The sequence below is a fragment of the Chaetodon trifascialis genome, chromosome 13, assembly GCF_039877785.1.
Source record: "Chaetodon trifascialis isolate fChaTrf1 chromosome 13, fChaTrf1.hap1, whole genome shotgun sequence".
In the NCBI taxonomy this organism is placed as follows: Eukaryota; Metazoa; Chordata; class Actinopteri; order Chaetodontiformes; family Chaetodontidae; genus Chaetodon; species Chaetodon trifascialis.
This window is the reverse complement of record NC_092068.1, coordinates 14964507-15036187: the sequence shown is the minus strand read 5'-3', so window position 1 is coordinate 15036187 and position 71681 is coordinate 14964507. Positions and strand designations below refer to the sequence as shown.

The 71681-nt window shown below is 43.0% G+C and overlaps 1 protein-coding gene across 1 annotated transcript; it reads right to left on the bottom strand.

Moving 5' to 3' along the window:
* Positions 1-14114: 14114 nt before the first annotated feature.
* On the bottom strand, positions 14115-62051 carry LOC139340883 (zinc finger matrin-type protein 4). Its single transcript, XM_070976986.1, has 7 exons — positions 61495-62051; positions 48852-48968; positions 45732-45824; positions 38763-38940; positions 35392-35649; positions 28371-28467; positions 14115-16666 (listed from the first exon to the last, which is right to left on the bottom strand). The coding sequence occupies exons 2-7, from the start codon at positions 48960-48962 to the stop codon at positions 16645-16647; spliced, it is 759 nt and encodes a 252-aa protein (XP_070833087.1). The 5' UTR covers positions 48963-48968; positions 61495-62051; the 3' UTR covers positions 14115-16644.
* Positions 62052-71681: the final 9630 nt, after the last annotated feature.

Sequence of the window (71681 nt, the reverse complement as noted above, 5' to 3'; positions counted from 1 at the left end):
TGCTTGTCCCTAAGACGAAGCCAAGAGACCAACTGCAGGAAACTCATTACAACCTCTTATATCAATAATTTCTTTTGGTCATGACCTTAACCTCATGACCACAGGTGAGGATTAGGGCTGTTTGAACAGTGAAAGATAAATCAAGAAGATTGTGGTGAGTTTTATTTTGTTCCTGTTTTCGAGTTTGAATGAAGTGTGTTTTATGGTGATAAAATGACTGTTTCTGTAAATGGAGTCTGGTGGCTTTGGCGAGGGTGATATAGCAGCTGTTTCTGATTAAACAAAAAGGATCTTACTCTTTAACAAAGAGGTCTATCTCTGTAGGGATCCTTTCCATAATGTTTTCAGACACTTTGAATAACAGTCTGAGCCTGTCAGTGGCAAAAACACTTTGTGGACGTATGTTGATGGTGTGCAAACCCCTGGAGGGATTACATTGTAGCCCGTTTCACGGCTCCGGCTGCAGCGCTCTCACTCAAAAATGGACTGCTTTCAAAAATTGTTGTTTCCCTTGTTTCCCATTAGTCAGTTGGACATAAAAACGTGGGAATTATAGGATTCCCAAATGCAAAAACTATTTGACCAGAATTTCTCCCATTTGTCTGGGACATGGAAGTTCTTTTTGATATGTGGGTATGTGGATCTTTTAAGATGTGATTATGTTGAATTCATGTACCTATACAGATAGCATGATTCTCTTTGTATTAGTTTACTGTCTTATGGACATAATACAGCAAAATAGATATCGGAATAGTTTGAACACTTTTTTTTTTATTTTTTTTTTTACACGGAATAGTTCAATGTCCATCCATCCATTCATTTTCTATACCCGACTATCCCTTTCAGGGTTGCGGGGAGGGCTGGAGCCTATCCCAGCTGTCAACGGGCGAGAGGCGGGCTACACCCTGGACCGGTCGCCAGCCAATTGCAGGACTGATAATTACCTCAAAATTAAATTGTGATTTCAGTTCAAGGTTTGTGCTTTTCCAACTATGACAAGTCAAAATGTCTGCTCTGAAAAAAGCCCAGTGGGCTGTGAAATATAGAACTTTGAATCGAAATCAAATTGTGAGCTAATGTACCTTCACAGCAACAGTCCGTTCATTGATCTTGTGCTGATCACCAACTCACTCGCACAGCAACCCCAACTCCAAACCCAGAGAAGGTGCCAGTGGCAAAAGTGATGTGGAATAGCTCTCGATACACGGTAAATGGAAATATTTTTCAACTGGAAAAACCCAGTAGTGAAGTCCATATTCATTTCAATTCTCCCAATGAATGTCTTGGTAGTGACTTTGAAAATTCTTGTTAAAAGATGAAAATGTGGGTTGTGTTTACCTTGACTGACAGCAGTCAGTTACGTGAGTCCATTTTGTCTCACTTCAGCTCCACTCATGCGCTGCACAAATGTGCATTTTCTCACTCTAATATCTAAATGGCCTACGTGCATAGTCTGCCGACCACTCATAGCACTTTACAACACACGCAACATTCACGCATTCTCACACTCGCACTCACAGCAGTTTGGTTCATTCTCTTGCCCACGGACACTTCATGCATGATTGGAGCAACAGGGGATCGAACCACTGACCCTCTGACTATTTCCCTCTGACCCACTCTGCCTCCTGAGCCACAGCTGCCCTGACAAAGACTTTCACAGGCACAAACCTTAACTTCAGGCTTCAAAGTGTCCCTTTAGGAATCTAATGAAGTTGACTTGCAAGACGCTACATTCATGTTTCTCAATATTGTTAGGTTTAATTTCAGGGGTTCACCACTTTGTGAACACATGATTGCATAAAGGATATTACTGCATGGGCTCAGGAAGACTTTGTCACACTGTTGTCAGTAAACACAATTCCTTTGGAAGTGACTGCATTCTGTTTTTATTTACTTTATTTACACAGCGTTCCAACTTAGCTGATATTGGGGTTCTGAGACAAACATTTTGTACAAGATTTATTTAAGTATTTTGTTTGTTTCTTCATTAATTTAGGAGGCTGTGATTAAATGTTGTGCATCAAAGCACTCTTTGGCAGTTTCATAAACTTCAGTGGACTCTAATTTACACTGGGGGAGTAGATAGTAGACTGATGACTACATTTTATTTTGGGATGATGTGTTCTTTTATTCTTTTTGCATAAGTCCTGTGTGCAGCTGTATGCATCTGAGCAGTTGATGACTGTAATGACTTATTCAAATACAAGTGAAAGTTTTCTCCTATGTCTATCCTTATTTGTCTCCTGTTTGGTTTGTCCTTGTGCTCAGCCACGCTGATGCCCCCTCCGATTATGTATAAAAGGACATACAGGGCCTCTGAAAGTAAATGCTTATTCATTGTAATTACATCAAGAACAAGGACGTTGTGTTGCTCCCATTTTCAGCTCTAGAGTGAGTAGTGCACAGGCTGCATAGTAAGAAGCAGTTTCTAAGTATAAAAAACGTAAGAAATGGGCTCTTTCTCGAGCTGTTTTTAGTGACGCATCTCAGTGTGCTCATTGCTCTGCACACAGAGCAGCGCTACATCAGAGAAACACAGAAGGAGCAAAGATTGAGGCAGCAATACAACAGCCTGCTTCTTTGTATTTGAATCCCCTTGACATTTTGTATCTACTGACTGAAAGCGTTGGTCAGACTTTGGTCATCTGTCTTGAACACTGAAAGATCAAGAGGCTTTAGAGAGACGGCGGCTTCACAGTGATTCAGCCTATCTGTGCTTCTCCAAATGCTCACATCTATTTTGTATCAAAACGTTTGCCTGTTTAACTCACAAGTTTCTGCCTTTTCGACAGCACTGTGATATGCAGTCTGAACTGAGACTCAATGAATGACTAAACAATGTTTGATTCAGACGCACGTGTTTGAGCATGTATTATGCACGTTAGCTACTTTGTGGGCTACTTTGTGATTAATCCTTTTTCATGGATAGAAAAGCACAATGGAGCATGAACATTGAGTCTGCTTCTCTGTCAAACCTCGAAATACTTTTGCCCACAAGAAACTGCTGATATTGAAATTATATGGCAAATGGTAGCTGCTTAAAAAAGTCCCAAATTTAATTCTCTTGGGGGTTGATTAAGATTTCTAACAGTGGGCCTTTTTCATGGAAGACCATTTGATATGCCATAGTAGGAAAAGCACAGGTGTAAATAATGAAATTATAGTGTGAAGTTTGCACGCCTACATATACATCTTCACTGTAGCTATTATATCTCAGCGTGGACTGAAACTCTGGTGCTGGAAAAGTGACAGAACAAACTATGGAGCTTGAAGTGCTCCTGATCCTTGCAGTTTTTCTCTTTGAATCACTCTCTCTCTGTCTCCTGCTCTGTCAGATTAATCTTCATCTGTTTAAGCAGTGTAGCATTATTAATGATAGGTGGTATTATGTGAGATGATCAGAGATAAATCTTGGTGTTTGCCTTGGCTATTACCCCCTCTGTTAGAGCGAAGCAGCATGAGCACCTCACAGCTCATCCAGATCAGTCTAAATTTGCCTTGGGCAGGCAGGACCAAGGTCACTGAAGCCTTGCCGTCACATTCACATACTATGTACTACACTTAAGAGCTGAGGTCATTTGTTACTGTGTTGGAGTGCAACAGTATGAACATGACTTGGTGGGTGGATAAAATGTATCCTTTACTAATGTGTCAATAATGGAGTAATCTCTGTTTTTGCATGCGTGTGTGATGTGCAAGGACTTGTCCATGTATTTAGGAGTTGCTATCTGTGTGTCTGATATCTGAGCCTGGTGTCAGTGCCTATTTATTCCTCTTATTGATCTACTCCTGGTCCTCTCTTGCACACACCCGCTCCCACACAACGCATTTCCCTCAGGGGGCTCGCTGCTCCTTTCCTGACCTTCATCGAGCTCCTTAGTCTCTCTTCGCTTCCCTCTCCCTCTCACTGTGTGTGTGCTGGCATGAGCCTGAGAGAGCAGTCCACTAATAGAACGTCTATTGACTGGGCCAGTCACTCATTGCTGCTATAATAGCTACCGGGACCCTCTGGACGCCAGTCAATAAAGCTGGCTTGTCTTGGTGAGGGGCCTTTGTCAGCAGTGGAGGAAAATTAAATGTTTGATCGACCGCTTTTAAGATGCACTTTGTAGTGCTTGTGTGAGCATGCATGAGAGCCACGTGTGTGCATGTGTGAATGATCAGAAGAAAGGGAAATGGGACGAGCAGGTTTTGACACTGCAACAGCAAATCCTGTGAGGGAAAGGTTTCTGTGTGTGTGTGTGTGTGTGTGTGTGTGTGTGTGTGTGTGTGTGTGTGTGTGTGTGTGTGTGTGTGTGTGTGTGTGTGTGTGTGTGTGTGTGTGTGTGTGTGTGTGTGTGTGTGTGTGTGTGTGTGTGTGTGTGTGTGTGCGTGCGTTGAGAATATCAGTGTGACCACAAATTCCAGGGAAGCCTGTTCTTCTGTGTGCCTGGACTGAAAGCAGCTGGCACTACTGTCGCTGTTTGTTGCCGCCAATCCACAAACACACACACTCATGCCAAGTCTCCCCCAAATTACTTTTGGCAGCAGAAATTGAGTCTTAAAAGAGACAAAGTGACAGCAAATTCAACTTTGCATAGTTAGAAATGGACAGCTGAGATAAGTGTTTACCTGCAGTGTGCACGGTTGGATATTGATGGATGACCCGAATGTGTCTGTCGTGTGAAGTGTTGAAAACTGTGAAGTACGGAGAGCAGTTTCTGATTTAAATCAAGTAGTTCTTGTACTGCTGTGTGTGTTTAGACATTCAACAGTTGAGAAATTTTGTTAAATGGAAAAACGGAAACTCAGGTATTGTATCTAAAAAAAATTCAAACCATATTCAGCCTTTGCATCATGTGCTGCATTGCACTGCAAGAAAAACTTTTTTTGCTTATCTGCTGAACAGCTGAACTGAAGTCGCTATCACTGTCTGCATTTTCTGTCCACACACACACACGGTAGTGACTGCTCTTGGATGAAACGGTCTCACAGGCAGCCTTTTGTCCCATAATGCCAACATACACCTCATTATAATCATCCCTAAGGTGGCCCTGGGGGGAGGTGAGGAGGCTGTTTGATTGACAGCACTGGCATTCAGACTTACGGGGTGGAGACAGTCCAGACACAGCACAGCAAGGTCACTGTCAGGGTAGAATAAATATGGAGAGACCTGCTAGTGCTTAGAAAATCTTTGGCACATGGCAAATGACCTCAGTCATGTCTATGCACACTCACACAGTGGGGAGCAAGGCCACAGGGTGAAGGCCAATGGTGAGACAATGGTATGCAGCGTGGATGTGTCGGTAACTTGTGAGTGAATGAAATATGCATGACACTTGTCTCTGGGCCACATGATCCTCAAAGGGGTTCCCTCTCAGTATGGCAGCATGGTGGAGCTAATGCCGCTGTCTTGAGCCTAACCTCTGACACCTGGTTCATGCCATTACTGAGCTGTCACAGCGACAATCCTACACAAAGTCATCCCATTTGAGCTTTCAAATGCCTTGAGTTGCAATTCTGTGGCATTAAATTCCAGTGTCTGTTTCCAAGTGTTTTCGCCAGCACTTACACAACCTCAGAGTCAACTCTTTGTCAACTCTTAAGCTGCTGTCTTTGACAGGAGAGTTGATCACAGGCGTGAGATAACTGGGATGGAAACTTGCTGCTAATTCTGTCCCACATTTATGCTCGCGGCAGACAAGGAGGGAGAGCAGCTAATATGATTATGGCTAATTTCTGCCAAACTGTTGGTAATGCAGCTCAGGGAGAAAAACACATCCACACACATAGACGCAAACACACACACACACACACACACCCCGAGTCCCTCCATGCACACACGAAATGTAGAAAGACAGGCAACTGCTGATTGATTCAAGGTAAAATTAACTGGGAACTTTGTGAAATTTGTGCTGCTTCCCCACAGGCGACAATCCGATTAACTTCATTAACATACCTGGCTAGAGCTTCAGCGCTGGAGAGGAAGACATGCTGACAGAGAAATAGACAACGTATGGATGTATGTGTGTGTTGGATGGGAGGGGGGTTGGTGGTGGGCAGGGGGTAAAATTGGGATGAGGCAGTAGCCAGATGGAGAGGTGAGGGAAGAGGGAGGGAGGAGGAGGTAAGGACTGTGCTGAGTGATATCTGCAGTGTGCAGGGTGTGAAGCGTGTCATCTGTCATCTAATAGAAAACCTGTGTGTGGCCGAAACTGAAATGCAAAAACATACTTTCCTTTCCCTTCTCACGCTCGCTCTCTGCTGCTATTTCTACCCGTCCATCCATCTGCCCGTGTCTCTTCACGCCGTCACCTGTCACGCGTTCAGTTGTGATGCCATTTCCCACGACTCGAACGCTCGACGCTTTCAGAATTTCAAGTAAGCTGTGATTGAGAAGTTGATTGGAGGCCGTGTTTGTGACAGAGTTGTTTAATGCAGATTTCCAGATGGAAACGCATTTGCAAAGGCACGGCAACAAGCCTCTCATTTCCTTTTCACATGAATGCGTCTGTTTACTGCTTGTTGGCAAACAGTTATCTTTAAATGAAAGGCCTGATTGGCAAAAGATGCTTCCAATTATGCCTTTGTGTGCAGGAAAGAGGATTAATCACACGAACATGTTGTTGTTGATGAACACTTTTACCATTGTTATGGTACAAATGATAGTAAGAAATTGCATTAATTCTCTGTTGTCTTACAAGAGAATTTAAAAGTTCTGCTTGTTCAGCTGCAGCTGTTGTTCAAGGGCAGGGTGACCTTGTTAAAGCTTTGTACAGTGAGGTGGCCATAATGCCTGTAAGCTGACGTGTTTGGATTTAGTCTCTGTGGATCTTTTTACTCAGAAAGATGGCACCTGTCATGGAGTGTGTGTGTGCGTGTTTGTTTGTGTGTGCACATTTATCGGATGACAGGATCGTGAATGCCAGAGCATGAATAATAAGTTTACCATTCTGCAGGTTTTTATTCATGTCAGCTGTCATTGTTTTGAAAGAAGAAAATGGTTTTCACGGCGGCCTTGCTTAATGAAATCAAACGAAAACATTTGGATTAGTACACAAACTGAACCAACGCTCTTGTTTTCGTTTGTCGAGTCGACAAAAGTGACAAGTGACGACTCACATGTGCGAACTGTCAACTGCCTTCGCACGGACGTCAAAACAGGCACAGATTTTAGGAATGACATCATCCACCCCAGGGATCTGAGATGTATTAGCAGTCTTTTCAAACCCTTGCAGTGTTTTTCATCCCACTGTGATTGTGGTGACAGCCGCCCTCTGGTTTGTGACCTAAAAGATTATATGTCTCTCCTTGCGAGGAGCTCAACCCAGTTAACTCCCCGGCCTTTTTACATTTACCGACACAAAAGATGAGCCTGCTTGCTGTGCAGTCACTTCCCACTTTTTCCTCCTCTAATAAAGGCTAAGTGCGTTTTAGTGTTCTAATGGCTCTGCATTATACTCTGTCTCATCCAGTTCACTTACACAACATTGGCTGATTAAGGCCAAGACCCACTGATATTCTGCTTTAAAGAGAAGGGTTGTGCATCATAAGTATTGTTCATGCATTTCAGAGTTTAATTATTCATTTCATGCAACTTTTAAGGCCTGAAACACATGAAACACATTTTAAATGGCTTCCACGAAGTCACTGAAATGATTTATTTTACTAAATTTGTTGAAGTGTGCTATGGTTTCGTTATTGCTCCAGTCATAGTACAAAACATTCCAGTGCAGTCTGTAAGCAGTGGGGACAGAGACACCTTTTGTTGTGCCGGCTCCGTACTCCGTACTCACATCAAATGAGTTGCAACTGTGGTCCTTTTAATACACAGTGCTTCAGTTTTACAGCACCAAATTTAGATAAACATAAAGTAAATGCAATTTTGATCGCAGATCCTTTGTAGTGAAAGATAAAGTCTTCCTTAGTGATGCTCTGCCAGGCCGGCAGTGCAGAAATGCAAGAAGTAAGATGGATTCCTTACTTCCTGCATTTCTCAGGGTCCTTTTCTTCAGTTTGATCTTAACTGACATTAAGCACGTTGTGTGAAGCCCATGGTTTAAAGTCAGATGACTGATTGACTCAATTCAGCCGTAAAAGCTCCTTTATGTTTAGGATCACATTCATTTTACATCAAACTTGAAATTAACAGAAGATGTATGAAAATGGCTTCAATTCTACACCGTTCATTGCGAGCGTGTCAGCGCCTGCAACGCTGGAAGTCAGCACTTTACCTCAAAGTTTTTCTTCAACTTCACACGTAATGTGCTGGAGGACAAAAGTCAAAACAATAGAAAATGTGCCACTGCTGTGCTACTTACTGACTGCACTCTGTTTAAAGAGGGAAGTCTTAGAGGCTTTTGAAGTGCTCTGCATTATTCCGATACATCCAGGCCTTTGCTTCCTCTTCCTGGCCACCCCCCTTTCCCCCACACAGATAATGCTGATGCATTAAAAAGCTGGTGCCTTGTTCTGTTACTGTGGACACCTTTAATTGTGTCTTTGTGACTGTGAGGTAATTTTCTGCTTAGCTGAAATGCTAAATTGAAGCTGTGGATTCCTTGCTGTTTCTGCTTAAGAGTGACTTTTCGTCTGGTTTGTCTGACATCTTACATGGTTTGCAGCAAGGTCATCACAGCAGACAGGTGTGCACTGATGTAATCTTCATTAGGCAGATGAAGCTTGTGTTTAATTTGCACCAAGTATAGCAAACCATGGGCGTAGTGTCTTTGACATAAGCCATATAGCTTTAAAGTGATGTTTTAAAGTTGGAGCTGTGTCTCAGTTTCACAGCACAGCCTAATTCTAGCTGCATGTTAACACACTAAAAATGACAAAATTAAGTATACTTAAGGATGTCAGTATGCATACTCAAATTTGATCGACTCTTAAGTGTGGTGTTGATTGACGCTATTCTCCCATGATGCAATTAAGACTGGAAATGGAGCAGCGGCTTACAGCCAGAAGATTAAGATGAATTGGTGGTGAGGCAGCTCCAGAAGATCAGAAAAAAAAAAAACAAACATTACGTTTTTGGGAAAACATTTGCTTTTCTAATTCACAGCACATTTTCAAAAACAGTTTGATTGGAGTCCCTTGCTCCACATCTCATTTGTCTAAATTGGTAAGATACGTGCATTTCCTCCGTACTAACTGCTGAAACAGTCAACTATAAAGTTTAGTATGTGCTATGAGCACGGTGTGGATTTGATACACAGTCTTGCTTGTCAGGAGGATGAAGACTAGAAGCTAAATTTAGGCAACGATGTGTAAACTGAAATGGAGCTCAAGAGCAGTGAGTAAACAAGCACCTGTCAGTCAATGAGCAAATTCCCCTAAGCATAGTTCTCTTGAAGTCTTAGCATGGTCTCAACGGAAAAATTATTTTACAAATATAAATGTTGACTTCGTATCTCGAGAGAAGTTAGATTCCCCCCTCTTACATCCATAGATGCATTTAGGCCATTGCACATTGACTTCAGCAATGGTGCTTATTGATACATTTATTTCAAAAGGACATCAAGGGACAGTCGGTTGACAGAGAGACAAAGCACCTGACGCTGCCTGCAAGCTTTGACAACCTAATTTCAGCTGCAGACAGACAGTCTGTGCATGTATGTGTGTATGTCTGCATGCTGGTTACAGATTTAGATCCCTGGTTTGGGGTGCGCTCTGCAGGCTGGGAACAGGATGTTGAGATGACAGCAGTCACAGGGGGGAAACCATCAGATGTAGCCGTCAGCTGACAGACAGACTTATTACACTGTCTGTCCCCCCTCCTGAGTCGAGGCCCAGATACATACAGTATTAGGCCAAATGCTGCCTCACTGGCCCAGTTTACGCAGCCTAGTTAGGAGGAGTGGAGGTATTGTGGGACATCCCTGTAACATTCCTACATTCAGTCCCTTTTGTTGAATGTAAGGCAGAATGTGCCAACTGCAACATGCAGCAAGGGAGACACTATATCATGTAAAAAGATTCTTGGTAGACAGTAAATGTAAGTGTTTTTGTGGTGTCAGATGTTGTTTGCAGTTTGCAAAGGGGTCCTGTTCTATTTAAATTGAATTGCTTTTCCTTTGAACGAACAAGATTGATTTGTCGTGAAAGTCTCCAGATGGTGAAATAGATTTTAGAAGGAGCGTACATCTTGTAATGAATTTTTTAAGGTGCACACACATTGCTAAAGCTATTTGCCAAAACAGTCACATAAATCTCAACACAAACACACACATCGGCAAATGTACCCGCACGCAAATTTACATTTTTGTACATGAGTTTACACAAAAAACAAAAACCTGTATATGCACACACATATGCTGTATAGCCATTTCCTTGAAATGCTGGTTCACAGTAAAGCATGCACACACACGCGCAGACTCACACGCACACACCCCAAAATGTACACCGGTTCAGTCAGGGGCTGAAACAGTGAATGTGTCGGATCAGAGTTTTAATTAAAGCTTTTCTGGCCAGCCGCTGAGCAGGAACAGCAAAAAGCTTTTTACTGGAGGAGTGTTTGGCACTTGGCAAAGCTTCCTCATTTGAAAAACAGCAAGCGACAGATTTGGATTATAGCAGAAGCCAAAACAATGTCTCTGCTTGACTGGAGCTACAGCCTTGTTGTCTTTAGTTTAAAACAAGGTTAAAAATACTGGAGTAATCTGTCAGGGTTACTCATGATATAATTTCATTATTATGTAACTGTTGGCCTTGGTCACAAAAGCATATAGGACACAAATTTACAACAGTGGCATCTAATAAACACAGTATTTGACATTATTGTTGCTGTTTTACCATTTGACCTTGAACACTGGAGTGTAAAAAGTGAAAAAACATGGCAATTCAATGATTTTGCACATGTAGTTTCTACTATTTATTATGTTAATGTTGTGATCATACTGTGACTAATAAATACTGATTTAAAACCATTTTGAGTCATGCCAGTGTCATGGCTAATGCAAATACTGCAGTCTACAAATACATCCTACCCACCTCCCCTTGGGCAAGTGTGAACTTTAGGCAGACATTTAAGGCGTAACTTATTAAATACAGGCAGATATACTTTATCCTCCTAAGACCCAAACTCTTGCATGGTGTGCATTTTTAATTTCTCTTTGCTATTTGGGCTGATTGGGACCTGATGAGTGTAAAAACAAAGAATTATCTCTGTACATGATGTAGTTTTTGAGAAAATGATGTTCACATGGACACCAGGTCCTCGGAAGTTAAGTTGCCTTTCAGTTGATGATGATCAGAAGTTTTGAAAGGATGCTGTCAGTAGGATCAGCAAATCTACTGTACCAAATATTCAGTGTAATAAGGTCTAAGCTAGAACATTTTATCCTCTCTGTCTCTCTGTGCATGCATGGTTTGGTCCTTATAATGTGGTCCAGCTGCCTTGACCTTTAAAAGGACAAGTTAATATGAGCCAGGTCTAAGGTCAGCCTGTAGCCCTGCTAGAATAAATGAACCTGGATAGGCCACGGGTCTCTGCAGAGATTTTATTTTGCTCCTGTCTAACATGCCATCTCTGTCTTGAAGAATTAGCACCACTAGCACTTTGGTGTTGTTGCAGATGCATTCAGCACATGTGTCTGGCTGTGTGATCCACTGTCTAAAATGCCAGCCGGGGCTGCGGGGCTGAATATTGTGATGGCGACAATGATTTTTGACAGGGAAGCTCTGACAGGCCCGACAATGAACAGCCTGCCGCATAGAGCAGAGGGGCGGGGTGGAAATCTTTAGCAGCTGGGCAGTGTGGGGTCACATCGCCACTGCTGACGGAAACAGCCAGTTAGGAGCATGCAGACACGACATGTGACGTGAAGCGAGAGAAGCCGAAACTGGAAATCTGCTGTGTTTGATTGTTCAAAAAGGTTAAACGGCTCTAATGGCTGTGTATTTATGTAACGAGACAAAGAGAAATAGTCTCCTGTGCTTGTTGTCCTTGTTCTTTGTGATTATTGTGAGAGGTTTTTATGGATAAATATCACTCTCTTGACAGCTACTACATCATTGTAACCTTTTCCATTGTTATTGCTAAATGAAAGTACAGTTCAATCAAAGAGAAGTTCAGAAGTTTTAACAGCTAGTGCTGTTCCCCTCATGTTTTCAGGAGGGGTGACTGTTCACAGCTTCAAACTCAGAGACGGTGCTGTACAGTAATGAAGCTGCCGCGTCTTCTCTGGAGGAAGATTTTGCTTTGTGCAACCCCATTGCCTCATACGTCTTTTAAAATGTCAACTGAAGACGTATCTCCATCTTGACATTTTCAACAAATGCTTCTCATAATGATGCAGTTATACTGGGTCACGCAGAGGAAACTGTGACTTCCAATCAAGTGGTTCTCTGGGTGCCATTACAGTGACTCACTGATCTTTCATGTGGTGTGCAACAATTACACAATAAATTACCAGAGCTAATTTAGTGTAAACTCCGCGGTGAGTTGGAGCCCTGCGAACGATGCAGACGAGTTCTTAGAGGCGAGCCGTGAGCTGCACCTACAGTGGAGAGATTACCTTTGCTGAAACACGTCCCAGCAGAGCATGGGGTTACAGTGATAGCGTTATGAATATGGATGAGCCCTACTGTGGGCTAAGTGGAGAAGTGGCTTAGTATTCTCACACCCACCGACTTATGGTACATAGAGGTTGGATGGCACAGTGGAAATGACATAATACCAGCTTTAATGTTTTATTTAGCTCATCTCCTGTTGACTACTGTGGGCCATTAAAGCACACAGCTCTGATTTCCTCTCGCTCCTGTCGCTTTCTCTTCTCTCTCACTCTCTTGCATTTGTTTTTCTTATGCATTTACTGCAATGTTCTTTGGAAGTAACGAGTTTGGCTTCCACGCAAAGAAATTATATGAAAGATGATAAACATTTTGCTGCATTGTGGAGATATCTCGCAGCTCAGTCTAACTGTGCTCGTGTTGGAAGTCGGTGGGTTATTATGCTCATTTATTTCAACAGGATTTTAAGAAAGGCATGAGTGTGTTTTTGTGTTGGTGCTCTTAGCACAGCCCGAACTTTCCACCTCTCTCTTTACACATCGAGCAGGTACAGCAATGTTACTATGGGAACTTTGCTGAGAGAACTGAGCTTTGAAGCTAATTGCTTGATCAGAACAGATAGTCTGTTTTCAACTTTTTAAAAAAATCTTCCACTGTTTTCATCTGCTTTTGTAATTCAGTACAAATCCACAGCACACGCAGTTCAGCTCACACCTCCATGCTTCTCGCGTTTCATGCGCTTTGTGCTGTTCTGTTTGAATTAATGACGAGTTGTCACCTTTGAGAGAAGTCTGTATAATGTGTGTGAGTATAAGGCACTCACACAGCTCCTGCTAAGTCTATATATGAGGTGTGAACCTGTTTTGAGGTTTGTGAAGGTGGTTAGGAGTGCCATAAAGAAATAACAGTTATATTTGGTGTGCTGTATGTTACAGCATGAATAAAGCATGCAAATTGTTACTTAAATTCAGAAAATGTCTTTGTGTGGTCATTTGGAAACCACTGACCACTGACAAGTCAAATGTGCCACTCAGACTCACATTCACTCTTACCTTTGATACAATCTTTGATAAAATAAGAATAATTAAAGGTTTCCCCCGAGACATTTGTTGTCTCTACTTCTAATTTGCAAAAATTGAGATCAATGAAGCTACTAGATGAAGCTTTAAACCGTCGCCTCAATCATTGATACTGGTAGATGTCCCTTTCTGTGTGAAGTGCTTGTTTTCTGTGAGGCTCAATATTGAATTTCTTCAAAGCGTAATCATTTCTTCAGCTGTGCACCTCTGCTTTCATACGCTGTGGGAAACCATGTAATTCCTAAATGTAGTAATTTAAGGCACTCTCAACAAGCATCAGTAAAAATAATAAAAAACAATTTATCATTATCAGATTTTTGTCAATTATCAATGGCTATTGAGCTCAAAAATATGGTTCTAATATTTGGTACATTCAGATTTGAATGATCTATTGTGTTGTGTGAGTGATGAAGACATTAAAATTAAGAGGTGATTAATAAGATCACATATTTTTGTGTGGGTGATGGTGAAGATTGTGCTAACAAATGGCTGCTGCCAGTAAAAGCAAATTTCACACATCCACATGGCGGTAACAACAAACAGAAAAAGAACACAGGTCTGGATTTTGCAAGAGTAAAATAGATGTAGTTGTTGTCTTCATTGTAGTCATCATCAGGTTGTACAAATGTGCTCACAGTACACAGCCACAGCGAGTCTCCCACTGCCTGTGCAGTTGACAGCTTCGCATACACAGACGCCCACCCGCAAGCATCGTATCACAAAATTCCTACCCATAGATACATCTCTGTCATATATTATGTAACATCTGTTAAAATATGTGACTCATGGCACAGTCATCCTCTGCACACACTGTGATGTCGGTACACACCGACACCGCTTCTGTTGTGAATGCACCAGTGCTGGAGAGAAGGGAGTCAGTGTGAATAGTCATCAAAACAGTCATGACGCACAACAAAAATGCTAAATGACTTGTTGTTTTTGTGTTTTTCTTATGGCGTTGCTGACAGCAGAGTGATTGGTCATTTTAGACGTCGTGTTAAAAATCCAAAAGTTTGTCGTCCTGCGTCGTCGTTTCGGCTGTTTCATGAATCCACTGAACACAGCTGTTATCAAAATCCCTCCAGGTGAGCCTGATCGCTCGCTGTCTTCCATATGCTGGGTTTTGGTCCATCATCACTGACTCCTTGGCTCGAGATGACGTTATTTTCACAGATGGTTATCTGTTCAAAAGCAAGACTCACCAAAAGACGGCTTGTTCTCTTTTCGGTGCCAGCATTTTGCATTTTTCACTGATATCCAACAAATTTCCCTCACCATCCTGCAGCTCAGTGCTGATAAACACTATAAATACAAAACTCTTCTTGAAACACAAACCTCACTATTTACACAAACTGCTTTTTTCTTTCTTTCTTTTTTTTTGCTTCGTTAAACTATTTCAATACAATGTGATTGCATAAAACCATTTCTCATCCCTATGTCTGCAGAGGAAAAACAATTTCTAATCAGGCCATTCGTAGTTCACTCTCTTCACCATGAAATGAACAAAGCACAAAATATTTTTTTTAATGTGTGTACACACGGAAAAAAAGCAGAGGTCGACCCAACCAGAACTAACAGAGGATAGCTTAGCTTTGAGTGCTGTGCTTTTCAGTCCTTTGCCCGGCTTACAGAGAAATGCTGCTCAGGGCTGATTTCAGTGCCTGCACAGGAAAGTGGAGCGTGTCTTCTCTTTGCTCGTCCTATGACGCTACGAACCATTGTTGAAACTCACTTTACAGACACTTTGAAGACACTACAGATGAGGGATGTTATACAGCGGTGACTGGTCTAATTTCTAGGTATAAAAAGGTTTTTCCTTTTTTGATGAATAAATTAGAAGTTGAAAAGAATCCAGCACTAAACGGTGACCTCTTCCAGGTACAAGCATGTGCAGTAATGCATTACGAAGCTATCACTAGAAAGCAGCGCTATTGCCAAAACGCGCAAGCAATAGGTTTCAAAAAGGCAAGTGAATGCAACGTTTTACATTTTGCATGCATTGAATTACGTCCCAGTTGTATTGTACATTGGCTGCTACATGGACTGGGAAGTCTTTTTTTTTTCCTTCTGATCACAGCAACTGAAAAATAAAAATAAAATATCTACATCTCAACAGAGAAGAGAATTTCTGTCACCTCCTGACTGCACCTGACATCAGTATTCAGTGCTGTGGGAATGTTTTCAACAGTAGATGATTCACAAAGTTGCACAGACCCTCACTTCAGAGTTTAAAAGTCTTTGTGCTGCTTTTCTTTAGTGCCTTTTGAACTGTAATCATGCCACACCTCCACATTTTGATTATATGGAATATATGAAACGATGGATTTTAAAATGTCACAGCCACCATTTGGAAAGAAAAGTGACACCAATCCACCACATTGATAGACAACACAAGATTCAAACCAAAAATACTTTTTTTGAAAGGAAATTCATACAGTCTGTAATGGCTGAGGTCGTTGGATTTGAAAGTCTGGGCCTGAGTAGGTCTCAAGTGGTCTGAAAGTGAGCCATGCACGTGCCACCGTCAGCGTCGCTGTGTATGAAATGCATGTAGAAACAGACCACTGTGTTCACACATGGGTCACTGTCAGAGCACTTGGGGGACGGCTAGTTACAGAGTTATTATTACTGCTGCTCTATGACGATCATTGTAATTGTTATCACCACTCTGGGCAACTAACTGACATCAGTTCAATTTTAGGATTGTGGTTCACACAGGAGTTATATGGCAATATGCAGCCGCAAGTCTTCTGACGACGGTTGGTGTCGAGAACTCATATCAAACACTTAGGTGCTGAAGAAGTCTCAGAGATACATTTTTAGATCAAAGATAGAAATAAACACACTCACAATGACACAAATGTATACTGCAGATGCGCGCATGGATGCCGGTGACACCCATACACACACACAGACACGCTCGCTCGCGCACGCACACACACACACACGCACACACACACTGAAGTTACTCTGCACTACTTTCTCATACTCTTTGCTTTCTGACACAAGTCCTTTTTTCTGAAGTTGTTTATTCCAATGATTTCTTCTTTCCAGAGTGGCCTGTCTCCGTGGCTTACTGCTGGTGTTGCTTCAGGCTGAAAACAAAACACAGGAAAGAATTTGTTAGCCTTGTTTTGTCTCTGATAAAGGCAGATCTGACAAGACAGGGCTCTTTAACCACAGGGAACATCAAGCCCTCTGGAGGAAAGATACTCTGTTTCTGCTATACTCGGTCACAGAGAAGTAATCTCATTTACCTGATAGATGGCAAAATAAACAAAGTGCTCATTTGTAATGTATCGAGACAAATGAGGAGAGATGGAACACGGCATTGCTTTTATTCCTCTGTTGCGTGGAAAAGAATTTCCTTTTACCGGGAATGGCAGCTCTACTGTATGTGAAGCATTAACCAATAATCCTGTTTCACAATCTTCTCGTAATTGCAGCCGTCTATTATGCCTTCTATCTGGCTGTTCCCCAAATTGAAACAAAGGAGAAAGATAGGAGCGTAAACCCTCATGTTTAAGGTGCAATAATTACTGTGGATTTGGTCTTTATCTGGAGCTGCTGATTGTTTTTCATTATGACAGGCGCTGCGGCCGCATTCTGCATTTTTTTTTTTTTTGCCATGAAACAAAGCAGCTCTAGAGGCAAACACGGCAAATTTAATTAAAACAAAGAGATAAATGGGGTTGAAGCAACACCCACCTAAGTGAGAAAACATTTAGTACAATTTATTTGCCTTTAAATCCCCCATCCTGTGGGCTAGAGTCACCTGTAATCATGCAGCAGATCTTTGCAAAGTATAACTGAAATGACAAAATCACATTAGAATTCAGAGTTGGCCTCAGTTATTCGGTGTCACAACAGAAAGTAATACAACACCTCTTTTATCGCTGCTGTTTTTTTTGTGTGTGTAATTGTCCTTCTTGTCAGTTTGAGGAGCCTTTTAACTTCGTTTGACGGTGCAGTTTTGACATGTTATTGCCTCAGAGTGACCTTAGCCCTGTCTGCATTTGTGCTCAGAGAGACAGGCACAATCAAAAGTACATAAAGTGAGAATAACATGTTTGTCTCCATCCATCGCTCAAGAGCCTGAAATGAAAACACGCCCTCCAAACAGCACAACAAATTCCACCATTTTCGTCACAGCCCTTGTTAAAATGCCACTCCTCCACCGTATCCTAATTGGAGCGTTGCCTCGCACACACACACTTCCAACGCTGTGATGGAGAGCGAGGGATGCGCAGCCACCCTAGCTGTCAGCACCTATCCCGGTAATGGTTGTTAAAACAGTGGCCTCTACACCCTGTCTGCTCTGTCAGGACTCATCCAGCACTTTGGCCTCTCTGAGGAGTGGGAGGGCACGACTCCGGTTGCCTGGATTGTTCTCTGAGAGGGGACAGGTAGCGGCGAGGAGGAAGGACAGTAAGAGGAGAGGGCCAGAGTGAAAGCAGTGTAGGGCAGGAAGAGGGGTCAAAGTTAGAGGGAGAACCAGGTGAGTTCATTCTGGGGGGGCAACAGAGAGACGCATGGCAGATAGAAAGAAAGCTGCCAATCCAACTTAAGTCCAAATACGACTGAGTTATTAGTAGATTCTACCCTAAATGTGTATGACGTAATACATACATTCACATTCAAAATGCGACTGGCTCCCAATGTTTTGTTTTTCTTTGGGCCCTCTGCAGTCTACTCAGTGGTGACATTGAATAGGTTTAAACTGTAATTGGTCAGCCTGTAGTATGTTCACCTGATATCCAGTTCCAGTCAGTAGTTCTGACTCGAGACAAACCTGTTTCTGTTTTGAAGTTTTAAGAATAATTTTTCCAAAGCAACATGCCTGTTAATTGGCTCAGTAGCTTGTTAGACATTATTGTGCCCTTGGCACTGAAACAGGAACCTGCTCTTATTTAAATCTGGACAGATTTTGATGCTTAACTTCTAGTTTCTTTGACTTCTGGCTGGTAATTTCTTATTTTCTTATCTTACTGTTGCACAGACGTGTCTTTGTCTCTGCCTGCCCTATCAGTTGGCAGCCTGGTTGAACTCCATACTTTGAATGGTCGTGTACTGTTGGTGCAGAATGCAGTAAATGTTCCCATTCAGCTTAAACAAACACACTTTCACACACAAGTAAGGCTGCAGCTAACAGTTGCAGATTTTTCTCCAGAGGTTTCCATTGCTTTTGGCTCGTGACCTCTTAAAATGAAGCCATTTCTGGCGATGGCTGGAGTGTCAGTATGAATTATGTGTGATGGTGCTGCAACTAACAATTATTTTCATTTTCACTCTGTCAATTGTTTTTACAATTGTTTATTCTGTAAAATAGTGAAAAATGCCAGTCACAGTATGACGTCTTCATCTTGATTTTTTTTTAACTGACCAACAGTCCAAAACCAAATGATATTCAGTGTACGGTGATATAAAAGGGACAGAAGCAGCAAATTGTCATCTATGAGAGGCTTCTTTATAACTGACTTGTAAAGATACATCGATTATCAAAACAGTTGATTAATTTTGTGTCGATTAATTAATGGATTAATAGCAATTGAGCAATTCAACCAAAGAGACCAAAAGAGGTGAAAGCAAAATTAATAAATAAATATTCAGAGAGTAAAAAGGGAAACTCGTAAAAAAAACATAGTTTCTACTTTTAATCTCTTAACTGTCCTGAGACTGCACAGATTGTTTTGGTTGGGAGAAGCAGGTTCAGGCTATAAAATGTCAAAAAATAGTTTAAGATGCCCGAGGAAATTTCCTGGAGCCCAGTAGGACGTCCTCAGATCGCTTGTTTAGACCAACCAACAGTCAAAGAAGTTCAGTTTACAACAACAAATCTTCAAACTTTTAACAGCTTGAATTAAAAATTATAGTAGATTAAAAGAAAAGCTGTTCGAGTCGTTTGATCGTGCAGAGTCCAGATGCTCGTCCGTTATCACCGTTATCTGTCTTATTGTTTTGATGAGGCTGTTTCTATGGGAACAACATGGTACAAAGAATCATGGGACAGTTTTTACATGCCCAATATCTTCTTCTATTTTGGATTCATATTGATAACTTTGACATACATTGTTTTTCAGATAGATTTATAAAAAATACATATCCAAGAATGTACATTCAGTATATCTTCATCCTTGTTGTTTGTAGTATTTGGACACAGTCAGTGTTTGAGCATGGAGATGCGAGGGGAGGAACAGTAGGATGAGAGCAGGAAGGATGACAGAGCCAAGGAAGGTGCAATGCAGGAGAGTAGATGGTGAGGCAGGGGGTGGGGTAAAAAACAGGTCAGGGTCTGTCAGCGAAAGACAGTTGTTAATAGACTAATCCAATAATCTCTCCCATGACTACACATGTGGGTGTGAGCTATGTGAGGGTGAGAATGTGTGTGAGAGAGGACACCGAGAGTGGATGTGTGTCCAGAGGAAGTGTTTGTGAGGATGTGAAGGTCACCTTGGCAGACTGCCTGTGTGTGTGTACGCGCCAGGTAAATGCAGTCCAGCAGTAGCAGTTGCTAGAGGAGCTGTGAGTCATGATTCAAGCATGCTGCCCCCCGCCCCTGCCCCCCCTCACCGCCTTCACCTTATTAACATCACAGACAGTGATGCTCAGGGCAGGCAGGATGTGTGTGTGTAAACACAGACGGTGTGTTTGTGCGATTTTTGAGCGGAAGGTGTGAGGCAAGACAAGGACAAGTGCCTTTGGGGGAGATGAGGAGAGCCTAAGGCATGAGCTTGTGTGTGTGTGTGTGTGTGTGTGTGTGTGTGTGTGTGCGCGCGCGTGCGTGCGTGCGTGCGTGCGTGCGTGTGTGTGTGTTCAAGTGTGACAGAGGAGAGCACACCAGTGTCAGTCCTGAATTAACCTTTCCCCTTGCCTCAAGGATACACGGATACACGCACACATACTCAGACCATGACACACACACACACACACACACACACACACACACACACACACACACACACACACACACACACACACACACACATACATGCAGCAAACCTGCCCTATTAGTAGGTCGATAGCTCAACCATTTGCATTCAGAGTTACTTTACACTAAGCACTGTAATCTCTCACACACGCTGCCACCCTCTCTCTCTCTCTCTCTCTCTCTCTCTCTCTCTCTCTCTCTCTCTCTCTCTCTCTCTCTGTGCCTTTGCCTCTTGAATGTGCATTAGTTTGTTTTGCAGTTTGTGTGTATGCGGCCTCTGTGATACTGATGCTGAATAATTACCAGGGTGAGTAGGCTAAATGGATTGTCCCCGACCTCACCATCATACCCTCAGGACATGCGTTAACATCAGCATCAGCAACACACACACACTCACAGTCACTCATACACAACCACACGCTATGTACATAGACGCACATGAAAGGCGGGCCAGAGGTCAGAATTGTATAACGAAGCAGCGCCCAGAAAGCAAAGGCCATCCAATCCTTGTGAGCGATGTGAACATGAATAATATTATTCGGGTAGTTAAAGCAACGCAGCATCATTGGTCAGAGACACAACCCGGCTGACAGTTCCCATCAAGTAAACTGCACTTTACTGGTTGCTTTGTTTGCTCTTGTGGACTCTGTGGGGCTAATTAGAGCCAGTTCTTGTTATATTCTGTTTTAATGTTGTTTATTTATTTGTTTTTATATTAATACATGTATTCTTGGACAAAAACTTTTTAGGCCACATGAAAGCTATCATAGCCATGAGGACATTCTGCTACTGTGACTATGAGCTCTCTAACAGCACTGTTTCTGGTACAGCCTGCTGGGTATTGTTAACAGGGACAGACAAGAATCTATGCAACAGAGCCTGACTGATATATCAGCGTGCCGACAAGCAAATATTATTGGCTTAATGTTGGAGAGTGTATGAAAAGCAATTGCAGTTCATAAATGTTGTACAGACCCAGAGAGGTACATTTTGTAAAAATGTACTCTGTACTTCTACTTTCCAGCTGGAGCTGCTTGATTTTAATGCAGCGTCTGATGTCTGCGATGATGATGCTACTCACAGCTGGTTGTCCAGGTTTGACTTACCCTGAAATGGGACTGAGTCTTTGCCAGAGTCGATGTTGTTTGCAGCTTGCTCCACATCTATTTTCTTTCGTGCTGCAACTCAATATTATGCTGAGCCTCGTACATGTCCCTGTCTTATCTTGTTAATAGTATATGTTTACTGTACATGAAAACGGTAAAATAAGTAATATTTAATAGAAATTAATATTTTCATTCATATAAAACAAATGTTCAAGTAATGTACTTAAGTAATAGGAGGTTAAACGAAAACATGTGGTTGGTTTGTTGGTTGTTGGCTTCCATTAAAACGAAACTAATACTTCTACAAACAAACAAAACGAAAGAAGCACACAAACTTTCATGGAGTAGTAGCTGCATCCACCAGATCATCTGAATTGCACTTTTCCAGAGACAGACCAAAGATACAACCTTTGAAACTTGATTAGAAACTACCTGCTTTATGAGTGCTGGCGTACTGTCACCGCTGGGAGCTTGTCAGAGTTTTACACAGCTGTAGGGCACAGCTCCTGCCTGCTGACTTTTCAAAAGCACTTGAGTCGGAAACCAACATGGGAATTTAATGTTCATCTGTCTGGTTCGGGTCTGTCTGCTGCTCGCTTGTCTTCCTGTCTGCTGGCCAGCTCAGTGCATTGACTTAATAGCAACATACTGTAAACTGTGAAAATGTTCTGCCAAGTTTATCTAGTTGTATCTCCGCTGTTATCTTCCTGTACAGGTCCAATTACAGCAGCCAGTCTGGAGCGACTGTGTGGAGTCTGCAGCGTTTCAAATGACCTGCAGCTGGCTGTGGATGAAGCAGATGCACAATACAGATAAGGAGAGCTGGCAGATAGATGCAGCCAGCTGTTTAAAGAATAGAGAAATCTGTTGTTGTTTTATGATGACACATTCCTAATGCCAAACATAACGCGCACACACACACACACACACACACACACACACACACACACACACACACACACACACACACACACACACACACACACACACACACACACACACACACACACACACACGTAGATGCACACACTCAGTTTCCATGGATGTTTCTTCGGTGTGAGCTAATCCCCAGCCACTGTCAGCCGTGTTTTCCTCTGCTCTGGAAAGCTCCTTACACAAGCCAAAGCTCATCTGGAGTGTGAAAGAACACACACACACACATACACACACACACACACACACACACACACGCACACACCCCATAAAAATACATATACATACACACACTCACTCAAAGTTAGAGTGGAAGATCTCACGTCACTTTGGCAAAGTCGTGTCCACCCAGTAAACAACCCAGAGATATGAACGAACAATAGCCTCAATCTCAATAGCCTCTTTTCCGTAAGTACTCACACAAGTTTCGACGTTTGCACACGCACACCTACACATAGCTGCACACAAATATATAACACATTTGTGCAGCGCAACACTCTGTGATCAGACCGCTTGTTCTTAAAGGAAGTAGATGTGGGAAAAAAAAAATGTTTGTACTCATGCGATGCGGCGCAAAAATAAACCAGTGCTAATGCGCACACACACACACACACACACACACACACACACACACACACACACACACACACACACACACACACACACACACACACACACACACACACACACACTTGCAATGCCTTAGAGGTTATTTAGTCTCATATTTGTGCTGCAGCCACAGTGTGTGTGTGTGTGTGCGTGCGCGTGCGTGCGTGTGCGTGCGTGCGCGCGCGCGCGTGCGTGTCAGCAGAAAAGTGACGCGTTGCACAATGTTCTGCACAATACCAATGTGACAGGGCCATTATTTGCAATCATATCATGCCGCCATACTGTACTACTCTGTGTTGCCAAGGCCAAAATGTAATGCACATGGATGTAAGAACTGGTCAGGTTTGTGTTTGTGAGTGAGAGGGACTTAGCCTAAAGCGGTGTCTAATACACATCCATGTACCTGTATTGTGTTTCACCTGAGTGACTGGGTGAGGGCAGAGGAAGTGAAGTCGATGAGGTGGAACCTTCGGTCTTGTTCTATGTTTCCCAGAGGATCGATGCAGCAGTGCAACAGAGCTGGCAAGACTCATTTCCAGTACCAGTGTTCGCTCTCACAGACTTAACGGAATTCAGAGCGCGTTCGCAATAAGTCTGCGAGGGCTCCGGGCTGTCGCACTGTAAAATCGCTTGTGCTTTGAGGGCTCTCTCATGGACTTTTTCACACTTAATGCACAGTGTCTGTAAGTCTGCAATCCTGCAGACACTGCAGAAGGAATTGCACACAATCCTTAGTACTGTAGCATTAAAGTAGAGAAAAAAAAACTCTTCTGCTCTTAAAGTACATCCAAACAAACTTATACAAGTACATGTGAAATATGACTCATCGTTAGCCACAAGCATGCCTCAGCCCCAAATGTCAAAAAGTGCTGTTTTATTTTCAGTATAATGTATAAAAGTGTCATTGTTTTGGTTTATATTTTTAAAAAGTAAGGTGTTTATTCAGAATATAAAAAATGGGCAGAAATTAGTTTTCACAAATCAGTAATATAGAAATTTGGGTAAAAACTTTATTTTAGAATTTAAAAAATGACCATTTGCATTGCAGCACTCTGTATTTCAGCAGCTGTGCACATCAGGCTTTAATAATATGAACTACTGAACTGGAAACACCAGAACTTTTGGCTGTGTGGTTACATAAACTCTCTGTGTAAATAAGTCCACTCCAATTTGTTCTTTTTAAAAAAGTTGGCTGAAAATCATCACTTGACAATCATCCTCAGAAATTTAAGCTCTTGAGAACAGTCTGTGAGACTTCCGGGTTTAGAGTTTGGGGTGGACACTGAACTGCTTCCAGCTTGACTACTGTCTCACCATCCTGCTCCTGTCCCTTTTCAGTAAACCATTTGATCATCCATCTTTACCCACAGAGGCATGAAGAGGTCCCTTACCTTACAGTACCTAATTTTACCTCAGCTTCTCACCAAACACTCATTGTGCTACAAATGTCAGTATGTCCTGTCCTTCTGATGACATCTCTGTGAACAATCCTGAATAAATTCTGCTGCTCTGATGCCCAAGTCTGCACACCAAGCTTCCTCCACTTCATGCCACATCCTGTAATCCTGTCTTGTAAGGTGGATGAGGTACATAATTTCTCCCTTTCTATCTAACCGATCAGCACTACCCTTCTCGGTACCTCTCTGTCAGTCTGCCTCTCACCGCCGTCTGTCCGTCCATGCCCTGTCAATCCACCCTGTCCATCCACAGCTGTGAAGCCCCACAGCTGACAGCACGCTGGGTTCATCTCGATGCACACTCCAAATCTGCTCCTTATCTCTCTGGCTCCTCCTTTCAGTTCAATTTAGGGAGATTTTTGCTGCAATTTTGCTTTACTTTCTCCTCCTCTTTGCACCTCTCTGTCTCCAGTAAACCCTGTTTCTGTCTATATTGCTACATATCTCAATGTCCATCTGTCTGTCCTTATCAGTTTTATTTCAGTCTTCTGCCATCTCTCTGCCCTCTTTATTTGTTTTGCCTGTGTCTCAAACACGATTTGTCTTTCTGTCGCTCTGCATCTCTCTTCCCATCTGTCTCTCTGTGTCTGGGGTGCATACCGTCTCCCTCGTGTCTATCAGTCATGCTTACTCTCTCTCATAAAGATGACTCTTTCAGTGTGTCTGCCCTCTTTTCCGCTTTACGAAAGTAAAACTGACAGAAGGAGAGAGTTATGAGCCGCCATTTTCCCATGATTTACAGCCTCTGTGCAGAGACATTATACATCTCAACAATCACACTTTTTAGGCGTTTAGCTGCTGTTCTTATCAGGCTGACTTACAGTGAGCGATGAGCTGTACTGGGCGTTCGGTATCTTGGTTAGTGGCATGTGGTAGTTAATGGCCTTCGACAGACATCAGTTCTGCAAGCTTTGGTCTCATCCAAAAACACAGAAAAACACATTTTCCTCCTACACGGCAGCATCTATTTCCAAATGTATTGTTTCATTTATTTATGGTAATTCCCAAACTTTGCCAAGAACTTCTGCTGCAAACTTTCTACCAAAGTATACCTGCCAAATGTCTCCCTCTGCTAAGAAAGGAAAAAAAAAATCACATCAGCTTCAACGTCAAGTAACCTTTCAATTCTGTTTGAGATGTTTGAATGTCATTTTTGGTGCTTTGATCTCTGTAAACCAAATTCCAGGTAAGTTTTGTTGTTCTGATGTGTGCTGCTATCTCCGCACCTCGACAAATCTGTCTGAATGGACTGATGGCACTCTGGGAAGAGAAAAATAAGTTTGACTGTTCCCTTTAATGTCTTGAGCTTTGCTGTTTTCTTTCCCATCTCCAATTGTGAATCTCACCTTTAGCTGTGGCGACAGGTGCATGAACAGATCTTGTTTTTCACTTCCTTGATGTTAACTCTTATATCAAGAATTATGCCTTTAAACAAAACCATTTTGAATACAGCACTGCGTGATGAAAATGTATCTTAATAGGTTAATTAGTCTATATTTGAGTCCCACAAATGCTTTTAAAACTACAGTAAAATCTACCAATACGGGGGAGATAGTTTGATATATTTCTAGGGGTGGGTATTGCCAAGTACCTCCAAACATCTGCCTTAAAGTTCGAGGGCGTCTCTAGTTTAACGTTACCAGCCATGCTTGCTTGTTTTTTTTTCCGGCTCCACTTCCTCACTGCAGCCGCCAGGGGAAAAAAAAGAGAAGAAGAAGAAGAGTGCCTTGCAGTGAGGTAGCGGCACAGCAACACCCCGCGGAAGTTGTACTGGACTTACAACCCGTCTGAAATATGATTTATTAATTGAAAAAATATCAATATTAAAATTTTGAATATCGATATTGAATCGGAAGACAAAGTATCACAATATATTGCCATATCGATATTTTTGCCCACCCCTACATATTTCTAATATAAGCTTTTTTTCAGGTGAGCGTTTTTCTTGTCTTTATATTTGAAGATATTGACGCTAATCTCTGGAAGATTTACCCTGGACACAGGTTGATCTCTCACCCAATTAGCTGACTTTTCTTCTCGTTTTATGAACAGTAAGAAACACTCTCACCTCTTTTGCAGAGGCTAATTAATTGCTTAATTAAGCGGGAGGAAAATATGATAATTATAACTAGTGTCCATGCTGTGTGTAGCACACACTGTATAATCTATGCAGCAAGCAGGGCACACATGATGGTTCCCATAATGAATAATAGAAATCTTTGACTTTTTTCAGTGATCACTGGGTACAAGCATTTGAAATTCACCCCTGGCCAAAAGAATTTACTTTCTGTTTTGTCTCGACCTTCCCTCTCTGCCTTCCTCAACTGCATTATTGCCGTTGTTTCTCTCACTACACCCACCGCTCTCTGTCTCAAGTTAACTTGTTTGCAGAAGTTTGGTGTGTGCAGCCCAGACGAGTTATGTTCAAGGGTGGATAAATACAGACGTTTCAGCTGAAGTGCCTCAAATCTCTCTAAAAAAAAAAAAAAGGAAAGAAGAAGCAGCAGCAACAAAGTTCTGTCCTCAAGCAACCTTTTATCTGACAAATACTCACATTCATAACACTCTTAATTTCAATTCTGTTGCTTTAATTACAAAGAGATGCACACATACACAGACACAGATACAGAGACATACACACACACACACACACACACACACACACACACACACACACACACCAAAACACTGCCTATGGCCATGCTTACAGCCATCTCATAGTAAATGCATGAAATGTAACTGTTCCATATCACTCTCTCCTCCTGCTGGTGGGTGTAATTTCCCTCACATTGGCTGTGATTACATTTTCCAAAATCAGTAATGAAAATTACCAAAACCTCATTGTGCAATTGTTATTCTTTTTTTTTTTTTTTTTTTTTTTTTTTTAATAAATAACCTCATTTCCATTATGCTGCCTCAGTCTGCTCCACATTTCCTTACATAGCTTACATGTGCATTCTTGAATGAATTTCATCCTTTGAATGTCAGCTGCGCCATTGCACTCATCAGATATTTTAAAGTTTTAAGCCCCTACACTTCCAACACACACAGATTGTGCTGTAATTTGCAAATGGCACTGCCCAGTGGGACTGTCAGTCTCTCCCAAACAACGCGGTGTAAATGTTTAAGCTCTAATCTTCTTGGCTGAAAAAAGTCTAATGTTTGGATCCATCTGGATCATCTTAATGACAAACCATGTGGGCAATGCTTTTTCTCTTCAGCCCTCTGCTGTCTGTACAGAACTTATTACATGAGTTCTTACTCAAACTGTTTGTGTGATAGATTGCAGGACAGATTTTTACTCCTGTAGCTTTGTTTGTTTTTCATGTGGCAGATAATGACGGTGGTGTAGTGCGACATCAAATGCATCACCTCTATACGGCAGAATGGGAAAGGCATCCATGTTTCCAATGGCAAAAAACATGTTGTCATAGCTACCTCCTGCATGCCTCCCTGATCGCTTGCACTGAGAGTGCTTGTGTACAATAAATGTTTCAGGTGGGGATCAGCCTTTCCTCATTTGTACACGTACTGTAACAAGTGCTTTAAGTAGTTATGTAAAAAAATGAATGAAGAGATGCTGAGAGTGAAGAAACCCTGGCTACTCTCAGACCTCCACACACACGACCTGATCGCGGCATCAGGTGGGCATGGTTGTCAGATTATCTGTTTCATGAAGCTACTGGTATCTCTCTTTTTTAAGGATTTGACCACCCATCCATCCGATCATCTATCATCTGCAAGGCGAAGTTGTTGTTGTACTCACTTGTTCTGGTGCTTGGAGCCCTGGAGGTGTGCATGGTACTGCTCAATGGAGTTGAGGACCACACTGCAGACACTGCAGGAGTAACTACTGCGAAGCCCTGGAGAGACACACAGACACAGGTACAGCAGCTACTGTGAGGACACTTTCAGTTTCAAGTACGGTTCATAAAAATCCTTAAAAGCAGCAGCAGCAAGGCCAACATGAGCAACAATAAAAATCTGAACTGACACCAAAAAAAATCTTATTTTTATACTCTGCAGTGCAGGGCAATTTTCCTAATTAGAGTGCATCTGGAAAAAGATTTGATTAGACTAATCATTAGCGGAAAGCCATTTACATTTTTAGATCCTTAGATCAGTGCCTGTGTCTTTCTAGTCCCTGATTGTGTGTGTATGTGTGTATGAGTGTGAAGGTACTTTGGAAAACTTGAACTTCAACAGGGTGAGATGAATTAGGACACTTGGGGTAAGAAATGAACAGTGCAGTAGGTTGTGTACATGTGGAGTACTGTGCGTGTCTGTGCACGCACGCACATTTGTATTGTACTGGTGAATGCGTGCTTGAGATGGTGGGGCTCAGACACAGATGTGAACTAATTAGAGGGTTTGCAGGTGGTCGAGATGAACACCCAAAAATAGATGGCTGAGGATGGAGATACTGACAGAGTGGGGTGAAGAGAGATGGGCGGAGGATTAGGTAGAACGAGTGAAAGGAGGAAATTTCCGGAGAAAAATAATAATGTGCATAAAAAGATGAAGGAGATGGAGACATGGTAACGATAATGAGTTGTCACACTGCAGCAGTAATGCAAAATGCATGCTGGGGTTTAATGATCACAGGAGAGAAAATGAGGTGTGTATCCACCTCCGAAAAAAACCTCCTCTAACACGTGGTAATGACAGCGTGGAATCACTGATTTTAGAATCTTCTTTCTTTCGCGAGGGCATAGGAAATGCTCTGTGTGGACGAGGGTAAGGCAATCAGCTGCATGACATAATTGGCTGTGTATTCTCTGTCAGAGTGCTATTTTTGTTTTCTCACATTTTGCTCACTGCAGCGCTGTCGCTGCAGAACTTTGCTCAGATTAGAGATGAACAACCTTTACGCTTCAGGGTTATATGACAAGACAGCCAAAAATGAATTGCTTGAAGCCCCCCCCAAGCCTGTCCATGCCCCCCCCCCGTCTGCTTTTTTTTCCCGTTTTCATGTTTGAACGATGAATGTGTAATTCTGGGTGTGGTGACTGCAGTCGGGTGCTTGCTTGTGTGTGGGCGCCTTTTTCTCCGCTGTCATTACTGTCCTTGAGATTTATGACTTGTCTGTATATTCCATCACCTTTTGACCTTCTGTGGCGGTAATTGGTGAAGTATGTTAGGGGATGAAGTTGTAATATAGTTAGGAGAAGTGGGAGGTCATTTATACTGGGCTAGAGCTGCATAATGTGGCATATCTACTCCCTGCTGTCTCAGAGTCGCTCTGTCTGTTTCAGGGTGATTAAGGACAAGCAGTCATTTACAAGAAAGCCAAGACTGAATTAGTTGCCTGCAGTAAGCAATGTCTTGGCTTAAATGTTGATATTTTGCATCTATTAGGAGCTAATAACTAAGTCAGTGTGTGTGCGTGTGTGTATGTGTGCGTGTGAAGGAGAGAAAAAAGAGAGATAGTACATCCTCTTCTGCCAAAATGTCATTACTTCTGTTCTCTCTTAATGAAAAGGCTATTAATTGGAGAGGAGATAATTTAGAAAAGAAAGGAATGATAAGTCTCTCATTCTCCTTCCTTTTCTCTTCCCCGTAATTCTATACTGCTGCAAGGATTACACAAAGAGCTCTTTTCTTGTATACACGATTAAGTGTGTTTTATTTGAATGTGTGTGCGTGCGCACACACAAAGGCAGCTCCCCTGCTTTTAGCCTGATTGATGTCACCTCCCCACTGCCTGACAGAGTGGCACTGATGCACAACATGCTGCAGTTTGTGTCAGCGCCAGAAAATGTGCTTTCGAGCACACACGCACAGCCGCGTGCACACACATACGTTTGTTTTGGTTGATAAAGCAGTTCTGGCATAAGACAACACCATGCCCTAATCCATGTTAATTACATGCAGGGAAAAGTGTGTGCGCAACACAAGTGACAGCATGCAGTGCAGGGTTGTGAATGTGGGGTTTTTTTGTGAGCATGAGCAGTATTTGTGAGGGTGTTCTAAGCCTTGTTAATTACACAAGAAGATATGCCAGGGAGAGAGAAACGAGGGGGTGAGATGAGCTAAGGCAGTGGGTGTGGAGCTGTTTGTCGCTGTCGTTTAATGCACAGAGCCTTCTGGCATTGCTGGCACCCCTGGTCCTGAGACGCCTAAATGCGTGTCAAAATTGCAATGAAAGAGAAAATTATGTTCTTTTCAAGAGCCTTGTTGCACAGAAATTTAATATCTTCCTGCAGTTTCTGAGGCTGATATATTTTAACTTAGCCTCAGCTCAAGCGGCGTCGGCCCATTTGTAGCGTGATGTTTATGGCTCGTTCTACGAAGCTCCGCCAAGCTCCAACTGCTGCTTCCTTTGTTTGTGAGTCTCAGAGGGTTTGCAGGTAGATGGCAGCGCTGATGATTGTGAAGTCTGGTGTTGCATGAGCAGCGCTGGTTAAACAGTGGGATGGTTTGGAGATACACATGGAGGAAATGAGCCTCGAGCTTGCTGTACAACCACCGCTGAACATCAAGTTACATGTGGATAATGTCATGGAAGAGTTTCCTCTATTTTCCACTTCCTTCCTATGGGATGACTGCAACTGGGAATCTCACTGTAAAGTATTCATCTATAATTTTATTCACCATGGAGGAAGGATAACAGTTTGCAGAGCTCTTACTACCACAGAGCCTTTGTGCTGTGGTGTGCACACCATTAGTTTACCATGTGCTTTGCAAGATTAAAAAGGAACTGGATCCCAAAAGAGGCCCATTGAGATGCAATCAAACCAGCAGTCTGCAGCAAAGGCTTGACAGTACGTCTCACAGGAATATATCGCAAATACCATAGCAGAGAGGGCCTCAGCATCGAGTGAGAGTCAGATTGAATCCAAGTGGAATTTTACCAAGCAACAAACTTTGCGGGACTTATAGGGAGACTAATTAGTTTTGCAGTGAATGTGACAGTAATTGGAAAGACCATCTGTTTTAGACAAAGCAGGAAACAAACTATCTTCCTGAAATATAGCTTTTAAACAAAATCACCCGGTTCTTTTACATATTTCAGCTCAGCTCATTAGTTTGCCTTGTTTGTTCTCTGTCTCATCTTAACCAATTAATAATCCTTAATCGTAGTTTATAAGAATATATTGATAATCAGGTTGGGTTTTGTTCGAACATCAGCTAATGTGTGACCCGAGTTTCAGGGCTGATATCAAAACCTTTCAATAACATTTTGGAATAATTTAGTTTGGGACCCATAAACATGCTTTAAAATGTTTCAAGATTATTAAAGTAGTAATATTGTTTTTAGCCACTGGGGGGCAGCATAAAGACTATAAACACAAAAAAAACATGAAAAGTCAATATAGTGGATTTGTTAGTAAACATTTACAGATGTATCAGACATATACAACATTATCCTTCATTCTGAGTCGTGTTTCTTTACACCTGACAGCTAAATCCTCAACAACCACTCTCCCTTTAGCATTCCTTTATGTTGATTCCTGAGACAAATATCTCTTTAGCCGCTATGTGCTCCACTTTGTTCACCACCAAGTTGCTAACTTTTTCTGCCGTTTGGTGGCATACAGTGGGGTAGCAGAGCTCTTTGGCTGACATGAACAATGAGCTGGAAGATGCTAAAGAGCTGAGAGGAACTGCGGAGTCATTCTACGAGTCGTTCCTTAAATCAGGAAATATCTGATCAAAGTGATAAGCCTAAGAATTAGATGCTTCTTGACACTTTTTGATGCTTGATTTTACAGACACGTATCAGTCGGTGCTCAAGAAGTATTCAGTTTTTATACCCAGACCTTCATGTGCTTGCAGTGCGTGTGTGGATCTACAGTGCCTGCAGTATATCTTGTTTATGTGTGCCTGTATGTAAGCTTGCTGGTGCGGCTGTGTCACAGTGTGAGCCGTCTCATGGGAGAGGCGGTCAGCTCTGTCTCCCAACTCAGACACAGTCATCAATTACCCACAATTTTCTCTGCTTTGGTTCCTCACTCTCTCTCAGGTTCTCTCTCTCTCTCTCTCTCTCTCTCTCTCTCTCTCTCTCTCTCTCTCACACACACACACACACACACACACACACACACACACACACACACACACACACACACACACACACACACACACACACACACACACACACACACACACACACACTCCAGCCCTAGACACTTATCTCACAGCCTCTAATTCTCTACTGAGTCTCCAGAGAGAGGAGACAGGGCGCTGGCTTTGTCTTGTGGGGTTTCTACCCCTTTCGTGATTTATGGAAAGGCACAGCTGAGTCAGATGGGCTCCATCCCTCGTCAGTAGCCACCCCCAATGCAACTCCCTTGTACACCTCCGTAATCCATCTCCAAGGGTTTTGTCTGGCGCTTAGCCGTGGAAAATAATGACATTCTCCCCCGTGAACTGTCTGCGCAATTACACCAGAAAAATCCAAAAGTAGAGTGTCAATAGAAATGTCATGGGAATTTTATGATATGTTTCAGTGTTGAGAGCGTGAAACGGGGTACAGGAGCTGGAGGGAGTAACATCGGGAGAATATGCAAGCATGAGGAAAGGTCAGTATCATCAATAGGACACAACCAGACAATACAGCATGGCAGACTTTGAAGCCATAGTTTGGAGAGGGAGGGAATATCGGTGTGTAAATAATTCACCTGTGCCTCGTGGGGAGCTAATGAGGATGACAGATGAGACATGACGAGAGATCAGAGCCCCTGGTGGTGTACACACACACACACTTACACACAAAACCACCACAGCAACGACAAACAAGGACACAAGACGGAGTGCAGCGGCAGGAAGGGGCTAGGAAAACAAGAGAAGAAGTATGTGAAGAGAAAACAATTCCACAAAGAGAAGCAGAAAGACAAAAGGGCAGAAACGAATCTGCACTTGGCTGAGACCGAGTTCCTCATTTCCCCCCCTTCCTCTCTCTCTCTCTCCCTCTTTGCTCAGCTGCCGCCTCGCGTTCGACCCTCCCTCTGAGATTACACCTGGCACACCTGTGACTTCACACCTGAAATGGTGATAAAAGCCAATCAGATGTGAGAATCTTGCACCCGTGGAAATGTGTCTATCTGAAGAGCAAACAACTTCTGACAATGGAGTTATATTGTGAAGAACAAAGTGTTTCAGACTAAAGGCACTGGAACAAACACTTGATTGATGGCACATATAATAGATCACGTCAGCAGCGAGCTCACTTGGAAATCTTAGACCAGTTGCCCTTGAAAAGAAGACGGCGTATAGATTTTGCAGTGGAGCGTCACTGTGAAGTTATCTTGGATTAAGCAAAAGGAAAATCAGACTTCTACATAAGCGTATTATATATCTACAGTTTTAAATGTGTTCTGTAGTTACATGTAGAGATTTGGAGTCAAAACCTCCCCAAAAACAGCTGAGGTTGTGGGATCTGGGTCACAGTGTGTGGATGGAGGACGATATCCAACATGACACCTCTTAAAGCCTCTGAGCCAGTGTAGGCGGCAACATGACTCATGCTTTTAATATGATTGGCTTCTTGAGATGATGCTTTATGTCATGGCACCTGGAGCACAAAGCGAACGCCACGGCTTCGGCTCACAGAGGATTTGCATGTGTGTGTGGCAGCGTCAAACTTGTGTATGCGTGTGTGTGCGGTAGAGGTGTTGTGAGGCACTCGTGCATGCTGCAGTAGGATGATGTTGGACTATATCCCTCCTAGGAACCAGGAAAGGAAAGAGCACTTTCTGTGCCAAATACTATTAATAATTTCATTAGAATACCCCTCTGGCAGAGATGTGTGTGTGAGCATGTGAATCAGTGTCCTCTTACTGCTACATTTGTGCGTGGAAGTGTTTGCGTAGGAGAGGGAAGGAATAAAGGGGGAGAGAAACACACAGTAATTAATACCCAGGACTCGCTGTGGTAACTGTAATTTGATCTCGGTAAGAAATAATTTCATCTTAACGTTTTTCTCAACTTCCTGATTGACCCTTCGATCTGACTGGGACTCATGTGCACTGTGTTATTATTTCGCTGCCTGACCTCCTGCACTTTTCTCTTAAGCATGCTGTATGCAACATGCCGACAGAGGTTCAGTTACTTTTTTCTGACAGTTGTACACATTGCAGTGCCTGCACTAACAAGTGTGAAAGCTGTGCCGTAACACGAGGAGACTGTGACCCCAGACAACCGACATGGAAACTTTAGACTGTGGCAAACGCAATGATGAATAAGATGTGTCAAGATTTGAGTTGGACTGAGATACACAGTTAATTAGGGAGAGGCAAATATTTGCTTGGGTTGATGGATGAGCTAGCTCCTTCATTTTACTGGCCTAGAGTCCAACTCTTAAGAGTATTCTCAGAGTAAACACCTTTGAAAGGGTACTGAAGTGATTTAATGGCCCTTCTGCAGAGTGATTCTGCATCTAAATTTAAAGATAAGTGTAAGAAGGTATTCCAGCCATCTGTGAGACATTGATGTTTACTGTAGATATGAACAGTCGAGGGGTTTGATCCAAGGGAGAACACAGGAAGCAGGGAGTCAAACAGAACCACTGTGTGGGTACACACATGATCTTTACAGTAACTGGCTGATGGTGCTAATTTTATCTGTGAGTAACTGGTGTGTCTTACCTCAGTGTAATATCTGTGAAATGCACACCACATTGAAAGGCATATGAACATTTCAGAAGTCCACCCTCACTGCCACACATCTTGAATGTGATCTCCCCCTTATCGTCTTTCCTTGTACAAAGTCCTATCACCGTCCTGCCCTTCACTTCACTTCACTTCACTTGTCACTTGTGTCGGGCCTGGGGCCAAGAGGCTGACCTGTGCTCTCCGTGGCATCCAGACTGCCCGCTAGCTGCTCCAGGAGGCGTGCCCTGGCTGCATTCCTGCGGTGTTTCTTGCCCTCGTAGTGTTGCTGGGCCATCAGCGGGTTGTTGAACCAGGCGCCGCACAGGCAGCAGTACTTCCCCGCCTCTCTTCCGCCGTTTCCACCGACCACCGCCATGGGCCAAGGCAGGGCTGGTGGAGGAGGGGGGCACGTGGCAGGATCTGTGGGAACCGGGGTGGACGGGGAGGAATCTGGGGGGAAGAAGTGAACAGAAAGGCGTGGAGTGAGGGGTGAGGTGTTGCAGGAGGAGGATGGGAGAATCGGTGGAACAGAGTGAGGGAGCATATTAACCTGAATTCAAATGCAAATGGGGATTTAAGGCGACAATGACATGAAATGAAAATATTTTTACGAGATTACATTCACATGAAAATGTCATGAGATTCATATTCAGGTGCGCACGCTCTCATTCTTTCTCACAGACACACATGGAATCTTAAATACACGCTCACACATTCACATTTACGTTTAAAGGCTCTAGATTTAGATGGTACTGATTAAGACGAGAACAAAGAGCGATAGATACGCTGGAGGCCACGTCTGTGGAACACAGATGAGGGTCAGGAGGAAGACGTCAGCCCTCCAGGGACCTGTCTGCATGTGCTTGAAACTGGCTTTCTTCTCACATCTACTGTACTTCTGAAGCTTCCTGCTTCATCTTTTTTACCTACATCCTCCTCTCTCATCTTTCCTCCCCTTTCATCCCTCTCCTCTCTCCTCTTCTCCTCTCTCCTCTGTGAGGGAATGAAAAAACGAAAAGAAATGGCAGACTTCCAGGTGACCTGCTACTCGTGACATGACACCGGTTACCATGGAGATTGCCCATTAATAGCCAACAGGCACTGACATGTCCGCAGGACGCGGTTGTGGCTCACGCAGTGAAGACTGCGTATGTGCGTGTGGCTGCACGCGTGTCTGTGTGTGCATGTGGGTGTTTGGGTGGCGGATTTAATGTATAATCCACGCTTGAGAAGACGTGCAAAGGCTTGGGTGTGCGTGTGTGCACATGAATGAAGCTCCAGAATAGGCTGCGTGTGTGTTAGGTACAGTACGTGTACCAAAGAAATCATCCCTGCTCAAACTGTTTATTTGAACACAGAGAGGGGGTGTTAGGTCCACAGCCAAACTGTGCGAGAAAGCTTCTGATGCCAGATGGCTCGTCCAAATGTGCCGCTTCGCTCTCCACAACGTGTCAATGACTCTAGAGTCATACTGACGATGACTACACGGCGACAATACCTAACGTTTAAACATTTTATATCACGAACTAAAGCCCACTCACATGCTTTTAAGCCAGAATGCGTCACATCACTTCCTTCACAACAACTCACTGATCACAAATGAATTGACCAGTGACCGTGAGTGTGAGGTGTGTGTGTTTTTTGTGCGCGCGCCTGTGTCGACTTGACTCTAGCCCCTGCGAGCTGATTGGTTGCTCATACCTAGATGTGTCTTCAGGCTCTGTTCACATAGTTACTGTATCTATGGCTGCGTCTCTGCTCATCTCGCCAACCACACCCACTCACATTCCCTTTGCTTGTGTTTGCCCTCGCCACACTATTGTCTCACTTCCAAAAGGCAACCCTGTACTCTTTTGCTGTCGTTTCATTTCCCTGCGGTTAATCTCAAAGACAAGGCCGTCCTATAATCTCTGCTGTCGCACTCGTGTGTGTTTGCGTGTGGCCGTCCGTGAGTGAGGCTCCTGAGCTCTGACAGCTCTGTGGCAGAGCAGCAACAGGGAGAGAGTGTTTTTCCTCCCCGTCCCTAGTTTTCCCACCCTTTCTTTTCTCATGACTGTGATCTCTGAAGCAGAAGTAAGTGTTTTTCACGGAGGGGGAACAGGGAGTGTGTGTGACAGTGTGTGTGCAGGAGGAGGAGGAGGCGGCGGCGGGGTTTGGGGATGTGATGTGCGAAAGGGGAGGGAACAGGTAGTCTCTGCTCTCCACCTCTCAAGGGCTTCTTCAGCACACATGGCCTTTGCTTCCTCTCCTCACTGTGTGGTTTGCGTGCGTGTCTGTGTTTGAGTGTTTCTGTATGCATGCTGGTGTCCATGTGTCCTTAGATGCAAGTGAATGTCTAACACAAACGTGCAGGCGTCTGTCATCCCGCTTGTGTGTGCTTCTGATGATTGTGTGTGCATGCGTGTGTGTTTCTGTGCCCATGTGCACTCAAGGCTGTCAGCTTGGATGTGCATCTTCTGTGGAGCGCTCATCTCAGAGTGATCATGAAGGCTACTTTTGACTTTAATCTCTCCTGAAATCTTTTTCTTCTCTCTCAGGTCACTCTTTCCTCTCTTCCCACTCTCTTGTCTCTTTTCCTCCAGGTCCCACTGTCACAAAACCGCAGAAACTCCGAGGCAGCGGCTTTGCCGACGTGACACTTTTCCAAAGTAGGCCAAAGTTTAGCAGAAGTCACTCAGGGGCTTGATTATAACACTCCATTATGTGGTGATTGTGTGTTTATGGCTCTTTGAATTTTCACTTTGAATCCAATTTGAATCACATTATGTAAAGCTCCCCTGGAGACGACTCACCAGAGCTGACACTTAAAAAAGCGTTCATCTTAAACAATCATGAGCCCAGAAAAAAAAAAAAGAAAAAAAAAAATCAATTTGAGGGTGTCTTGATTTGTTAAGGAGATTTTTTTTATTAATCATGAGACTTTTATAAATTAAAGGCTGCTGCGTGTTTGCATCTTCACCTTCAAAGTTTTACTCCTTTGGCCTGTGGCATGTTTGCATTTTCATACACTTTCTTCCCTCTGTTATCCAGGCGAGACGTTTTGACTGAAGCACGACCAAAGCTTTCAAAATCCACTTCAGATAAGAATATATGCTTTGAACTAAAAATAGTTCAGTGATACACGTCACAAATTAAAAAAAAGTGGACGTCTGCGTGACGCGGCTGAGGCGAGCGTGTGGTTTATGACGAAGTTAATTACCCTGGTCTTCAGTGAAGCTCTGTGTGCAGACATCAAGATTGCAATCCAATAGAGGTATTGATCAGCCAGGGCTGAAAGGGTTGATCACCAGTATCAGTTAATAGTCAGAAGACTGATAAATTGCATTTGTCAAGCTTTTACTTTCCAGTCTGACCTGACAAATACCAGCTAGCTCAAAGAATCAGTTTAATACTCTATTCTCTTCGTTTCCCAAAACCAATCCAGCGCTCCATCACTCTCTTGACTTCTTTAGCTGATGAGATCATGATGAAAGCAGTTCAAGCACTGTAATGGCTCTATGTTGTGCATGTTTGGATGTCCTGTTGCTAAAATCAAACCCAGACCGGTAGAAGGTGTGAGATACCTGTGTTTGTAGGGCTGGTCATGGCTGCGGGTAGGTTGGGCGGCTCCCCCAGCACCAGGCGGACTCTCTTGGCGTGAGTTTTGCCCTGGTAGTGGGACTGGGCCACAATGGCGGAGGTGAAGAACATGTTACACAAGGTACAGCACTTATTCCGGTCCACCTCTGTCTCTGCACAGTCCTACAGGAGGAGAGGAAGGAGAGGTGGAGAGGATGGGAGAGGTGTTAGGAGAGAAAAAAATGCATCACAGGGGAGGAGAGGGTGCGGGAAGTGAAAAGGAAAAGAGATTGGTGGAGGTGAAGAGTGAGAAGAGAGGCGGGGAGAGGAGGAGGTGAGAAAAGGAGAGAGGACAGGCAGGGGGAGATGAGAAATGGAGAGAGGTACACTTTGCGCTGACCTCCCTGAGCTTTGTCTTTTTCTCACTCACTCGCTTCCTCTCTCTCACACACACATGCACACACTCAAGCAAAGAGAGGGCTGATCAAATATTCATCTGTCTCTCTGGGCTGAGACTGTGGCTTGGCCCTTTCACCACTGCTGGTTCATTACTAATGATGAGGGCGAGTTGCTCCCCACGGGAGACTGGGAACACAAGCAAAAAGACCAACCGCCTGATTGACACAAATAAACACACACACGCTCGCACATGCAAATACACAAGATCATACGCACACACACAGAATTCAAGCAGTATCACTTCTCTAACTTTCTTCTGTGTGTGTGTTTTTTTTCCACCAGTATGGAAAATGTAACCAAAAGAAAAGCTCAAATAGATTCAGGCGACATGCCAGGAAAATGACACCAATCCAATCATTTTTAGAAATCATCTGAAATTGCAATAATGATTGATGGATTCGTGGTACTTGTCTGTAAACCTTGCTCAAAAATGTTTCAAAACTGAGAAGATCTGAGAAATGCCCCTGTAGAAACGTCCTGTGCACAGAGCAAGCTTTAGAAAAACATGCTTCTCTGAGTTTGGTGAGCCTCCACAAAGACCTGACCTCAACCCCATCCAACACCTTTGGGGTGAAGTAGGACAGACTGTGAGCCAGACTCCTCATCCAACATCGACGCCTGACCTCACTGATACTCTCGTGGATGAATGGGAGCAAATCCCTGCAGCCAGGTTTGTGGATAGCCTCGCCTGAGGAGTGGAGGCTAGCGTAAGCAGCATAGCAGCATAGTAATGTCCACAGTTTTAGAATGAGATCTCTTGTAAACAATCACATATGGGTGTAATGTTTGGCAGCCCACGTACTTCAGTATATGAATTAAAAGAGGGACAGCGTAAGATAAAATACAAACCATTGATCAGATACAACATGTCTGCGTCTTCTAAGAGAAGCAATATTTCACGCTTTTAGTGCAACATTTCAATTTCACTCTTTCACAACTTCCCCCTCCAGTTTCTTTCTTGTACTCAGTGCTCACATTGAACCTCCACCTTCTCACAGTCTGTTCATCCACACTTTGTTCTCTCTGTCTCTGCCTCTTCTCAACTCTTTGTTCACACATTTCTTTCTTTCTTTCTTTCTTTCTTTCTTTCTTTCTTTCTTTCTTTCTTTCTTTCTTTCTTTCTTTCTTTCTTTCTTTCTTTCTTTCTTTCTTTCTTTCTACACCACTGCTCTCTCTATGTCCAGGTGTCAAGTCGAGTTGGGGGACAGAAACCTCCGTCTTTGTGAGAGGGAGGACAATAATAGAAAAGTGTCTGCGACACCAAATCTGGGTGTGTGGGTGTGCGCTGTGTGTCCCTGTGGATGACTGTGTGTGTGTCTTGTGTCAGCCCTGGTTAGCATCACAGGCAGTGGATATGAGAGTTAAGGACACCTTTACCTTCCAGGCTTAGCTTTGCCTCTCAGCTGTCCCATCTCTCTCTCTTCCTCTGTTCTTCTTCTCTCTCTCTTTTTCCTCTCTCTCTCTTCCTCTCTTGCTTTTTTGTCTTTTTGCCTTGTTTTCACTCTCAGCCTTTTTCATACTCTTCCTCCCTCCCTCCCTCCCTCCCTCCCTGCATCCCCTCCCTCCCCCTCTGGGCACCAGTCTCAGTGACTCTGTGTGTTGTGGGATGAAATATTTATCTGTATTGGCAGGCCCTTGCCACCTCCTCTCCTCCTCCCCCTTTATCGCCTTGCCTCCTCTCCTCCCCTGTGTCTGTTCCTGCTGTGATCATGTTAAAGGCTTTCTCTGAACTGTTCCATACCCCCCCCCCCATCTCCACCAGTAACTCATTTTCCTTCACTTTCTCAGTTGGTACAGATTCATTTCATTGTGCTTTATTAGCACATGAGGCATTACATAGTTTTCCATCCAAACATATTGCAAATTTTAACCGAATTTTGAGGAAATCTGCAAAACAAAATAGCGATGAATGCTTGTTTCTATCCACCACTGTTACGCAATTATTAGGAATTGGTTCATCGAGATAAGTGTGTGGTGCCGATTCTCCAGTCGAGTACAATTATGCCACTGCAGAAGAAGAGGGCGCAACACGATGACATAATTAAATGAGCGCCAGTCAAACCTCAAGCGGTGAAAAACGATCTAGGAAACACTGAAAAAAACTGCACAAATTGAAAATGTGCTTTAAGATGTTGGGATGGAAACGCACTTACTGTTTCATGTTGCCACAAGAAGAGAAAGAAAGTGTGCATATTTGTGTGTGTTTATATGTAAAATGAAGACATCTTATCTATATTTATCCCATGATCTTTATTCATGATTGTATCATGGGATACACAGTGCCCACAGAGGACAAAGCTCAGTTGCTCTCCTCTCCTCTCCTCTCCTCTCCTCTCCTCTCCTCTCCTCTCCTCTCCTCTCCTCTCCTCCCTCAATTCATCCATCCCTCTTCCATCTCCCCCACTCCCTCATTACCATCTCTCCTTGTTCCGGTCCTCCCTAATGTGTACTTTCTGCTCCTCCTCTCGTCTCCGCCACGGCTCATCCTATTGTTCTTTCCCTCCACTTCCCCCTCGCCTACTTTGTCTACATCCTCCCTCCCTATGGGCAGCGATGCTGAGATCTTGTTCTACCCAAATCTCATTGTATCAGGATGAGGAAAATTAACCGCAGTGAACCGATGTCCCACAACTGCGTGGTTTTTGACTCGGGACAAAGGGGCTGAGATGACTCTCTGTGGCAGCCTGGCAGTGGTCTCACCTGTCAAAACACGCTGAAAAGTAAAAGAAGCAGTCGGCAGAGATGGAACTGACACACAAAGAAGCATCTGCTTGAAAGAGGAAGGCAATGCAAACCATGACGCTCAATGACAGATTCTACACCAGGGATTTAGTGACAGAGCGGGGATTGTTTAAAAAGTTTTAAACAATCTCAAGTGTGGGTGGGTGACTGACATATGAATAATTACTAGCTCATTACAGCTGCCACTCCATTGAACCACTTTAAACAATAAACAGCATCTCTGACTCACTGTTTTCCTCCATCGTCTGCCTCCCCTGAAAGTCATCAACCTTTCTGTTTCTTCTCTTTTGATTTCTAGATTCCTCGCGTCGCTCATTTCACTATTCCTCTCTGTATTTTGTCCCCCACTCTCTCCTCCTGTCGCACCTCACACATCTGTCGAGAACCGCTTTGCATGCGACCTAATTGTCACGAGTGTTTCTGTTTGTGTGCACACGCTGCGTATGGGCCTGACAGTGACGTCTGTATCGCAGAATATTTTGTGTTTGGGTGTCTTCATCCCGCTCATGCGCCTAACAATAGACTCCTAATTAGCTGCGTTAATCTTCCTCTTCTTCTGTTTTGCTTTCTCTCTGCTTCTCCTAACTTCTCCTACTGCTCTGTGTTGAGGCGCTGTGGGAAACGTTGCTAAATATACACATGGAGCAGCACAGGGAAACAGACACTCTCATTTGGAGTTTGAAGAAGTGCTGAAAGTGTAAATTGAAAGGAGCGATGGTGCAAATATAGCATTAGAGGAGAATAAAAGGCGAGGAAAAGAGCATTTGTTGTCTCTTGCCCTTTGCGCAAGTACAAACTGCTCGGATGGAGAGAGAGCAGGGTGGAGAATGGGGGAGAAAAAAAGGATAAAGTCCCCCTCCCCTTTCATCTGGGAGCACCTTTACGACCTACTTTCTCTGTTTGTTCTGTGACAAACACTTTCACCTACACACAAACACACAAACCTCAAGGCATGGCATTTTACACTGGGGAGAAGCTGGCGAAAATCCTTCTCTGCTCTTCCCATTGGACTGCACCATGTCAATCAGTGCGGGAACAGAGGGGCAAAACACTAAGATGAAGTGCAGAGAAAAGATGTGCAAAAGTTCCCCTGGGAGGAAAAAAAAAAGATGAAAGAACCAAAGTTTATCTGAAATTGAATGGTGATGATTTCCTCTCTGTTGAACTGCTCCATCGTACATTTTTCCAGCATTGTCAGATAATCAATGTCACATCTCCGTGTGAAAGGTTATGAACAAAGTGCTGGCTGTGGCGCTCACAGTGCGTTACAGTATGGCAGATGAGGTGTGTGTGTGTGTGTGTGTGTGTGTGTGTGTGTGTGTGTGTGTGTGTGTGTGTGTGTGTGTGTGTGTGTGTGTGTGTGTGTGTGTGTGTGTGTGTGTATATTCAGTGTCCCATATGAGGTGAAAGCCAGGAGGGGCTGAGTCATGTCTTGTTCACTTAGGGAGACAGATGGAGACGCAGGTGTGTATATTTCTACAGTATGTGTGAGTGTGTTTGCAAACCCATGTGCCCTTGACATGCCTACAGTGTTTTCATGAGTATCGGCAGTGTTCTGCACGTGCATCACCTTTTTACGTCTTATTACACACCTTGTGATAAGGAACATATTCAACATGGCAAGAGTCTTACATTTTGGAATGATTCCCAGTTTGTTTTATCTGACACTTAAATTTAGTTTCGTGGTGGCCATCTGTTCAAAAACGTTGCGTTTTCCATTTTCCTTCAGAATGGACAGAAGCTGCCCATATGCTGCTTGTCGGATGATCGAACAGCTTTGGAAAAAAAACCTTTGGCCACGACTTTGTAACAGTGGCTGAAAGTTTGAGGTGACAAAGTAAGCAGGATTTGAACCTCTCCCTCAACTCTTTCTTTATCCTTTACATAACTATGTCTGTCACTTTTGACATGCACAAATAAGTACTATAAATACTTTCCAGGAGCTGAAACATGTGCCTCATTATTGCTAGATTTATACAATTATCACTTCTCTTTTCGCTCTGCTGTTCAGTGTGGCTGTTAGGAGCAGCTACACCTCATACAAGCAAGTTCTTGCCAAGCATCACCTGGCCCTTGTTTCCCAATGCAGCATTCATCAAATTTTTGCTGTGGGTTAAAAAGGGTAGTGACAGGATCTTCTATAATGGATCTCCAAATTTAGGCTTATATAATAGTTCAGAGTTATGTAAAGAGACTTTGGGTGCACATGAATAAAGGAAATGGTGTGAGGATGGAGACACACAACAGTGCAGTACATGTGACTGTGTACTGTCGGGGACAAAACCATCCCCAGTCAGTAAAACGTAAAAAGACCAAGTCAAGGTGTCACATGCCAACAGAGAGCATCAGTATATCAACATGCGTGGTCTAAAGCAGTAACCCTATACTGCTGCATGCTTGTTATTGGTCAGCTAAGATGTGACTACAACAAATAGCTCCAACCCAACTTGGTTATTCTGGCTCCTTATATCTGTAATGTCTTAATAAACTTTTCACTTCATATTCATCAAGTGCAACCTGTGATCAGTTACACTTGGGACGTTTTAGTTTCTTTGTTTTATTGTGAATTTTCCTGTCAGCAGAGGACAGAAGGTCATTGCCGTGCCGAGCTAATTGGCCCTGCACTACGGCCCAGGGTCTTGGCTGTGGCACTGCAACGTTTTTGGAGATGCTCCACCTCTTCCCCTCCTTCTCTGCCCTCTCTGGCACAGCTAGATTTGTCAGTTAGTTTGATAAGCTTTATTTTTCCACCAGCTGTGTCCTCAAAGTGTGTACTGTATGTATTCTGTGTGTGTGTATTATGCCATGTGGGACTTATGGGCTTGCTGGATAAATTGGGGACACAATGTCTGATAGTAAAGCTCCCTCTTCACAATAGTCTATTACGTTCATATTTCTTTTCAGCGACACACACACAAAAACAGATGCAAACACACACACACACACACACACACGACTGACAAACAGTGAAAATTTAATCAACAGCAAATGGCAGATGTGCTTTATGTTCAAAACCCGGCAATTCACTGTGGATACAGATGCATTGTCAGCATTTACTCCAATTGTAGAACAGGGCCCTGGAAATATACAGACACAGTGGCCTACCTACAGCGTGCACACACACACACACACACACACACACACACACACACACACACAAACATCGGTGATGCACTGACCTCCCTAGCCATGGCCTGCAATAGTCAGATATAGAGCTCCTTGGTGGCATCTGCCTCGACTCCGTCTTACCAGAAACACCACAGCTACAGTAAGGCACAGCCCCTCTTGGGAGAATTATAGAACAAAACTGCACACAACAGATCAAACAAATATTCCCATGAGCACTTAGCTGCAATGGCCAAGCCTGAGCATGGACAGGCCTAGTGAAGGATTAGACCGAGGCAATCGGGAGCTCAGGTTTTTGTCATCTGCATACATGAGAACACGATGCAAATTCACACATTTCAGTATTCAAGTAACTGTCCTTCCAAACACAAGGTTGCAGTTTGTGATTACACTGCAAAACAGTCAAATGTTTGAGGCGTGTAGTTCATTAATGATTCTGAAAAGCTTTGAAGTCAGAATGAAGTTACAAATATTCATTTGAGGTGAGAAAACCTCATTAACGTTGTGTGTTGTGCAATGTAGACACACACACACACACACATACACACACACACACACACACACACACACACACACACACACACACACACACACACACACACACACACACACACACACACACACACACACACACAGTGGGAGCGTACTGGGTTATCTGGCCTCAGCCTCTTGGAAGGTGGTCCTCCGTCTTCAGGGTGAAGCATGTAGAACAGACGTACCTTGTTGGCGTGTTTCTTACTCTGAGAGAAAGAAAGAGAGGAAGGGTGTCATCCAGCGATTAGTTTTATTTTGTCAGGTCAGCCAAGTGCAGAAAAAAAAAAAAAATCAATGACCGTCACTCCACCTCGGCAGCTCCCTCCGAGCTCTTATCTCTATTTCAGCTGATGATGCTTGCAGACATTTTGCCCCTGGCTGGGTGACTAATGGCCCGGGACAGCCTCAGCTTTCTGGGAGCCCTGAATAAGATGTCGGGCAAGGGAAGAGCTGTGGCTTTGAGGACTCTTTACTACACCTGTAAACACTAGCACCATAAACGCTACAGGAAGCGACGGAATAATCTGGATGGCTCGAATAACAGCAACATTTTAATGATGATATTCCAGCTCCTTCGAAATAAAAACTGCACGAGTCTTTTTGTTAAATCACTGATTAAAAGAATTACAGAGTAGATATTAATATCAGCAAAACAGCAGATAATAGATTGGAATTAGTCTACGTAAAATCCAAAGCTTTTGGTTGAAAAGATGGTTCAACTAACTGCTGCTGATGATTTTTGTGCCGCTTGCTCGTTTGTTATTGCTGCAGTGCTTTCGCCCCACCTGACTAAGCTATAATAAGTAGGAATATGCAGTGTGTTTACATGAAAGGACAGTAAGCTCTCCTTGAAGCTGCTAACTGTCGCTTTAATGCAGAACAATGAAAATCACTGGACACACTGCAGGGCAAAGATTAGCGCGTGTGTATGTGTTGAGACAGCTCTGTGTGTTTGCGTACAAGCTATCTTGCTCCATACATAGCATTTTACTGGCATGCTCTGACCTTCACTGCTGTCTACTACACAACGTCTATTATTATCTATGAATTCCACTGCTGGTGCAGTTTTCCAGAAGCAAGACATACGCAGACCAATACACATTAGTGCATGACGGAGTGCAGGGACACGAGTCAAGATTGTGATTGTAAAAAGCATCGAGGGAGGAAAATGTTGATTAATGAGAGATGGAGGTGATTAAATTAGAGTGAGACTATTCCTCAAATGTATTCGGGTGTCTTTGTCCAGAACTTGAGTTCCCTGTGGGGGGAGTAACTTTACTGTTTAATCTACATGATTTGTGGAGTTAAGTTTTGTAGATGAAAATGTACTCATAAGTTATGTGATGGCTGCTCAAAAAAGAAAGCGAATGGGAGACTCTGACAAGACACTGTACTTGCTGCTCCAGTGCTTAGATTGGATCCTCTGCCCCCGGGACAACAAAAGGCCCCCCCACCCACCACTTGTCAGACTACTTTAATGCATTTTGTCAGTGCGTGTGTGTATGTGTGTATCTGAGTGTATGCTTGTGTTTATAGGTGTATAAATGGTCATGCAGTAGATGGCTCCAGGATATGGGCTAAAAGCGGGACCTTGTGTCACCATGGTTACCCTGCACTGACCCTCAGTGCTCACCCTACTCTAATGGACTATGCATGTCCCTCCGTCTCTTCTGTCTCGGCTTTTCTCAGTGACAAATGAAGCCGGAGGGGACAGACAGGGCAGGGGACAGTTCTAAAAAACAATGTCTGCCACATCATCCTTGTGTGATTGTGTATACGTGCAGAACGTACATGGTCGGATTCACGTCCTTAACACCAACAGTGGTCTGTATTAACTATCTTTTGTTGTGGCATTTATTTGATCCCTGAACAGTGAGGCTAAAGCTTTTGTTTTGCCCGTAGTCCATCTAGTTGAGTCATCCATGTGTATATGTCATGGACGTATTATAAAAGCTGGAGACCAGACCCAAAAATGCAGCTATTCAGTTCAATAGGAATCACTCACCTGACGCATACATCAAAAAAGTTTGAATCTATCTATCACATGCGTGTGAATAAACACTTCTAATGGTAGGGAGAACCACGATTTTTATAAATTCCGTCCACATTTTGGTAATTTCCACATTATTCCAAGTTTTACAGTTGATTCCATTTTTATGAGCAAATTCTGCATTTTCGTCTGTTTTCTGCATCGTGGAAGTCACAGGGTCTTTCATTCCTTCCACCTTTTGGACTAGAGTAGGTAGGGATTGTATCATAATCTGTCCAACAGAGATGCATATATATGTAGACAAAAAGTGTAATTACAGAAAATCACATCTGGGTACTCAAAAAGGCCACCAAAATTGGGCGGGACCCCTTTTTAACCGTAGCATCCTCAGTGATTTATCCCCTGTAATTACACCCCTTTCGTTAACCTGTTGTTGTTGTGTATGTGTCTCATGTAAAACACTTCAGTTAACCTGGGATTGACGTGTTACACAAGTTAAGTTTCCTTTCCTTGCCTTCTATCCTTATTGAATCTACCATGTAAAAACTCCCTGCCCTCAAACGACTTCTTCACTTGTCCCCATGATCTACTGACCCCTACAGAGCCCTTTTGTAAAGGGTGACAGTGAGGACACACAGTGAATCAACTTGCCCATTTGTCTGCACAACTCAAGGCTATGTGTTTTGTCAGACATGGGTTGAGAGACAGAAATTACTCTTAAGTGAATGTGGATGGTACACGTGTGCAGACACACACACTGTTCTTGTCCTTGCTTAATTCTCCGCAGATAAGGGCCTTGTCCTCATTAGTCTGCTTGTTAATGCCAATTGGGTCTTGTAATCAAGGACGACCTCAATGTAGTTCTACATGCATGCATGCAAACGCGCAAGCATATGTTCCCGTGCACACAAATACACACAAAGTAGTTAAACAGTGCACCAGGCTGATTATTTAATAGCCATTCATTAATTTACTCTCAGGGAGTCTGCTGAGAGGTAGACAACATTAAAACAAAAAAGTGTGTGTGTGTGTGTGCGCAAGTGACTAGAATTACCATGCTGCATTAAGTCTATGTATAATGGATGAGCACTGTTTTGAACGGCACAAACACAAATTGGTACAAATAAGGCTGATGCGACGTGTACAGTGTAGGAGTCTGCCTGTCAATGCGGTGATCGTAGCATCGCAGCATTTATTTTTTTCTTACGTGCGAACATTCCTGTTTTATCAGAGACGGACTCACCTCATAGTGAGCGGTGCGCTGGGACTCGGAGATGAGCTGGGCATTGCAGATGTTACAATAGCTCTCTGTGAACAAGCCTCCATCCACGACGCCCGCAGACTTCATCTTCATCTGAGACTACACAAACACACACCCCCAAACATACGCAAATATGAATATGATTAAAAGGCAGAATGGAGTAAAATGTCAGTGAACCTCACAGTGTGTGTTAGAGTTGCATGAGCATGCATGGATCTCATCTTAATTTAAGACTAGTTTTCCTTCAGAGTGACAGATTCACCGTGACATTTCAGCCGAAAATATGGTGATCCTCTCTGTCAGAACATCCTCTCGTGGATGATTTTGGCTCCAGTCTTGGAAACAATGGCCTGAGGCTCTGGCTTGACTCTCTGCATTTCACTTAGTAATAATCTGTTAAATATATATTTTTTAATTTTTTAAGTCATTTAGAAACACTGAACATGCATCTTAATTTCATAATGCGCCATTGGGAGTTAAATTTGTAGAGATACATCGCGTTTTATCAGTGCACATGCTTGGTTTAACACGATTAGTAACTCCCTGTGAGTTGAACAGTGGTGATGATAAAAACATTCCATCTCTGCCTTCAGTGATACAAATTAAACGAAGTGCAGCAACATTGTTTAAAAGTTCAAGAAAGCTGAAGAAACTTGTGTTTTTTTGCTTTCTGGCCAACTTATAAGACCAAATATTGTCAGCTATCCTTGGCTGCCCTTCTGCTCTCAGAGTTGGTAATGGGGAGTAGCAGTAGCAGTATTAGGAGTTTTCAGTCTGAACTCTACTACATGGCTACACTCATAACTTGCCAACAGTTATTGTGCACTGGCCTCTAGTGAGTAACAATCACAAAACATGTCTTAGCCATCCTGAATTTGAAGATTTGAATATAAACATTACATTTTATAAGCTAAGAAATCCTCCACCGGAGACCCACCTTTCTAACCCTGTACATAAACTTTAATGAATTTCTGAACATTGGCAGGGAAGTGAGCAGCATAGCCAAGAGCGACTTTGGCAAGGATTTCAGTCTCTGAAGTAAACTGTTAAAAGGTCTCCAGCAAGATTCCCCGGTGAGAAGCAGTGTCTTAAAACCTTGTCAGCGCTGGGATTGCCCAACCAGTAAAACCATAGAGACCTGAGTATCCCACTGGGAGCCGTGGCTATGGGTTCTTAACAACCTGGCAGCGGTGTTTTCTTTCTTTTATACTGAGTGATAGAAAATGGTTTAATGATGTGTTCTAGGGTCTTGTGTTCAATTTTCTATTCTCTTCATTATGTGTGCCCTGTAGACACTGCTCTGACAGGGTTAGGGTGAGTAACGGGTCTGCAGGGAATAGTTCAGGAACATCAACCATTAAACCCGGCGAGTGCCTTGCCCCAAGGAAGCAACAGGAGAAGGTGCTGGAGCATAGCGTTTCATAGTGCGAGACACAGGGATGCTGCAGAGATCAGCTCCAGTAACTCTGAAAGAAAACGGCCTTTTGTCCCACGTGGCACCCCGAGTATCGCAACCACTCAGCAGCGAAAAGTGATGACAGGCATTGGTAGTCTATATTTCACATCTAGGTTCTAATTACCCTTTAGCCAGGGCACTTGCTCAACACTTCCATGCATACGCTCAGACATAAGTGCACACACACTACCAGTAATTACTCCTGTCTGTTCTCTTTGTCCGTTTTAGTGCAACCTGGACCTTCAGATTAACTACAGACATGCTGCACAGACACTTCCTCCATTATCTAATTGAATTTACCGTGGGAGCCCCATACATTACAGCTGGGTGACATTTCAGATTAACATAAAATGCATTACGTGAAGTCATATGTGTCTGTGAGGTATAATATTCATTCTGAAATGTCTCTGATGACGAGCTGGAAACTTGTTTTGTCTAGAGGCTTGGATCTGTTATTACCTCCACTATGTGAGGTGTCCTATGAGGCACGATGGAGCAGATATATTTTGCAAAATGACACATTGGATTTGCTGCAGAATTTGTGTGCTGCCAGACTTTTGTGTCAAGAAAAAGACCTTGCGCTGTCCGTCCGGGTGTCAGCCAGGCAGAAGCGAGACTATCTTTTAATCTTCCGGCTAATTAAAACTGATTGTGACTGCAGAAATATCCTTATCTTCCTAATATCTCTATTACCTCAGATTATTACATGCAAGATGGGAGATGTAGGCTAATTAATAGTGGCAATCTGTTGGTGAGATTAATGGAATGGCAGGCCCAAGGAAGCGAAAGGATAGTGAGACAGATAGTGAGGAAAAAATAATCAAAGAAGGAAGGAGAGGGAGGGAGGGGGAGCGTTGTAATCTGCGCACTGAACGTGATTCTTTCATGCGACACGGTTTTAGAGATCTTAATGAAAAAGTGTTTTCATTCCCACCGTATCAGACCAGAGCAATGGACTCTTCCTCTATGTTATGTTTTACGAGAATCTAATTTATTGCAACTTTAGCATCAATTTCGAAACCAGCACGAATCACAAACTGGCACGTGTTATATTTAGTATCGGACCGTTCGACTTCAGTTCATCTTTCAATTCCTTCATCCTAGTTCAGCGTTCTAGAGTTACAGTACAATCTGCATCTTATTTGTCGCTCAGATGCACACAGAGGTCACTGGAAACTATGTAATCAATGATGACGGAGGTGTGTAACAAGTATAGAGTTTATATATAGACGATATGTGCGAGAAATTTCAAGGCCCCGAGGAACCTGTTTTTCTCAATCAGTGATGGATTCTGTGCAAACCAGTTGTTATGGAACAGTTGGATCAGGTCAGTGAGAGACGATTATATGAAGCAGTTGACCATTAATGGTAGAGATTACAGGTAAATTTGGCAGAAAAGGCTCTGCTGTTTGAGGGAACTCTCCAGGCAGAATCTTTTAAATCTTTCCTTAAAACAAACTTTAGTCTTATTGCTTTTTCTTAACTGGTTGTATTTGATTTAAATATTGTAGACGACAACATAAAGGAGCCTGTTTTACATTCAGTGTTAAAGAACCTGAGCTGCGACAAGAGTCATTCTGTTACTCCTCTTCCCTCAATATACATACATGATTATTAAACGGTGGTTATTATAAGGTGGTGGGGTGGTGGAGAGAGCTACAGCAGCAAGTGGTGCTGGCGTGTCAGGTTATGATGGCCGTGCTGTCACCACACAGCTGCGAATGAGCCAGTTGTGAAGCATGTGTGACACAGCTGATGCCACTCAGTCAATCTTGTACAAAGAAAAGTTTACATGCCACCATGCACCAATCAGGATTTTGCAATATTTAATTCACAATCAGGTGAGAGTTGGTGGGTTGTCTGCTTATGTTGCTTGGCCATTGTCAGACTACACCCCCACAGTCCCGATGATGCAGGTTAGCATAGTTTTTCCAGCACGAGTGTTAATAAATTCCAGTTGAGTAAATAATCATTCAGGATGTTTTTCTGAACCTTTGATATTTGCATACTCACATTTAGTGGTGAGTGTTTAATGTTATAGAAAGACACTTCAGATTCAAAGGTGAAAGTCAGAGAACAGTGTGCTGCTTATGAATTAGTGAGGTGGGGCCAGTCAAAATACATACGCATGAGAGGTGAATATATGAAAAAATAGAGAAATGTCTAAAGGTTAAGGGTGTAGTTCACTGCTGGAAAGTTGCAAGTATTTTTTTTAAATTGGTGCTACCTGACCACAGAAAGCAGAGAGAAGCACTGTGATGTTCCTTTTTACTCAAAAGGGAGGACGAGTGACGCATCAGTTGAGCGGTACTTGATTTTGGCTCGTCTGGTTTCGAGCACAGGCAGCCCGGTCACAAACTTTCTCATATTTCAGCTAAACGCTACAATAAATACGTTTCTGGAAACATCTGAGGCGAGAAATAGGCAAGGCAGTAACAGAATCTTGATTCATAATTGATCAGCACCGCAGAGATTGACAGTTTGATCTGAGCTTCTTGTCGTGAGCCTCCCCTTTCTTGGTCCGATAGAGAGGGAGAGAGGGGCTCTCTCTCTCTATGTTGGTGTCGGCCACACAAAAATGCAGAAGTATAAGACAAACAGTCGCTCAAATGAAAGATGAAAAAAGCCCCAAACTCAATTAGACACAGGATTGCAGAAACCAGATACGTCTTAGCCAGAGCATGAGAACCTGAGGCATCTGAAGACAGACTGAACCTTCAGGGGATTCCCTTTTAAGACCACATCAAGTATTTAACATGGACGTGAACTCTGAGCCCGCCCTCAGATCTCAGCCTCTGCTCCACCATTCATTAAGAAGCTGGCATTAAATTGGACAGGGCTTTTTGTTCTTTTCTAATAAATGCAACCACTTAGACTGTTTCCTGTCACTTGGGCTTAGAATATTAATTAGTTTGTAATATTTCTTGCAACTAGATAGCGTTGTACTAAATCAGAGCCTTATTGTACCGACAGAGATACAGTGTCGTGTTTTACTCCACTGCAGAGCTTCAGAGACAGCGCTCCAATAAACACACCTTAATTGGCAGGATGTATACTGAAGATGGAGGAGTGAAGCACCGACGGATGTACCGCAGTTAATAAATGACATGAGAGACAGACAGAGAGACTGAGTGATGAGGAGGGAGAGAACAGCAGGTGGCTGGGGCAGCAGGGCCTCTTTTAAGTCCCCCCCTTCCTCTCCTCCCTCCTCAATCTTTCCATTTGTGCTCCATGAGGAGGGTGACCGCTGTGAACCGCACTGTCTGTTCCCCTTCCCCTATCTGCGCTCACATTTCATATAGCTCCTATCTCATTTGAAATAAAGTGATGCTCTGATTTAGCTGTCAAATCACACACTCAGACGATGACATATTGACATCAGCCTGTGAGGCAATGACCTGCCTAATGAGTCCCTCATGAAAAATAACAAGTGAAAAGGTTTCAGGGTTAATAATATGGAACCCTATATCTCAAAGGCACTCTGCCGTGTCACTTTGATGCTCTACATTACAATATTTTTCCTGTTTCACACTTGGTAATGCAGTCTTCTTGAACACCGTCTTCCCTTACCCTGCCCCCCACACACACACAAAAAAAAACTTGCTCCAAGATTAACAACCCTCCCCTTTGTACAGTAGCAATCAAAGGTACTAGACTGAGGGAATAAAGTCTTTAAAGGGAGCTGGAGCCTGAGTCTGAATCCAAATCCGCATTTATTCTGTTTGCACTGCAGGAGCTCACTTTGTACTACTCTTGCTCAATACTGCAAACTGCAAACATGCTCAAACTCAAATACAGCTAGGGTACAAACACACGAGTCTCGCTGTGCAACATAAAACTAAGAGCCAAAAGATCTTATAATGAGTGACACAAATATGTGATTATGCTTCCTGTTTGTTCCATTGTTCACGTCAACAGCGTCACAGCGAGGGGGTGAATTCTCCTGAGAAGAGACGGAGGTGCTACATGAAAATACACACTTAATGCCAAGGTCAGGTCACACACTCCTTCCCCGGAGTCAGTGTGTGTGTGTGTCTGTGTTTTTATGACTCTTTCACTCTCTTTGCTCGCTGCTTGTTGTGTCCTAAATTCTATTTTGGACCTAATGCTCCTCTCTGAGTTATGTGTGGAGCATCTTGATATTGACAGTCAAGAGCTGTCACACATATTCACACTGTGCTTTTCTATCTCGGCCTCTGCCGTTTCCCATCTCTTCCACCTCCCTTCTCTCCCAGTGGTGGAAATACAGCCTCGAGGGCAGGGATTATTCACGAGGGATGGTGTAGGCTAGACTTATCTACTCTTATGAGAGGAGAGCAGATAAGCTGCTGTATCATGCACCTTGCTACTGCAATAAATTGCAAAGCAGCTTGAAGTTAGAGACGCTCATTCCTCTTAGAGATACTTGAAGATATTTTGTTTTATATATCTCAAATATGTAAGATGGCTGTATATACTCATTCTCCGCTGTGCCTTGCAGAATAGATAATCATCCTAATGAGACTTACTGAATAAATGAACAACAAACAACAAAAGTTTTGCAACAACAAAGACAAAGGCCTTGTACATAATCTTTTTTTAGAACTGTTGTTGAACATCAAAACCTATTTGGTACTGACTGAAATGTTCCTGAGAGTACAAAATAATTAAAGAACTGAATGTTAATTGGATGCATGGACAGACTTAGTCTTTCTTGCCATGCTAGCAGTGTTTCTGTTGGTCCAGCACTTTGGTAAAGACTAAAATATCTCAACAGCTATTTGATAGATTTTGTTCAGACATTCATGTTCCCCTCAGGATGACCTGTAATGACTTTTTCCTGTTAGCCAACAGGCTAATCTAATACAGTTATTAACAACATGTTATTAACAACATACTGTCTATGAATCTCAATAACTAATGTAGTAGGTCAAGGTTTAACATCTACTCCAGTGCTTCTCAAGCTTTCCTTGTCATGTCATTTTAGCATGCTGATGTTAGCATGTAGCATTATATTCAGGGGATATTGCAGTGAGGTAGCACAGTGAAGACCAAAATTTGGTTTCTTCTTAGTTCTTTGTTGAGTTTCTACAGTTCAAAAGAACATTTGTCCATCAGAGGATACATGAGATTGAACAGGAGGCATCCACTATTGCTCTCTTTAGACTTTATAACCCCTCTGCCTTTATCAGACCTTTTTATTCGTGAGAGTACTGTGGTACTTTTATCTCGCTCTCTTATCTCCCTCTCTGGGCCATTACTTGTTAATGGTATTAATAGCAGATCTTCCGCTTTAGGCCACAATATGGATTCATTAGAGGGTGAATGAAGACTATTATCCCGGGCAAAGTTAGGTTTTCCCAGTTTAACCGAGCATATCTCCCTGCGTTTATCTGAGAGAAAGAGAGAGAGTGTGTGCGTGTATGTGTTCAGTAACAGACTTAGGCAAACTGAGTTAATGGTGGGAAGCAAAAGGCGACCTGAAGTTTGAATGGCGGTCGTTATGTTACTGTAACATATGGGGGATGCTGGATGGCAGCAAAACTGTTGGGGTCTATCTGTTCCATTAGCAACTAATTGCACTGCCATTATACTTTGCCACATATTGTCCAAATGCTCTCATCCTGTTTTGTACGACTTTGTCGGCTCAGTTTTCATCTCCATATTTTCCACTTGAAAGCGGTAGAGCGATTATAGACCGAGCACCGTCTTGGTTTTTGCACTAAACACCTACATTCAGTACCAAGTGTATTATACCTGAGACTGCAGTGACGGCACAGCATGGCTTGAGTGTCCAACAAAACCAAGAAAATGGTGTGATCAATAAAAACAAGTCCTTAAAACATGATAGTGTACTAAGCACAAAAGCACACACTTTAAGCTGCTGGAAGCACACAATCACCTCAGTATAATACACACAGGTAGGTGGTGAAGACACCTCAGAATTATTGTATAATTCAGTGTTTTCATGAAGGTATTTTGCTAAACCCAAACAAAAACTCACACATAAGAAACATTATGCTGTTTTTCCAAGTCCAATATAGATTCTACCAGTTGGCAGATTAAAGCGACTGAAAGGGGAGCCAGCTGATTTCCCACGAGGCAACACGCACCTCAGCACAAAAGTCATGCGTTACCTCAGAGACTGAGCTGGAGTGAGACATACAAATAATTCATTCAAAAGATATTGGAAAGAAAAATAAGAAGTGTCAAAGAAACCAGGCATAAAATTGCATTAAGTGGAACAACTGAAATGACAAAAGCCAAACAATGCTTTGTAACAACGTTCCTGTCTCGATGTCTCTCAGTCCTCTCTCGCTTCTTCCTCTTTGTCTTCATCACTGAACTGATATAACTGCAAACAGCTAATTAGCAATATGACAGCTTCCCTCTCACTAATTAGTAATATAAGCTCCTTGTTCTGGAGAACAAAAGGCTCGACCAATGTGAATACGACTTCAAGTGCGGTGGTCTCACTATAAAGCAGGTGCATAAATAGTTTCAGTACAACACGGCTGAGAGTTGATGATGTGTCTTGGTCCTCAGGGGACGTGAACATAAAAACATCCTTGAATGATCAACTGTCAATCACAGGATCCTATTTTATGTATGTGTGTTATGTGTCAGTGTGTGTTTGTGTGTATGTTTATTTGAGTAAATGTGTGCTGACATGCCTTCAGGGAACCCCACAATAAGCCAGAGGTAAAAAAAAAAAAAACAGCTTATTAATGCATCTTTTGTAAAAGGTGTGTGTCTCTGCAGGTGTGTGAGGGCAATGTCTTCTTTCAAGTTTCTATGAATGCTTACAAATATGCCTTAATTTCTTCCATATGCATGGCCAGCTGCATGATCTAATGTGTGTGCTGTAAGGTCAGGTAAGGCAACTGCAGCAGTGTTTAAGGACAGTTTTGGTTATTTTCATGTCGGGCTCATTATATGATCCTCAGGATTGATTGTAACTTAACTTCCACACTGTGGGGATCGTTGTTTATTCAGTGCCGGCAGCTCTCTTCTCGAAGTGAGAGTGTTTTTACATTGATAGGATTAGCTTTTGGGTTAAATTGTTAAGAGTCTTGGCCCGTGAGTGCGTGTCAGAGAACAGCACTTCCAGCAAACTGGAGCTACAAGAACAGGGAAGCAGTCAGTGGCATTGATCATGGCAATCGACTTAAAATGATCACACAAATGTTGAAAAAAAAAATCCAATAAGAAAAGCTACTAAAACTTGGAGCTGTTTGCAGTGAAGCTCATGGTTAATCAAATAAGATGAAACAAGCATAAAAAATTGTCTGAAAATGAAAGACCTCTTCAAAAAAAAAAAAAACAAACCCTCAGTGAAAGACGAGTGACTTTAAAATAACAGCACTCACCCACACACCACCCTGCAAACGGCTGCCTGGTCCGGTCACATGAACTCTGCCTCCGCTGCCATTTGATTCACAGAATATCATGTTTTCTAAACACGTCAACAGTTTGATAAGGGAATTGAAAATGAGACGGCAGCGTTTCTTCATTTTCTCTCCCAGAACTGTTTCCAGGAAAAGCGAGAGAGAGGGACCAATAGCCTTTCCACTCCCAGCACAGATTCTATGATAGAGCACTAAGTTATTGGTTATATGAATTATATAGTGTCCACATGCACACGCTACCCACATGTACAAAGATAGCATGCAAGCAGATAAACCTCATACTGTGCCGTGTTCATATGCTGTGTGTAAACGCACACAAAGGAATATGCTGTTTATGTGTGACTGCATGCTGTGACCGTGCACGCTGATACACACACTGGCATGGACTAAAGAGGGCATGACCTTGCAGCACCTAGCCTATCATAACCAGGAAGCTGTGAGCAATTATGCCCGTGCGTCTTCAACATACATCTATCCCTTGATGTGAGTGGGGTTGTGAGAGGGTTTATTAAGTTCTGACAAAGAAAATAACCTATTTAGACAAATTCAAAGACATAAAAGGATGATTTATGCATCAGATAAGCATATTTTTTCCCCTCATTCACTAATGCACCCACAATATCGCCCTCTCCTTCCCTCAATCCCTATCTGGCAACGGGCCAGTTTCCAAACATGGTGATGGAGCAAAAGAAAATTGATTTCTAAAGAGCTCTCTCTACTATTCCCGGATATGAAATATGCAACCAGTTATTAGTCTAACGCTGATATTAACATAACACGACAACCGTGTCAAGATATATATTAAAGATGTCTCTCTTGTTCCTGCTGAGAGATGCATGAAATATTTTCAAAATGATAAACTGCTGCTTGTTCAAAGCATGCCAAATCATTATCAATACAGCTCAACTGTGATGATATCTGCTTTGTATGAGACATAAAGAAGGACAAAATGCTCTTTGGAAAAGGTTGGCGCTGCACTGATGCTGCTACAGTACGAGACAGACAGATTCAATATCTTGATCGTGAAGACGGGCACAGCAGGCGGTTCCATATTAGATATTATGCAGCTATTAATGAATGTACACTAAGAAAGGCCAACTGGCCCACACACTGATGTGAATGGACACACACACGCTCATGCACATTAATACAGATGCGGATGCACCCATGCAAAGAACGGCAAGCACAGTCAGCAGAAAGGTCACTATATACGGTGTGTGAGAAAAAGATATTTGAAGAGGATATGCTGCCTGTTGCTAAGAAGCACTCCTAGGAAAACGCACACACAAAGACACACACCTACACATGATGCTCTGTCAATCTTAAAGAAACTAGAGCAACCGCACGACCGTGAACACAAACACACAAGGAAGCAGCAGCTACTTTTCAAGAGCATTACTGCCTCAATTTCTGCTCTCGGACCGTGTGTGCGTCAGTGTTTGTGTTTGCCTTTGTTTGTATGTATAGACGGGAACGCAGGCACTTTTCAAGAACAACATCGCTTCTCTGTTTATTCCTTTAGGACCGGGATAAATTATACCAGTTGGTTAATCAGATTCTCCCCCAGATGCAGCTCAGCACCTCACCAGAAAGAGGGAGAATAAAATAAGCTTGTGGACTCATCAAGATCTGCATATGTTCCACAATATGAATATGCTAATTAACACGCTTGAGTGTTTTCTCTTACATTTTTTTTATTGGATTGTCACTTAGAGTATTAGCTCTACATCCATGCAGTGCAGTGGATGGGGATTGGCATGAATACAAGCTGTCTACACCATTACCTTTAATGTTAGCACAGATTCTTAAAGGGGACAGCACACTGAAATGTAAAAAAGTATCATCCTCAGCTGTAACTCAGTGGAATATAGGGTAAGGCTGAAACAATCAGTCGATTTAGCAGTGCTCAAAGTTTGCTCCTACATGTGATCGCCTGCTTTTTATTGTCTTAATGATAATAATATGAACATTTTTGGGGTTTATTATAGGGCTGCATTCAACAATTACTTCCATTGTCGATAAATGTGCTGATTATTTTCTTGGTTGATAGAATAACTGTCTGATTTACCTGCATATGACAAATAAAGAACTTGTAAACTTGTCAGAAACTACAGTGAAAAACGTCCATCGCAATTTCCTGAAGCCCAAGATGACATCTTCAAATCCAGAACCCAGAGGCATCCAGTTTATGATCATGCAAGAAAAGAAGAAAATCAAAATAGTTGATTACTTTTCTGCCTGTTGACCAATCGATTAATCAACTAATCATTCCAGCTCCAGTGTAGAACTATAATTGGACGAAACAAGCATTTGAAGAAGTCTTCCTGTTTCCTGGAAACATCTGATGGACATTTTTCACAAATTTCTGCCATTTTATAGACCCAAACAGTGATTTAATTGAATGATTTGCACATACACAGTAATGAAAATGATTGCCTGTTGCAGCTCGAATACGGTGTATAAGGTACAGTACTTTATGATCTACACTATTCCAGCTCTGAGACACCTTGCAGCCCTGCCTGCTGCAGTGAGCTGAAGTACAGTAGCAGTCAGCACATGCTGATCAATAACCGCATATAAACAGAGTGTGAAGCCTCAGCTCAGACGGTTGGGCTACTTGTGGAAAAACAGCCCCAGTGCAACTCAGAGAAAATAAAAAGACACAGTGGATTCGTGAGTGCTGCCTGGGCTAAATAAAATGTCCTTTTCAAAGGACTGATGTAATGGAATGAATGATGATGAAACTTATTGACACTTCATTTCAGTGTGTGTGAATGAGTGATTTTTAGGGATAGCCTGTACTTCTGTGCGTGTGCATGTGTGGGTCAGCCCAGGTGACAGGCAGGCGATATGGTATAAAGGCCATAAGCTGCCTCAGACGCCCGTGTGAGGCTGACTGAACATTCTTCCCAAAGTGACAAATGCTCGCAACGAGAGGGCTCTGAATGAGATGGATCGCAGCCAGTGAAACTAGATGCAGCAAGTATCAGAGTTAATCCATATTGTATCTGATATGTGTCTCATTTTCATATTTCACAGAAAGTCATTATTGAGGTGGGGCAGAGCTTAAACTATTGTGAAAAGTTTGCTGCATTCACCTCAGACTACAGCAGGTGGCTGGCTTTCTCTAAACTCATTCAAACTACACCAGAGCTGAAACGATGAGAAAATTAAGCTTCAAATATTTTGATAATCCATCAATAATTTAAGTCCTTTATTAAGCAGAAACCGCAACTATTCTCCGGTTTCAACTTTTCCAATGAAAGGATGAGCTGCCTCTCAGTCTGAATATCTTTGCACTGTTGGTCGGACAAACAGCATATTTGGTCTCACCTTGGACTCTGGGATCCTGTGATGGACATTTATTTGGCTTTTTTTTTTGTTTGTTTTTTTGTTGTTGTTGTGGTCCAAACAACTAGACATCAAAGTGCTGCTGTGATGAGAAACTGTTCTATAAAACGTCCAAGACGGGTTTTATAGGCATTATAGAAAAACTATGTCACGCAGTAGTAGATGAGGCCACTTAGCAAATGTCGATCAATACCATGCCTCCAATTTATCTACAGATGACAAAAAAAATACCTCAAAGTTTGCAGAGGTTTGCTACAGACTCAACTCACTATCCCAGCAGGAATTCCATAGAAAAATTGCGCGATTTAAGGTGCCAAAACTTTCGGGATGCTGCTGGAGGAATGATCCAGCCGTCAAATTACGAGGTCAATACTGGTCAATAATTCATCTGTTGAACAAACTCGACCGTCTGTATTTCCGATTCACTCACCTTGTGCAGAGGCAGCGACTCCTCTCCGCGAATCCGACAACCATCCGCAAACTGCCGGTTTTTAATCCTCTAACGCACCTGTGCAGTAAAATCCCTCAAAACGTGACCGGAGGCTGGTCAGGTGGAGCGTCCCTGGTAACGCTGCTGTCCAATACAGATATTTTGCTCATTTATGAAATCACGCCGTCTCCTCCAAAAAGAACAAACAAACAAACAAGCAAACAAACAAAAAAAAAACTCCCTCGCGATGCTGTCCGTCGTGATGCGCGTGTCCTCTCCTCTCCGGTCTGTGGTACCGCGGAGGTGAGAAGAAGCGAAGCTCCGCTGGTATCATCCACTACTACTCCGACCAAAAGGCACCGCGGAGGGAAACAAAGTCAGCTATTCCTGCGTGAGGGAGGGACGAGAAGAAAGTGAGCAGCCTTCAGCGGGATGAATGAAAGACAGAACGCGCTCTGGCGCACAGCGCGTGTGTGCATGGATGTGTGCGTGCGTGTGAGATAGTCAACACTGAATGCTGGATTTGCAGAGTGAGTGAGTGGGAGCACTGGTCGAGTGAGTAGGTTTCGCACAGTGCACCCACAATAATATCATATTACATAAAAAGGAGACAGATAAGGGTGCCCAAACATTGTAGTATTGATGCCGTGTTTACAGATCTTAGGAGAAGCCTGATTATGCCGCTCAGGTGTGCTACAATCACCTCCCACCACTCAAAGACATCTTGTATTCTCCTGAGATTTTATTATTATTGACCCATCTGTGTTTTGTTACTCTGTGGACCTGATGTGATGTGCAAAATACTGACTACTTGTACTTTATGGTTTCCACCCATGCGGTTTGAGTGCAGTCACCCAGATAAATCAGAGGGGTGGCAAGAGGATTAATGACATGGAAGCAAAGAAGAAAATATATTTCTGCTACCCAGATCTATTTTTCTTTTATCTTTGGGCCTTTTTTTCTTGTGATTCACTGAGTTTGACCTCTTCAAACCTCGAGACGTTATTCAGACAGACCAGAAAAAGGAAATCGCTGCTCGCAGACTTACAAGGGATGATAAGTCATGCTGTGTTTTACAGGGTTGCAAGCCTTTAAAACACAAGTTAGGAACCACTGTGATAGCGTGTCGTCTGTGAATGAGCTCATTCCTGGGCCGTGCTTCTTATGGATGGGGTGGTGTAGTGGGGATTGCGAGTTTCTGTGCTGTTTTCCCACCATGCATTTGACTGAAGACATAGAAGCGTATTTTGCTTTAACGTTCGGATCAACGGCGCGGTTGATCTTTACGGCTTTGTTAGGGTGTTATCAGGGTGGCGGCGGCTCAGGAGGTACAGTAGAGGGGGTCGTCTCAAGTTGCTCCAGATGGTGTGGCCAGCGCCTTGATGGTGTGTGACTGTGTGTGAATGGATGAATAAGCGGTAAATTGGAAAGCGCTTTCTCCGTTCAGGTAGAAAAGTGCTGTATACAGTAAGTGCAGTCCATTTACAGTCTACCACAGTGCTGACAGTTGGGCCATATAAAGATACAATGGCAGAAATGCTGTACCAGTTTCCATATTGTTTGCTTTCCTCAGTTTTATGCCACTGTATATTGAAGACGTCGTGTTCGGCTCAGAGAACATGTGACCATTTTCCACTTTTTTTTCTCACTTTTTATAACATTTTAAAAAGCAGTCCTTCTTTATTCTACCCAACCGAAGCTACATGAATATCTGCACAGTTGTTGACTTTTCCTGTGGCTTCTTCACACTCTAGTCATCTGCAGACATGTTGATGTTCCACTGAGGACCTGATGGCAAGATGCTGGCCAGCCAACAGACAAGCCCCAATATGAGCATGATTGTGGCATATTGCTGTGCGTCTACTTCCAGACTCAGATCCACAGGAACAGAGCGGACTCCTGTTAAACCTGGCAGTCTACAAATCCATATCCCAGCGAAACCAAATTGCTGCAAATTAACTCATGTTTCAAGAGAACGTATTTCTAAGAAATTTTGAATAAACAAGCAGTCGCATTTGAATCTCAATCAAACTAACATTACACAACCGTGATTCGGAGTCCAGCTCTCAGAAACTCAGTGTTTGGTGCCAGAGTGCTTTGCACAGCCAACAATAACCTCCATTGATCTATCAGAAATGGCCTTAATTCACTGTGGTCCGCAAACACTTCCCAAAGCAATCATATGCACCAAATTTAGAGCTTAGCTGGAAAGAATGACATTGCTATGCCCCTTTTTATAATTTTTCTGTTCGATTATCCCAAGTCTTTTTGAAATGCCACATTTTCTCACTAGTGTATGGATGTGTATTCATTCCAGCAGAATGGGCGCCTATTACACGCTTTCAGAGGCTGTGACAGCAGCCTTCAGTGAGGAAGCCAAACACTTCACAGCTCAGACAATGTACCCAGGCAGACACACACACACACATACACACACACGAGCATGCACTCGCAGATCCTCATACACACGAACCCACTGACACAATGCACATCGACGAGATGAAAGGGCCAATTTATCAAACCACCAGCCGAGGCAGGCCTGAGGACGTATAGTGCCAGCATTGGTCTGGAGAAAGAGGGCAGGATGTGCCTGTGTGTGCGTGTGTGTCTAACTTTGTGTGACTTTACTTTTGTTCTTTGCCTTGACAGTAAAGGCGGTGCTTCTAATACAACATGCGCGTTTGCCTTTGGGTAATTTTCCCAAGTAAAGTGCATCACCTTTTAACGCTGATGCCGGCTGACGTGGCTGCAGGACAGGAGAATTTGCGGTTCTTGTGATTTGCAGGTGCATTGGTGTAAAGACGGGAAAGTGTGTGTGTGTTTGTTAGAAAGGGATGGAGAGTGAAAGAGAGGGAGGGAGAAATGGAGCTGGGGTCTGTCCCACGTTATTTCTCATTAAACTGCAAGATCAATGTTCATTCCCAGAGCTTTACAGCATTTACAAGCCCAAACTAATCCACTATTACAGAGCTGCAGAGAAGGCACAGTTCAAAAGAAAAACAAGAGCAGAGCAGCACCAAAATATGGCTCTATGTGTTGTTTCTGAACATCTCCAGGCACAGTGCACTGTTCTGTGAGGACATCCTCACTGCATGGTGTTGATCAGTTGTGGGATGTTGTATTGTCTTGAAACTGTTTGTAAGCAGACAGGCAGAGACACAGACTGACACAAAGAGACAAAGATTTGATTTAGAACTTGATGTTTGACGGTGACAGATGTGTTGCGTGAGCCAGTATTATATTATATAATAGAAGATATTAAAATATTGGGTGACGTGATGACTCCTGGACAGCAGCTACAGAAGAACAGTATGATGTTTTATTCTCTTTAGTATTCGATTCACCCATTACATCACTGATTATTTTATAAATTAATAATTGATTTTTATGAATTCGTTTGGCCATGCAGGAGATTTGGTGTGGTGGATCTGGAACACAGTGACTCGAGGAGCTGCTCCTCCCTCTGAAATAATTTCTTTACTGTGGTGTCAGTGAGTAGTTTCAGTGTAACACGGTGGTGTGAATGTTTCAAACGTACAGATGCTCAGAAGGAAAAAATTCTTGAGGATGCATTGAATTATTAATTAAACACAAAGCACACTCAAGTCTCTGAATACAGACATAAATTATAAATAATAATAATAATAATTTGTCAAGTTAATGATGATATTACTATTAACACTGCCCTTTCAAGACACACAGTACTGGCAATACAATCATTCACTCCACTATACACAAGACTTTTAGTGGAAAAGTAAAGCCATGTTGAGACAAATACTACAAGGGCAAAGAGAAATCAGTGGAGATTAAATTAATACACCAGATTTTATTTCCACTCATCCACTAACTCCCCTAGCTGAGGCAGTGTTTATATTTAGATGTGAATATGTGTGTGTTTATGCGAGGGAGAGAATTTCAAATGCTAGTCCCCCTGATTTTGTGATGTCGGCTTCACTGTGGTGCATCTGTTGGGTTTTGGCTGCTCGGATACTGGCCCAGTCTGCTTGATACTGCTCCAAGGTCCGGGGGCAGCTTGCCGGCAGTGCCAGTTGGTGGCCAGCCCGTGCAGGGTGGATTGCCCATTATAGGGGGGAGAAAAAAGAAAGGCCAGCTCCAAGAATCATGGTCCCAAAAGTATTTACAAAACTGATATGTCTTTGTCCAGCACAGGTCAGAGATACAGAAATAGACCTGGACTGCCGGGACACAGACAGTGCCTGAACATGTGAGGCGCGTGTGTATGTAATGAGTAATGGGAGCGTAGAACCACGAGGATATGGACAAATATGTGTCCTTACTCTGGCCAAAGAGTGTTTATTGGTAACAGGTGAGGGGTAATCCAGAGGTAGAGGTTTGATTTCAGGAGCATCAGCAACTCTTACACTTACAGCTCAGATCACTTACACACAGCCACATATAGAGGACAGCTGACACTGAGAGCGGCCAGAAGATGCTAAATCAAAGTTAATGTGATCTTGTCACCACCCTGAACACCAGACGAGGAAGAAAGAGCGAGGACAGAAGCGTAATTGATATCAACAGCGGCAACCCCGACACTAACTCACCCTTGTGATTAATGTCTTCTTCCTTTATTATCCACGACTTATTAAAGCAGCTCAAACAGAAAGCCCAGCTCTCATTTTTATTAAAACGATGGCAGGAAATGTATGCGTCCTAAACCTTACAGAAGTGAAATTATGGAGCATTTTTATGCAAGACCAACTCCTCTCAGACTTCACTCAATGCCATGAACAATGCCAATTAATTATGCATCTCCAGAAACTCCAGACTTAAGTTTGTCTGTTCCTCAAGTCACTTGCTTTTAACTTTATTATGACAAATTTAAAAAAAAAAATCAGGGACGGAAGTGGCTTTGCATGACCTCAAACAGCTTTACTGTGAGCATGATTTATAAAGAGCTTGCAGACAGATCTACTGTATATCACCCCTCTGCACAAACATGATACCTGTTGTCAGATGTCTGGACCTGTATTTTTACACTAACGACACCTGCAGAATGGGAACATGCATGAGGTTCTGCCATGTGGTTGGCACGTGAGAAGCAAATTACTACTGGAGAGTTGTGGGAAAAAAAATCTTATTCTTTCTATACCAATTCCAACACTTAGTCTGTACTAGCAACATGACATATATCTGGTTTTCTAAATCGGTTTTCCTTCACAAAATAGTCAAGTCTGCAGTGGCAACCACTGAAACGCTGTACTTTCCTCATCAGCATGTAATCATGCTGCTTTTGGAGAGCGATGACTTTGTTTGACCTCCAAACATTTGTAATGCATCTTACTGCACCGTGAATACCGTCCACCTCTCTCTGACACTGGTCTGCAGCTGGTAGCTTAGGCCATCTAGAGGAAAAATGAGCACACTGCACTCCATCAGTGTGCCTCGTACCAGTGGCTCCCAAACTTCATTAGCTTAAAGAAAGCTTTGTCTGCCTTCATCCTCTTGCTACAGGGTATGTTTCGACATGTAGGTGATGTGTGTGAAATAAGTGACTACAGACAGAAAAGACTAGAAATATAGAAATAAACTTAACAAGTTCATTGGTTACCACAGTTAGCCACAGTTTACTCCAGTCAAGTTGGAAACAGCTTTGGATCTGATTCAGCATGGCTGAGTACAGTGATACACAGTATATAGAACTACTTAACATACTTTTTAAACTTTTTCTCAGTGTCTTAATTTTATGTCCAAAACAAGGCTGGATGGCCGTCCTGCCTGTTGTAGGATGCATTAAAAGACACCAGATGGCACTAGAGCGCTGCTGTTTCTCTCCATACTTGTGGGCTCAGAGGAGAGGAAAGGGGGAAGTGGAAACCTCAGCGATGTTTTATGACACACAATCAGCTGAGTGCTTCCATTTAAACCAACATTAATTAAATTTATGGCGAATTGAGTTTACACACTGGAATTGAGTTTTTTTTTTTTCTCACTGAAATCACTTTGAGTTGATTTACTCCATCTTTTCCACTTGGTTGCCCATAATTAGATCCAAATGACCCTGTCCTCATTACAGATGTCTCCCTGGAATTTAAACACTTGTGTTGACTTGCAGTGCATCTGCCTGTCCTTGTGCGTGCGTGCGTGTGTGTGTGTGCGTGCGTGTGCGCGCGCGCGTGTGTGTGTGTGTGCGCATACGCCTGGAGGAATTTAATTATCCTACAGTACGTACTGTATATGTGTTTACATTCTGTGGGGAGAGTGGTATGTCTTCTTCCCCGTTCTGCTTGTGTGTTTCTCAGCCATGTATGGTACTTTTCTCCCGGCCAACAGCCTCTGTGACTTATGACTGAGCTCCTCTCTGGCTCTTGGGAGGTGGGGTCACCCTAATCCCTTAAACCCCACTTTCTACCTCATCAGATCCCAGCCTTCCACTCCCCAAATCACTCCCTTTGCTCCAAAGGATCATATCTAGATCTCTTTGGTATATTTAAGATGGAATAGTGTATCAAGGCTCTGCATTTTCCCACAAGCATCAGATTATAAAGATGTCCAGATGCATGCATACACACACACTTTGAAATTCATGGTACACTACGTACAGAGGCATGCAAATGACTTTGACTTTACACATTAATCTCACCATCATGATTTCTAAACATCTTGAATTGCAATCTTTACATACATTCTGTGAATTTCCATTCCCTGTGTATCCATGCCACTTTGAACAATGACATGATCCTTAAATGGCTTTATTCTAAATCCCCAGAAATCCGTAACAACCACCGGCACGAAAGTAAAGCAGGGTAACCCCTTCCAACAAGCTGTTATTCTCTTTCTTCTAAACAAAAGGCACTCGGCTTTCCAGCTAACGAGACTGAACTCATGGTCTTGCGGTTGGAACAGAACAAAACCATTTACTGGGACCGTAATGCTGCAGGGTCCCTGTGTAGTCACAACCATGTATGTATGCATGTGTGTGTTACCATTACTGTTCTTATGCATGTGTGTATACTGATGTGTGTGTTAGTTTCTGAATCTTTGTTGGTGTTTTGACCTGTGTTCAACGTTTCCTCTGCGTGCGTCCCTCGGTCCAATAGATGATGTGATTATAGTAGTGGTTTTAGGGTCTACCTGCGGCCTCCACTTGGGCTCCCAGGGGCCCAGTGTGTATGAGTACATTGTGTGTGTGTGTGTGTGCGCGTGTGCGTGCATGTTTTGGGGGGAACTTGTGTAATCTAAATCAAGACAATACAGTGGAAAAAAATCAGTAGATTCATGTTACAAAGCCACCCACAACCAACAACAGCAACAGCATACTGACAAATACAGTACAAATGCAGACAAAGAGCATGTGGGAGAATACAGTCCGCACAGGTATAAAAAAGACTTTTCTACACTTACCTTTGCAGAGTAATGGCTTACTTCCTGCTTCTATCTTTGTGCCAGGTTCATGCATCACAGCAGTTTAAGGTGTCAAAATTATGCGATAGGCTGCATCTACGTGATGCATCTTTTCGCATCTGCTGTAGATTATCCATCCATCCATCCATCCATCCATCCATCCATCCATACATCCATACATCCATCCATCCATCCATCCATCCATCCATCCATCCATCCATCCATTTTCTATACCACGTATCCCTTTCGGGGTTGTGGGGGGGGGCTGGAGCCTATCCCAGCCGTCAACGGCACACAACCATTCACACTCACACTCACACCTAGGGGCAATTTTACAGTCACCAATTAACCTAATGAGCATGTTTTTGGTCTGTGGGAGGAAGCCGGAGTACCCGGAGAGAACCCACGCATGCACGGGAAGAACATGCAAACTTCACACAGAAAGGTCCGACCCGGGAATCAAACCTTGTTGCTGTGAGGCGCGCGCACTACCTGCTGCGCCACCGTGCAGCCTGCTGTAGATTAATTAGTTGAAAAGTTTTTTTTGTTTTTTTTTACTAAAGTCAAAGTGTTAAACCCAATGAATTGAAGGGAAAAAAGTCTAAACTATGAGTTGAGCCTCTGAATAGTGGGATTCCAGGAATGACTTTGTCCACACGTCTCGCATGCATACACATAATTTCTTTGCTGTCAGTGTCTGCGGCTGTCACTGAGATATCAGCTGTCATCATCATCTGGTCACATCTACCCAATAGCACAGTGACATCTTCATTGTTGGCCTACAGTGTCATCTTGATGCTGTCTTTTTAAATATGATTCTTTCGCTGTGCCTCAGTAGGTTCGTGCTGTTGTTTTGTGGACCCCTCCACATCCCCATCACTGCCAAGTCTTTGCAGATTCATCTGCTCATCATTTCATCGGCCCATCCATGAGGGGATTTGTCTTGCTGCTGCTCAGGGCAGACTCCCCTTGATTACATCTCCCTGTAGAGTCTTTCTGATAAGACTTAACTACGACATATCATCTGTCATAATAAACAATTATCCTTACCTCATTCACTTGTCTCCTCTGATTGAAATGTCTTTGTCCCTGTTGGCTCTGATAAAGACACAGTAGTTAAACAGTCTGTTTGTGCTACTGGCAGTGTCTGTGCTCCAATACTGATCAGACAAAAGCAGCGCAAAGAAATTGCAAAAGTTTCCTGCAATTTTGCTGCCAACTCATTTGCATGCCACAGATTATTTGACTGTTGATCTGAACATAAGTTAAACAGTCTGTAGATAGGTCATAAATAAAGCATTTCTTTTGGTGTGGGTCACGAGAGGTCGACTTTTTTTAGGACGAGAAGCAAAAATGTGTTCCTGAAGAAAGTGAATTTGATATGTAGAAATGTGTTAGACACACAGGCCAAATTAAATGAACCCTGAATTGAATGTGCTAAATGAACTGCTGTGATCAAAAAATGTGTTCCACACAGCCAAAATTTTAGTTTATTACGAAAAGCTCAATCTTCAATCACTCCTTAAGTATTCGGACTGAAAATGTGACAGTGCCACTTCTGAGGAGTGCTCCACCCTGCTGTGCATGCTGGGATCTGCGGTGCATACTTCTTACCTTGTTCCTATAGGTTGGCCAAATGGCCAATTTGGCCTAACCAAACAGAAAACTGAATATTACACCGCAAGTGTTTAAACAGGCAGTCTTAGAGAAATGGAAGTGGTGGCTTGTTAAAGCCATCAAACAGAATTACCTGTGAGGACTATGCTAACCTCACTGTATGTGTGCTTTGTGTGATGAGTGGGTACCTGTCTGTTTGTGTGAGTGTGAAGACTGTTATTCCGCTAATTCAATAGCCATCATTTCCTCCAGTTTTCTCCAGTTTTGAGGGTGTTTTGCCAAGACGTGATTGACAGCTGTGCCAAGGCGGCGCTCTCTGATGTGTGTTTGTGCATTTGGCTCTCGCTCAATAGGTCCGGTGTCTGTGATTTATGCCTCTCAGGTGGACACACAGTTAGGCATCCTGGGGAAAATGTCAGATGATACAGAGATCAGCAGTGTAATTTCTCTGTGTGTTATGCCTCAACGATGTCTCTCAGGTGAGTGTGTATCTAAGGTGGCCAGGGGAAAGGCCTGCCTTCCCGCAACTTTACTGTGCATCCATCATAGCTGCCGATAACAAGCTGTTTGGTTAATTGCACCTGGAGAGCCATCATGCAGCAGACTGCATGAGCTCTGTGTTTTTGGCAGCTGCTGTGTGTCCCGTTGCTTCACATCTGCCCTTCTGAGACTGTTCTCAGTGTGTCTAGCAGAAAGCCTTGTTTGCCTCCACTCTGAAGTTTCCTCTCACTGTGGGACTACTGTGTAGCAACTTCTGTATAAAGTTGATTACATAAAGAAGGGATTTTCGGATTGTGCCTCTTATGCTTTGTTTCCCTCCTGTGTGTGTGTGTGTGTTCTCATGCATGTGTGTTTGAATCCTTGTCTGGGTGGCTCGGCATGAGCACATGGACATGTTCTGCGTGTGCCTCCGTGTGGGTATACTGTATACATAAGCAAAGAGCTACGTGTGTGTTCTGGTCTGCTAATGAAAATGTGTTTCTTACTGACGTGGCTTTTGGAACAAGATGTTTAGTGAGACAGAGGCATGTGTCATCAGCCAGGGACAGGGCGGGGAGAAGATTTATGGGGTGCAGAGACAGACACAAGCCTTACTCATGGCGCTAATGCTCATGTAAGCTTGGAGATAAAGAATAATCATAAACACTTTTAGCCAAGAACAAACCAACACACACACACATATAATGCACTGGCCAATACATACG

Coding starts and splice junctions, on each gene's coding strand:
- LOC139340883 (XM_070976986.1), bottom strand. CDS start 48,962: ATGAAGATGAAGTCTGCGGGCGTCGTGGATGGAGGCTTGTTCACAGAG. Junction 45,825..48,851: donor AGCGCACCGCTCACTATGAG/GTGAGTCCGTCT, acceptor TCTTTCTCTCAG/AGTAAGAAACACGCCAACAA. Junction 35,650..38,762: donor GACCAGCCCTACAAACACAG/GTATCTCACACC, acceptor TCTTCCCCCCAG/ATTCCTCCCCGTCCACCCCG.